Here is a 72,089-nt window from a genome sequence, read left to right on the forward strand (position 1 = left end):
ATTGGTCGAAGTAGAAGTCTCGGTCACTCGCTGCGGTGGAGTCCATGCTGACTCACAGAGATCCCTGTGGGTTCGATCCCGCGACTGTAACTGCTGACAGGACTAGAAAGCCGCCTTTTTCCACGGAGCTGCTGACGCTTCGGAACTGCTGACCATGCGGATCGCAGTCCAGTATGTCACCCCTATACTGCCAGGGCTCCTGGAGTATAAACAGTGCACTTATTTGGAGTCTTAGAGAACTGAAGAGGGCGTGGTGGTGGATTGTTTAAGTTCACTGCCACACAAAGCATGGGGAAGTGCAATGCTCCTGAGAGATGTTCTCTTTTCAAGGACGTGGGAGGAGTTCCAAGGGAACCTGTGATAGATGTAGGTTCTGCCTTTAGCTTTGACTGACTTAACGCGCACACTGGCATCCCTGTCCAAAGCCGGAGACTTGCCGAACTAAAAGGCCACTCACTACAGGCCTTTCCTTAAGGATAAAACAGGATGCAAAATTTTGAGTGAGCTTCTCAGTGTTTCCATGGGGCTCGGTGACATATGTAAACACGGAAAATGGTCCCATTTATGATCTAAAGACTTTTTAAATTTTGTTTTTAACATTTAAGCTTCTTGGAGTAGCCTATGACTACAGGGTGAGAGAGAGTGAGGTGTACTTTGTCTAGAAGGAAATGGCAATGACTCAGCCCATTACTGATGAAAGATGGATTAATAATACACAGCTCTCTTGCCACGGTGGTAGCAATGATAATGGGATAAATTTTATACTTTTCTCAGTAGAGAAAGTGCAAATGTATCTCAAAATAAATACATTTAAATACAAAAACAATAAAAAATAAAATACAAAATAATACAAAAATTAAATACAAAAATAAATAGAGATATAACATGCCTAGTAAATAAATGTATTACTACACGATAATTTAATTAATTACATCTTCAAAGATACCATTTCCCAATGTGATAACATGCACATGTATCAGAGGTTGAGATTTCTACACATCTTAGTTGGGACTCCGTTCAACCCAGAAATACCAGGGGCTACAGAGGGTTTTGCAGACTAGCTGGCAATTATCCGCATCTTGTCAGTAGCATGCCTCCCCCTAGTCGCGACCACTCCCAAAGCCTCCCCCTAGTCGCGACCACTCCCAAAGCCTTGAGACATTTCCCAATACCCCCTGGGAATAAAGAGAACCTAGTTCAAAAGTACGGAATGGTTATGGATAGTTTGCTATCTTAACTAAGAATCAAGGTGACCTCTTCATGTTGGGGAACCAAAAGAAGCTACTGGCCAGGGCCTCCAGCTATAATAGCTGGCTACCACGCACATATTCCCTGAAAAGCCATTTGGTGCAATAAAGCGCCCACACCAAACTACCAAAAATAGTTAGCCAGGCCATGCTTTACAGTATAAATTGGATGTGGTAAAATATGCAAGTGCTTCTTCATGTCCTTAGTGCATTTCAATCCTATGTGTTCCTTTTCTGCCTCCCCTCGTTGCATTCGTTCTTCTTCTCACCTTGTTGGAAAAGGTAGCTATGGACGTGGGAAGTAGCATGGTCCAGATTGGAACATTTGTGATTATTAGTTGCCGTTGAGCTATCTGCTGCTGATCTTAGACACCACGTGTAGAACAGACAAAACGCTGTCCTCCCTTCGCTGTCTCCATGGTCCTTCTAACCTAGAGGGACATCTTTCTGAATTCTATATGACAATATTCTCAACTGATCCATATGGTTTTCATCAACAGGTCTTGCTTCCTAGTCTGTCTTAGTCTGTAAACTCCACTGACGTTTGCCACGTTGGCCAACCTTGCTGCCGTGTGAAACACCAGTGGCAGAGCCGTCAGCAGAGTTTAAAATCAGGAGAGCTATGTGACAGGGCGCTTGTCTTCCCACCATACTTCTTCAGTGTGGATGCTGAGTAACTCCTCCAAGAAGCTGAACCCTCTGGAGAGGAGCACAGCATCAGGACCGGAGAAGGCTTCTTTACAACCTTCCACATGCAGAGGACACAACCTTGCTTGCTGAAATCACGGAAGACTTCAATCCCTTGCCGATGAAAAGCAAAGACTGCGCAAATCAATACAAAGGAAACCAAACGTCTCACAAACGTACCATTAAAATATCTGAAACAGAAAAGATTGAAGTTGTCTCGAATTTCACTTTACTCAGATTGACATAAATACTCATGGAAGCAGCAGTCAAGAAATAAAATGGCAGACTGAATTGGGCAAAACCACTGCAGAAGAGCTCTGTAAAGTATGAAAAAACAAATGGGTCTCTTTGAGGACTGACGGGTCCTGATCCAATTTTCTATTTGTACATCTGCTTGGGGAAGCTGGGCAATTAACTAGGAAGACAGGAGAAGAACCAGTACATTTGAATAGTGATATCTACAAAGAATATATAAAGAAGCATGGACTGCCGGGAGAACAAGCAGATCTGTCTTGAAAGGTGTCTTGGTCTCACAGGTTTTGGACAGGTTATCAGGAGAGAACAGTCTTTGGGAAAGGACATGTTTGCTAAAGCAGAGGAGCAGCAAGAAAGAGGAAGTTACTTCGAGCAATGTATTGACATAGCAGTTCAGCAGTGGGCTAAAACCAAACAAAGGTTGAAAGGATGCTGTAGGATCGGCCAGTTTCATTCTGTTGTACCTGGGGGATGTCTGAGTCACAACTGGTCAAGGACATCTGACAACAACAGCTGCTTCAATATTATAGTGGCAGCCAAGCCACATGGTATGCACGCCGTATTGACAGACGGGTGGTGGTCTTGAATATTACTATGAGAGGGTACACCCCCACCAAAATAAAAAAGGACAAGAGCTCTACTGGGTGGAGCTTAGCAGTTCACTATTTTTCCTGCTAGGCCTCATCAAGCAACTCGCTCTGAGTCAGTGCACCCAGTAGCATTGCCTGGGAAGGTTCTCTCTGGCCACAGTAAATTTTTTCATAAAAGCAGTTTTGCTGAAACCTCCCTTTTGGGGGATGGCTGATTTAAGCCAAAAGTATGCGGCTGTGAAATTTTGATTTTTGGTTGGGAAAAAATGCCGGCAGAAACTGTTGTGATGTTGAATGCAGCTTACAAGAACAGTACTGTGGGAAGAATACAAGTGTATGAGTGGTTCCCTTGTTTCTTGTTCTGGACATCATCAAATTCCCGAACAGACGAAAATGTCCACTCAGTGCATTGGGAGTTCGTTCCACCAGGTCAGACTGTTAATCAAGTTTTCAATTTAGAGGTTCTGAAAAGATAGCTTGACAGTGTGCAATAAAAAGGCTAATTTGTGGCAGATGGGACTGGTTTTGCCGCCAAGACAATGCACCTGCTCGTGCAGCCACGTCAGTGAGCCAGTTTTTGGAAAAAATCAGCATGCCTCTCTTGCCACATGTACCCTACTCACTTGACACCACTCCCTGCGACTTCTTTTTTGTTTCCACGAATGAAGAGGGACATGAAAGGTCAGTGATTAGACGATGTAGAAGACCCGAAGAAAAAAATCAGGAAGGCGCTGTCAGCCATCCTAACAGATGAGTTAGAAAAATGTTTGCAAGAACAGAATCGCTTATTTGTCAAATGTACTAAGTGTAACGGAGAGTACTTTGAAGGTGATAAGGTTGTTTTGTAAAAATAAGTTAAATACATAGCTTTGAAAACCAATTCTAGTTTTTTTGGAGGGGTACACCCTCATATAGATAGTTCTCAAGTTGTTAATGATATATTTTCCTAAATACGTCTACTTGCAGATAAGTCTGCATAGGTGCATACAGCTCTTGTGTAACATAAATTTAGTGCAAGGAAAGACTAAAAGAGTTTTCAATGCGGCGGGCTGAGTGCGTGCCCCCGCCACGCGTCGGGACCCGGGTCCAGTGCGGAGTGCCCCTCTACTCAGGAAACGGGGCGCGGCCGGAAAGGCGGCCGCCCCCTCGCCCGTCACGCACCGCACGTTCGTGGGAAGCCTGGTGCTAAACCATTCGAAGACGACCTGCTTCTGGGTCGGGGTTTCGTACGTAGCAGAGCAACTCCCTCGCTGCGATCTATTGAAAGTCAGCCCTCGACGCAAGGGTTTGTAAAAAATGAAAAACAACAACAACAACAAAAAGACTTTTCAATGATTTAAAACAAGCACAGGCAATAAGTAAAGGTGATAGAAATGAAGAATTTGTTGTAAAGTTTGGCTGACTTATTTCAAAGGACAAGTTTACATAGTATTAAAAGGCAGGCCTGTGCTATCCTCAGATGTTTGAGACTTTCCATATTGTAAATAGTGCTTACATTAACTTTAACCTGAAAGTCAACCAATCAATCCGAAAGTATTTATTGGACAGTGTAAGACACAAAATAACAATAATAATAAATAATAGCTCATGAGGTTGGGAGGGTAGGGGAGACAGGGGATAAAAAGAGGAACTGATACGAAGGGCTCAAGTAGAAAGAAATTGTTTTGGAAATGTTGATGGCAGCATATGCACAGTATGCTTAATACTATTGAATCATGGGCTGTTATAAGATTTGTAAGAGCCCCCAATAAAGTTATTAATTTAAAATAAACAATTAAAGTTTACAATGTTTTTCTGCATTACATCATAAAGTCCAAGTCCTTTCATCATTCATCTAAATTCTATTTTTATTTTTGGCAATATATCTTTCTCATTTGCATCCACCCTATCATATTTTCTACTCACATTTTACCCACTTCACTTTCATTACACAGGCTGATTACTGTGGCCACCTAGTAGGATCCTGCTTCCTTCTCCATTAGTATTCCTTTACTGAGTTTCTTTCCTTTCCATATAAAGTTGATAATGAGTTTTCCATTCATTTAAATATCAATCTGATTGACTAAATCTGTCAGTCTTTTACGTAGTTTTGACATTTTTACAATGTGCAATCCTCCTACCCATGAGCATGATATGTTCTGCTTTTTATGTAGGTCTATTTTAGTTTCTTAGTCGTGTTTTGTAGTTTGCTTTTTATAAGGATTTTACATCCTAACACCCAATGCCTAACTCACAGCACCATCAAGGTTGTTTTTCTAATGGTAAACAAGCCTTGCATACACGGTATGAATCTAACTTGGTCATGGTCTATTATTTTTTTGTGCTAGATTCTGTAGGCTAGGATTTTGTTAGTAATGTTTGCTTCTATACTCATAAAATGTATTGCAGATATATTTTCTATTTTTTAGTGGTTTCTTTGCTTGAATTTTGTATCATATTCATAGAATGGATTCAAATGCATTGTATTCTTTTGAATGTTGTAGGATATTTTGAATAGAATTGGAAATAGCTCTACTTTGAATATTTGGCAGAATTCTCCAGTGAAGTCATCTGGTTCAGAATATTTGGCTGGGGGGATTGTTTATTTTTTTTATGATACATTATATGTTTGTGATGTCTCTGTTCAATATTTCTGCCTTGATTCATGTTAGTTTAGGTAGGTGGTGTATTTCTAGAAAATTTACCATATTTTACAGGTTTTTAAATTTATCAGTACAGTTCTTGATAGTATTTTTTTATTAATACTTTTAACTTAATTTTTTCTGTGGTAACATTGTGCTATTCCCTTATGCTATTTTCATCTTCTTTTAGTCTTTATTTCCCTAATATGGTCAGTGGCTTCCTATATTTGTTAATCTTTCATAGAACTAGATTCTAGGCTTATAGATTCTATTGCTTTTTGGTTTGGCTTTCATTTATTTCTGCTCCAATCTTTATTATTTATTCTGGAACTTTGAGCTTTTACTTATTTACTGCTCTTTTTCTATTTGTTGAGGTCATAGGGTTAAGATGTTGATTTTGGCTCTTTCTTCCCATTTTGATATATATATTTTTGTTAAAACTTAATATCTGATCACTGCTTTTGCTGTGCCCAGAGGTTTTCCTGTGATGTATTTTCATTTAAATTTGATTTGAATTTTTTTACATTTTCCCAGTCATTTATAAACAGGGTGTTGATTCAATTTCCAGGTGTCTGATCCTCCTTCCCCCAACTCCACTTGCTGTTCTTCAAATTTAATAATATTATGATCTAAGAAGGTATTTTGTAGTATTTTGATTTTCTTAAAACCAAGCAGAGCTCAGCAAATGAGGGAAATGATCAAACATAAACGCAAAAGAATCTGAAGAAAGCCCGAGAAGGAGGTGGGATACCATGAAGCTAAATAACAGCCGAGTACATTGTCGTACACGAGCAGAGAGAAACAAATAAGGCTACAGTTTAAATAGTAAAAGAATTCTTGGAAGAAAACGTCTCCTATATCACAAGGGAGGGGAAGATAACCACTCAGGAACAGAGGGAACGCCACTTAGAGTGAACATCTCCAAAAACCACACCAGGACAAACTATAGTCAAATTATCCAACTCCAAGGAAAAAGAGAGAATCATGGGAGCATCTAGAGAGAAAAAAACAAAAGCCAGTCACATACAAAAGGTAAACAGAGAAGCATAACCTTATGCCTCTCTGCAGAGACCATGCAAGAAAGAAGAATTTAAGGCAACATACACTGAAAGTTAATGACAGCTTTGAATGGTTAATAAACACATGAGGCAAGGTCGTCAGTCACTAGCCCTCCAGGAAGTGAAAGTCAAGTCAACCATGAGATGCCACCTAACAACCATTGCTGTAGCCCAATTTAAAAAAGAAAACACTGAATATAACATATGCCAGAGTTCCAATGCTGAGATTGGAACTCTTATCCACTGTTGGTGGGCTTGTAGATTCATAAAGTCACTGTGGAAAGTGATATAGTTAGTTTATTGTGCCAACCTGCCAGATAAACACATGTGGGGTTAATTGAAGGGCGGAGGGAGAAATGGCTCGGTGAGCCACGCCTTTCTAGTTTTATTTATGATGGTTGGACCAGAGTGCGGCTGTCTTAGCCAGTTCCCTGCTTCAGCTTGCAAGACTCACTTCCTGCATGACATTTCCAAGGAGAAGCTGCATGGACCTACCCCAATGCAGCCCTGGGTGCTGGAGCAGCCATGTGGAGACCCCTGCCAGCGCTTAGATGCTTACAGGTTCACTGATTCGGCTTTCCTCCTGTGGTTGGCGTCATAGTGTGTGTTTTGTGAGATGGAGGAGGACTTTGTGGATTGGTGTCAGACATATGGGTTAATGTTGGACTCGTGGGCTTGGGCAGCATTGGGTTGTGATGTTTTCTTGATGTGCACTTACCCTTTATAAAAAACTCTCTTTTACACCTATAAGTGTCTGTGGATTTGTTTCTCCAAAATACCCAGACTAACACAGAAGGCGATATTGTGAGAACTAAAACAGATGACTATTGAAATATACCAAATGATCCAGCAATACCATTCCTGGGCATATACCAAATGAAATAATAAGCAGATTATGAACAGATGTTTGCTCCCCCATGTTCATTGCAGCACAGCTCACAATAGTAAGAAGCTGGAAACAGTCTAAATTCTCATCAGTAGATAACTGGATAAAGAAACTCTGGTATCGACATCGAATGGAATAGAAAGCATCCCCAAAACAGACAGTGATGAACTGATGAAACACCTCAATACATGGAGAGAACTGGAAGACATTGTGCTGAGTGGAATTAGTCAAGCACAAACAGACAAAGGCTGTATAAATCCACTGTGGTAGGAACAAACAGCAAAAGAGGAACAAACTCAAGCTTGTAGGAAAACCCAGTCTGTTCACTGGAGGGTCAGACAACCCAGTATAGCCTGACCCATGTCAATGAACCGTACACCATCCCTCCAGGTAAGTATTGGTGTCTCACAACTGGTGCGATCAAGTGTTAAAAGGGGCAGGAAGGAAAGGGTGTGTCTAAAGAAATGCTGACATGTACATCTTTTATGAGGTTCCCCTGGACAGGTGGAGAGCCCAATCAGAGGGATGCAGAGGGGAAGAGAGCGGAAAGGGAACACACATGCCTGAGGGAACACCAATGCATATCTGCTGTTAGGAAAAGAGGGAGACTGACTTCCAGGTGTGGGCAAGAGTGACTGGAAATACTTTGGTGGACAGTACTGGGGGGAGTGCCTTTGGCAGTATGTACTGGATGGACCACATGGACCAGCACTTCTGAATGCATTCTGAGGACCCAGGCTGAGCGCCACGGTATGCTGGGACACCGAATCCAGGATCTTCAAGACACACAGCATGCTCCAGAAGCTGCACCAGTGAGAACCCATGCAGTAACTCACTGGGTGAATTGGACTCTACCTCAGAAGCACCTAGAACTTGAGGACTTATGTGGGAAAATACATGGTAACTGAGGAAGCAAAAAGAAAGCTGTGTCATGATTGGTGAGCTATTGGTAGGCAGACAAACAAGGTCTTTCTACCTCAGTGCCCTTATATGTTATATTAGGGTATGTGTTATTCTAGCAAACCTGTGATGGTCATTCTATTTGATTTGGGTTTTATTTGTTTTGTTTGTTAGGGAGTATTTAAGAGGTGCTATGACATTGGAGGTTTACCCTCTTGAAGTTGTGATATATGTTTTTCTATAAATAAAACCCAGGATTGATAAGTCTATAGGGAAAGCAAGTAGAACAAGGATTTGGGGGGGTCAGGTGTACATACAGAGGAGAAAAAAGGTAATGTTAAGGAACCCAGAAAGAAATAGTATGTTTGGAAACTGAATATGAAAACGATGGTACAATTCTGCTCGACGTGACAATGATGCAATGACATGACATTTGTGTTAACGCCCAAGTAACAATACATTTAACCAACAAACCGACAACAACAAAACATAGATTCAGGAATGGGTATTGGGTTTACACTAAATTCTAGCTCCAATTTAAGAACAATCTGTTCTTACATCATGGCCTTGCCTTATACTCGCCCCCAGGAAGGGAACACAGAGGAGACGGGTGCTACAGCAAAATGTGATGAAGCAATTAGATGGTGCCCAGCTATCAGATAGACTAGCATCTGTGGTCTTAAAGGCTGGTCTCCAAACAAGCAGCCATCTGAGTGAGATATCAACTAAGCACACATAGAAGAAGCACAGCACCGTCAGTCACGAAGGATTGTGAAGCATATGATCCAAAATCAAAGGATGGATTAGTAACACAGCCTAAAGTATGAGAAGTGGATTTTCAGAAGGCCGGGATGACAGTGGGAACTCAAGATCCATTTGTGGAGCTACATCGGAAATAAGCCTCCACTGAACTCCCTCTATCCACAATTGAGGGATTGGAGGAAAGCAGTTACTAAATACAGTGCATTAGAGAGCTGAGTATTGAAGATCAAAGGCATACATTTTACTTGAACAGTTAAAACTTTGTCCACAACTTCCCCCTTCTGATACATGCTGGACCTGATCTGGTTTCCAATTTAAAAAAATTTTTGGTATGTATTGTTTGTACATATTAAGGTGTATCTCAGAAGTGTTAGTTCATTGGAGTTCACCCTCTTGAAGTTGTGTTGTATGTTTTTATCATATTTCAGTGTATGAAACCCAGGATTGATGAGGCTATAGAGAAGAAAGTAGAATATGGGATTTGGGAGAGGGGGATACAGTGGTGGTGGTGGGGATGAAGGGGAGTTGATATCAAATAGTTCATTTAGAAAAGGACTGTTTGGAAACTGATTGTGATAGCAAATATACACATGATTAAATTATGAAATGATATGATATATATTAATTCGCAATTAATAATAAATTTAAATATATGTGTACACATGATTTAAAGACACCATGAGAGAATATTTAAAATATCTTATTAACTAGAAATCCAGGATCAAACAGAGATGTGTTGAGCACCCCCTCCAAAAAAAATATTGAGACTTGCTAATATATGGTCTATTCTGGAGAATGATTCAAGTACTTTGTGGGATAATTTATACTGTGCAGCTGTTCAATGGAATGTTCTGTACAAATGTGTTATCAGGTTTTTGTGCTGTTTAAATATATGTATCTTTAATGAGTGTCTGCCTTGTTAGTCTGTCCTCCATTGAAAGTGATGTAGTAAAAATACTATTATTGTGGAGTTGTCTGTTTCTCTTTTCAACTCTGTTAAAATTTGCTTTATGGATTTTGTAACTCTTTCATTGCATACATACATGTTTATAATGATTGTGTCCTTTTGTTGGATTGACATTTTGATCATTACATAATGTTTTCCTTATCTCTTATTCTACATTTTACTTTAAAATGTATTTTATCATGTTTTAGTAATGCTTACTCCTCGTAACCACATTTCTTCAATGTGTATTTTTCCATTCTTGAATTTTTGGCTCAATTTTACCTTTGTGTTTAAGGCTCTCTTGAAGACAGTATATTGATGAATCGTGTCTCCTCTCCATCCACCCACTCTCTAACTTTTGGCTGATGCACTTCATGCATTTCCATCCAGAGTAATTATTTGTACAAAACAAATTCACTGCCATCGAGTCAATTCAGGCTCATAGAACTCCTACAGGACTGGGTAGAAACTTCCCTGTGGTTTTCCAAGACTGTAATTCTTTATGGGAGTGGGGTGCCTTGTCTTTCTCACTTCTCAATTCCTGACCTTGAAGTTAGCATGTGTAGGCCATCTATTTACTGCTATAATTTTGCTAGTTTTATCTTTGTGTCTCTGACCAACTGAGTGTGTATAGTTTGTTTACAGTGTATACTCTCTTTGTTCTGTATACTTTTCTGTGCTGAATTATTCTTTTAATGAATAATTTTCATTCCCTTTCTTGCTATTGATTTTGTGTTTACTGAGGGTTTATGATACATTCTCTCTTAGTTTGGTGAGAAGGATTAATATTTGTGTAAATGGTGTGTGTGTCTTTGGCCAAAAACTCATTTTTATTTTCCTAATTTAAAACATCCTGTTCTATCTTCTAGTGCTTTGACTTTACCCCAGATATAGAAGTTTTATAACTAAGCCATTTCTTCTCCCTTTTTGTTTTGAAGTTGTCACTTACAGATTGATGTCTCTGGTTCCCCATTTACAGTCTGGTAAAAATAGTATTTTAAATATATATATATATAGTTTCCTGGCTGATATTAGCATGTGTCTTAATCTCAAGTTGTTATATAAAATTACTGTTCTCTCTCTGAAGGATCTGAAGTATTCTCTTTAGAATTTCTTTTAATCTTGCTCTGATTTTTATAAATTTTCTTAATTTCTTAAATTTTCTTAAATTCAAGCACAAAAGGATAAGTACCAAATGAGACTGCTGAGGTAAGCTCAAAAAATTCAAAAGGGGCATAGGGAAGAAGCTACTGTATACATAGGTCCCTGGGTGAGGTCCAGGTAATAGGACAGGGGCCAGACTAAGCTAAGGGATACATATGGGATACCCATGGTAACCCACTAAAAGGAGGGGGGAGGAAAGGCATGGGTAGCCGGGGGAACAGGGCACTTACCCACTAACCCACACAGGGGAGGGTGTTGATTGTGTCTCCACAGGGAAAGAGGGACCAGACCTCAACCCTGTGCTCCAAGACGAGGACGCAACACACTGACATGAAGCAGGGAATCTATAGAAAGGCCTGATGGGCCAGTCCCATTACCAACTAAGTGGGCAGCACCATCATCCCCCCAAGAAGAATTCGCTTCAGAGGACAGCACTGACGCTATGGCTCAAGAAGAGGAACTTGCCTGATCAGAGCACACAGGAGCCAACAGGGGGGAAGGGGGAAAAAAAAGAGTGAAGCACTTCTGGCCCACCAAGCCCTGAGGACAATATTTCTGCACAGAGCAGCAATGAACAGAGATGACCACAGGGTCGGCCCCACCACGGGACAGTGTTCCTCATTGACCCATGGCACCATTGTGGACAACACTAGAGACACATGGCAGGAATTGTGCCCTCTCTCAGCCCACTACACAGAAGCCAGCCACTGGGGACATGCAGCAGAGTAGCGGTGGGGGGGGGGGGGTGGAGCAGATCAATGAAGGTCCCAGGGATAGATGTGGGGCCAAGGCATGGCAACCCATCAGACTTGACTGGAAAGCACTCATAAAGGACAACAAATAGACCCTGAACAACTTATAGGGCTTTTTTCATGTTGTTGTTGTAGCTATTGTTTTACTTTCTATTGTCGCTTCATTGTACTCAGTCTTGTGATGGTACATAGCATGTCTACCTGGAAGAGATAGGCAGAGGCGGGATAAACAAGCCGGAAGAGAGAACAATGGATGACAGTTTGGGGGGACATGGGAGAAGAGGAGGTGGGGGAAAGGAAGTGGGTGTTAACAAACCCAGGGACAAGGGAACAACAAGTGATCCAAAATCAGTGGCAAGGAAGATGTAAGAAGTCTGGCAGGGCTGGATAAAGGGCAATGTAACTGAGAGGAATTCCTAAAACCCAAATGAAGGCTGAACATGATAGTGGGGCAAGAGGAAAGTACAAAGAAATAGGGGAATGCACTAGGAGGCAAAGGGTAGTTATAGAGATCTAAATACAAGCATATACAGATGTAAATTTTTATGTATCTGGAAATGTTCTCATTTCCTCATTGCATTTGAGAGACAATTGTTTGGATAAATACTTTTTATTGGCTTTTAAATTTTTCAAGTAAGCATTTTTATGTCATTCAATTGCCTTCTTGTCGCTGTATTTTCTGCTGGGAAACTAGAGCTCAATATTATTTATTTCCCTTTGCAAAAAGCATTATTTTACTTTTCTTAAGCTCCTCCAGAAATCTTTCCTTTTCTGGGGTTTTGGTGAATGTGTTTACAATATATCTGGGGAACTTTCTCGCGGGGCCTCTTCTTTGAAGAGTTTCTTTTGGAGTGCATTGAGCTTCTTGACTGGACATTTTCTTCTCTGTCATTTTTTAGGGGAGTATTCTGCTGGAAAACCTTTGAACATTGTATCTGTGGTGTGTGTGTGTGTGTGTGTGTGTGTGTGTGTGTGTGTCTTGCTGCGCAATCGAGATCCTGTGTAAATGATTCCTCTCCAGGATGCCTCATAGAGCTCATAGGCTCTCTTCATCTTTCTTCATCCTTTTCTGGGTTGTTCTTCTAACAGAGTGCTCTCATGACATGTTCTCAATTACACTGATTTTCTCTACAATTGAGTTCAATTATACTCCTTTGGAACTTGCAGTGTATTCCCTATTTTTGAAAAAGTCCCTATTTTTGCCGTGCGTTCCGTATTATGGAGCATTTATCTCCTGTCATTTTAATGACTGATTCTATATGGTTTATAATTGTCTAGTTATTTTGTCACCATGGTCTTGATTTTTGTGTGAATTTTTTTTAGTTTGTTTTTGTGGGGGCCAGGGGGGACGTTATTGCTCCCTTTGAAGATCCTCTATGAAAAACCTTCAAACTACTTCACTAGGTAGGTAAATTACTGCTTATCCCTCCAGGTGGTGGTTTTGTTGTCCTGCGATAGATAATTTTATGTCAACTGGAAGACGTATAAAAGGGTAGGGCTGGTATCTGACCTGACAATCAGGTCACAGCTTGATGGAGCTTCCTCATGGGCATGGCCTTCTCTTCAGGATGGCCCTGGGAACCTCCCTCTCCTTCCTTTCCTGTTTGCTGACTCTGAAAGCTGCTGAAGCCCTGCCATGTTTCCACCAACCTTGGACCAGGTGACTGTGCATCCATCGCCTGTAAGCTTCCTGCATCTTGCATCATTGCATGAGCCTTTGTGAGTCCAAACAGGGACTTATGGACTTGAGTTGGACTGGGCTGGAATGTTTTCTTATATATAATCACGTGATATAAAGTTCTTTCTTATACATACATGAGTGTCAAGAAATATGTTTCTTTAGCTAGCCTAGCCTAACACGGGTCCTTTATTTTGATCACTGCCTCTAACCATGTTTTCTGTGATTTAACATTGTTGTCTTTAGGGTCCTAAGGTGTTAGTATATTAACTTATTAATTGAAGATTTGTTTTTTAGCTACAGTGGGCAACTTAAAAGGAAATACACAGTGTATTTGCCCATAAAAACATAATAGTCACCAGAAAAGCAGTAATAATACACTTGGTACTCCCCAGTGATGATTTATTAGGAGATCTGGTAGCATAGTGATTACACTTTGAGCTGATATCTTCAAGATCAACAGTCGGAAACCACTACCCGCTCCTAGGGAGAAAGTTTGGGCTTTCTACTCCTGTAAAGTTATGCAGCCTCAGAAAGTGACCGCGGCAGTTCTATTGTGTTCTAGAGCCTCACTCTGAGTTGACTTTGATTATTTCTAGTCGTAGATGAAGGAATGAAGACTTCAACAAGAAGAGCTGCATAGCCAGAGCTTTCCTCTAGAGTAAAGAAAGGGTTAAACACCTCTTATTGAGTTTATTTTTTGGAATACTCACATTGAGACTAATAGGACTACATGCCTACTAAAATTCCTGTAACCCAATACAATAACCAGTGTTGTAAAGAATGTGTGGAAATGAAGCCTTCATACAATATCAGTGTAGGTGCCAAGTCCAAAAATTATTTTTGATAGCAGTTACATGCGTGATTAAAGAATTAAACATAAATTTAGTACATAACCTAATAATTCCACTCCTAGATATCTACCCTCACCAAAGAGACACATGTATCTACAACAAGATGTGTTTATAAAACCAGCTTTTATTCATAATAGCAAGAACAATCCAAAAATCTGTCACCCTATGAAAGGATAAATAAAATGCCATGTATTCATAATGGAAATAAAAAGGAGGAGACCACTGACTCTTACTACAACATGAATCCCAATAAATATGCTGAAAAGTCAGAGCAAAAGACTATATATTCTATGATTCATTTTGCATTAAATGTCTATCTAGGAAAGGCAAGTCTATAAACAGAAAGCTGATCAGTGGTTTCCTAAGGCTAAAGGTAGAAACATGGATTTGTTAAAAATGAGTAGAAAAATGTTTCGTGGCATGTTCTAAAACTGAATTGTGGAGATGGTTGTACAACTTTATTTTGAAGTCATTCAGTATGATTATATCTTGAATATAAGGCCTTACTTAGTGATTTCCTGAAAGCTTTTATTGATAAGTGATTATTAGGGTTTACTCTTTCAAGACAAGATATAAATCTTTTAGAGGAAAGACATTTACGGTATGATTATTATATTATTAGGTGCTGTCGAATTGGTTCCAACCCGTAGCAACCCTGAGCACGATAGAATGAACCAGTGCTCGGCCCTGCGCCACCCTCACAATTGTTCCCATGCTTTGAGTCCGTTGTTGAAGCCACGGTGTCAATTCATCGCCTCTTCTCTTCTGCCCCCAACCAAACATGACGGTTGTGAGATGTCGTTAATTACTTAATATGGCCCGTGAGTCATTGTTCTTTTTGTAAAACTTCATAAATTATAGCCTCTAACCTTGTGGCTTATTCTCATTTAGGAAAGAGTTATCTGCTATAATAATGATCCAGGATAGGCAGGTTATGTTTTGAATGCCCACCTTACTAGAGGGCGTGACTTCAGTCACCGCCCTTTGTTTCTAGGGGCACAGTCCGCAGAAAGCAAAACCCATACGTCCATCCATCCAAGTCAACGTGTGACTTAGTCTTCTTGGCTGAGCATGCGCAGATTCGTTTTGAGTCACTGACGATGAACTCCCACAGGTGTCATTAGGCCCCTCAACAACTGCTGGTTTGGGACTCCAGTGGCATCTTTAGATGAGTTCCAGCATGCTTTTGCTCCTGATGATGTGACTGAGCATGGTTTTCACTTTCAGGTGTTTTGATCTCTTGCTCTGGATCCTGCCAGCCTAACGTCCTGTTCTTGGGACTTCTGCCTAACGTCCTGTTCTTGGGACTTGAGCTGCAGCCCAGCACCTGATCAGATTTCACCAGTTTCCACAGTCACGTGCTTGAAGGGGATCCTCCAGAGAGACTATGTGAGCAATTTCCTTAATGGTTCATGAGTTCTGTGTGTCATTGCAGTGAATTTCATGTTACCTTGGCTTAGAGCATGAGGGATAGACTAAGGGGAGCAGTGGTGGCTGATATCAGAGATAGTAGTGGCAGAGCATGTTGGTAAAGTCAGACATTTAGGACACCTTTAATCTCCACCTCATTGGGGCAGGCCTTGTATTAATCTTTCTAAAAGCAGTTATTTTTGTATTTCTCTTAACTACTAGGCAGAGTTCAGCAAAAGGTCTGATACCTAATTCTGGTTCATTATCTATTGAAAAGACCCACAGTATTTACTGCGGCTTGTACAATTCTTATAACAATCCATACATACTTACGTACATTGTGTCAAGCACATTTGTACATTTATTGCCAACATCATTCTCAAAACATTTGCCTTCTACTTGAGCCCTTAATATCAACTCCTCATTTCCCCCTTCCTCCCCATGAACCCTTCCTAATTCATAAATTATTATTATTTTGTCATATCTTACTGTATGACATCTCCCCTTGCCCCCTTCTCTGTTTCTATCCTCTGGGGGGGGGGAGGTTATATGTAGATTCTTATAATCAGTTCCCCCTTTCCACCCCACATTCCGTCTACTCTCCACAATCACCACTCTCACCACTGGTCCTGAAGGGGTCATCTGTCCTAGATTCCCTGTGCTTTCAGTTACTATCTGTACCAATGTACACCCTCTGGTCTAGCCAGATTTGTAAGGTAGAATTGGGATCATGATAGTGGGGGTGGGGGGTGGGGTGGAAGGAAGCATTTAAGAACTAGAGGAAAGTTATATGTTTCATCATTATTACCCTGCATCCTGACTGGCTCATCTTCTCCCCGTAACCCTTCAGTAAGGGGGTGTCCAGTTCCTTAATGATAGGCTTTGAGTTCCCACTCTGCACTCACCCACATTTTCAATGATATGATTTTTTTGTTCTTTGATGCCTGATACCTGATTCCTTCGACATCTCATGGTCACACAGGCTGGTGTGCTTCTTTCATGTGGGCTTTGTTGCTTCTGAGCTAGATGACTGCTTGTTTACCTTTAAGCCTTTAAGACCCCAGGCACTATATCTTTTGATAGCCAGGCACCATCAGCTTTCTTCACCACATTTGCGTATGCACATGTTTGCCTTCAGTGATCACATTGGGAAGGTGGACACCCACTGGTATGATTTTTGTTGTTTGATGTCTGATACCTGGTCTCTGCTACACCTCATGGTCACACAGGCTGATGTGCTTCTTCTAAGTAGAACCACAGTGTTTAAAATTAAACTGCATAGATGGGAATTATATTAAGATGCTTTTGTGGTATAGTTGAAGGAAAACTTTTTTAAAAATCTTTTTATTGGGGCTCATAAGGCTCCTATCACAATCTGTACATACATCAATTGAGCAAAGCATCCTTATACATTCGTTGCACTCGTCACTCTCATAATTCACCTTCCACTTGGGTTCCTGGAATCAGCTCGGTTTCCCTTTTTTTCCCCCCATCCCCCTCCCTCCCCGATCCCACCCCTGGTCCCTTGATAGTTTATAAATAATTATTATATCTTATCTTACACTCCCCGGCGTCTACCCTCACCCGCCTCCCCCTTGCCCATCTCCCAGAGAGGAGGTTACACATAGATCTCTGAGATCGGTTCTCCCTTTCTACATGCCCTTCCCTCCTGGTGTCGCCACTCCCACCACTGGTGTTGAGGGGTTCGTCTGTCCTAGATTGCCTGTGCCTCCAGATCCCCACTGCACCGCTGTGCATCCTCTGGTATAACCAGGTCCGCAAGGCAAGGTAGAATTGGGGTCATGATGATTGGGAGGGGAGGAAGCGTTCAGGAACTAGAGGAAGGTTTTGAGTTTCATTGTTGCTACACTGAACCCTGAGTGGCCCATCTCCTCCTCACTACCCCTCTGGAAGGGGTGTTCAGCGGTCTACAGGTGGGCATTGGGTCCCCATCATGCACTCCCCCTCTTTCACGGTGATGTGATTCTCACCACCACCCCACCTTTGTTGTTGGTGACCTGGTCTCCTCTGTCCTTCATGGTCACCTATGTTGGTGTGCTGCTTCCATGTGGGCTCGGTTGCTTCGGGGCCAAATGGCCGCTTGTTTGCTTTCAAGCCTTTAAGTCCCCAGACACTATATCTCTCAGTAGCCGGGCACCATCAGCCTTCTTCACCACACTTGATTATGCACACTTTCGTCTTCAACAATTATGTGAGGAAGGTGATCACACAATGATTGTTTTTGTTCCTTTGTATCTGCTAGATGGTCCATTCAACACCTTGTATTCGCTTAGGCCGTGTGCTTCTTCTCTGTGGGCTTTGTTGCTTCTGAGCTAGATGGCCGCTTATTTGCCTTCAAGCCTTTAAGACCCCAGACGCTATATCTTTTTTTGATAGCCGGGCACCATCAGCTTTCTTCACCACATTTGCTTACACACACGGCTGTGTTCAGTGATCATGTCGGGAAGATGGGTATCCTGCAATGGCTGTTTAGCAGGGCGAGGTGCTATTGTATTGGAGGATTATGCATGAGGAGGCCCAATGTCCATCTGCTACCCTACTACTGAACCTATAAATATATGCATATAAATCTATTGCCCCCATAATCATAAATATGTTTACATATGTACATGTCTGTATTTAGGCTTCTCTGTATGCACTTTGCCTCCTACTCCTTTCCTCTAAACTTTTAAAATCACTTTATTCTTGAGTGTTGATCACAAATGACTTAAAGTCAATCATGCCATATATAGAATGAAATGATTTCCAAATTAAACTGATGCCTATTCTTATCTTTATATTTTCCCTCATCTTAGTGCTTACAAAGCGCCTACACAAAATTGTACCATACGGTGATCATAAATATCCTGTGAAATGGGCTGAAAGGCCAGAAACAAAAATGACTTCTTCCGATTTCCATTGTTTTTAACACAGGTCCATGCCACTATGTATCAGGCCACAGTGCTGGGAAATGAAAGTCCCCCACCTACGTTCTCTGCAGTGTAGCTCTTGGAAACTTTCCACTCACTAGCTCACGACCAGTCAAAACATGGGCATCTGACCCAAAGACCACCCAGAAATCTTCCCTACATATTGAAGTTTAAAGATGAGCAAGGCCAATCAGATGAACTAAGGCATAAGAAAAGGGTACCAGAGTTGCGGTCCATAACCCTGAGGTTGAAAGGCCTTTCCTGGTACATCCACGTTGGAAAGTCAAGGTTGCAGTTCAATCAGAGGGTGGCCAATAGAGAAAAGAGACAGTGTCATTAAGAGACACGTGCAAGATCCTACATTCACACCCACTGCCTTGACTCCGATCATGCCACAGAGTTCCTGCTGCACAGGCTCTTCCGGCCTTACATCTTTAAGGAAACAGATCACCAGCATTGCATTTGGTGTCCTGCTGGGGGGGATCCAAAGCACCATCTTTTAGACTCACTATTGTTTGTTTTTAGATGCTGCTGATTTGGTTCTGATTCAGAGTGACCCTGAGAAACACAGCCTGCTCCTGCACCATCCTCACAACTGTTCTTATGTTTGGGTCTCTTTTAGCAGCCACTGAACTATGACCATCCATCTACCTCAACATAAATCGTCTATCTTACCCAAGGCATGAGCGAGCACAGGTTGGAAATAAGCAGATAAACTGAAAACAGAACTTAGCCACTCCAAATATGGAAAACACACACCTCTGACCTGAGATCTCTAGAACTTCCCTGAGTTCTTGATCAGATAGAGTTGGTTCCTGTGATGACTAGATGATGGTCTAAAGTCTATGCCTATTCACTTCCCATCTTGGCATTACCAACCTCTCCATCGTTTTAAATATGAGACCTAGATTTATGTTTAAAATAAGATGGTTTTCAAATTCACCCGTGCGCAGCTAAATTATGCATATCTCCCCTCAGATATCGCTTATTGCTTTAATTTGTCTGAGAAAAAAATCCAGCAAGCAAAAATGAGATATTTTTGCAGCAATACACTATTCAACTTTGTTCTGGAATGGTTGATTCACAAATAATTTAGCATCGCTTTCAGTGATATCACTTTACTTAATTGTGTTTTAATTTACCAAGCTTGCTTTACTGTGCCATTGCCGTGCTCACTGTTGTTGTTGTCATTGTTGTTGTTATGCCACACCGAGTAGGTTCTCTTTTATAAGAAGCACGTGGTCAACAGGTCTGTGCCATCCTCACGGTTGTTATGTTTGAATCCATTGTTGCCGAATCTGTATCAGTCCACCTTCAGGAAGGTCTGTCTCTTTTTTTTGCTGATTGGAGAAAAACTTGAAGTTGTCAAGGATTTTGTTTTGCTTGGATTCACAATCAATGCACCTGGAAGTAGCAGTCAAGAGATCAAAAGACAGGTTGCGCTGGGTAAATCCACTGCACAAGACCATTGCACAGTATTGAAAAGCAAGATGCTACTGTTAGAACTTCGGTGTTCCTTGTAATTTTCCTTTGCCTCATATGGATGTGAAAGTTGAACAATGAATAAGGAAGACCAAAGAACAATTTATGAATTTGAGTTGTGGTGCTGGAGAAAAACATTGAAAGTAACAGGGACAGCTAAAAGGACAAACTGATCTATTTTGGAATAAGCACAGCCATAGTGTTTCTTGGAGGCAAGGATGGCAAGACTGTGTCTTACGTACTGAGGACATGTTGTCAGGAGAGACCAGTCCTTGAAGAAGGACATCGTGTTTGGGAAAGTGGAGGGACTGCAAAGGAGGGGAAGACCCTCGACGAGCTGGATTGGCACTGTGGCAGCATCAATGGGCTCAAGCATAACAACAATTGTGCACTGTTGCAGGCCGGGCTGTGTTTCACTTGGTTGTGCCCAGGGTTACTATGGGTCATACTCCATGGCACTTAACAACAAACATTACCAAGTATGATGTCCTCCTCCAGGATCTGGAATAGGATAGCATGTCCAAAATGTGTGAGACAAAAATCTTATCTTACTCCCTTCCCAGGAACCTTCTGACTGTACTTCTACCATAACGAAGCTGTTGTTCTTCTGGTAGGCCGTGGTACTTTCAGTCATTGTGGCCAATCCTGTAATTCCAATGCATCAATTCTTCTCTGAACATCCTTATTGATTATCCAACTTTCACACTCATACGAGGCAATCAAAAATACCATGGCTCGAGTCAGGTCACCTTAGTCCTCCAAGTGACATCATTGTTCTGGAAGCTTTTAAAAGAAGGCTTGTGCAACCAATTGGCCGAGGGCAGTCTGGCATTTGATTCATTGGCTGCTGTTTCCATGAGCACTGATTGTGGACCCACGCATCATGGGATCCTTGACAAGTTCAATCTGTTGTCGATTTATCACGATGCTATCTACTGGCTTGGCTGTGAGGGTTTGGGTTTTCTCGTGATTAGGCTGTAATCCATGCGGAAGGCTTCGATCTTCATCAACAAGTGTTTCAAGTCCTCTTCACTTTCAGCAAGCAAGGTTGCGTCATCTGCACATGCCAGGCTACCAGTCCTGATGGGGTCTTATTCACACAGTCCAGCTTCTTGGATTATTTGCTGAACATACAGCTTGAATAACTATGACGAGCAGCTGCAAGCCTGAAGCACATTTTTCTTGATTTTAAACTATGCAGTGTCTCCTTGTTCTTTTAAAAGTGCTGCCTCTTGGTGCGTATGTAGGTTTTTCATATGCACAATTACTGGACTTCCCATTCTTTTCAGTATTATCCATAGTTTATTTATGATCCAATTAATGCTTTACTAATTTATCCAACTTTTTTTAAAATTGATGCGTGGAAGTTACCTGTGCTTCTGGAAACTCTTATAGCTAGCGTACTATGAGGAGAGTGCCGCGGTCCTGGCGGCTTTGACAGTCTTCCTACCTGCTCAGGTTGGGGATTTTCTCATCTACAGATGCTTGGTCTTTATTCCATGTATGTAGTACAGAAACATGCGGACTTATGGTGATATCTCTGAAACATGTGACTGATTTCTGTTAGTGTATATCTCTGAAGTTGCAGTAAAATTCTTTTAACTGGTGAGATTTCTTTTATTATTATTATTGAACAAACTTTCATGTTCACCGAGAACACCTGCTTACTATTCTATCTTTTAGAGTTGACATGCAACATTTACTTTTTGTGTCAACTTTTTAATTTCTATCTTTTGAATGTCTTCAGCTATTCTGACATTTGGAAGGAACTTATCTCTTTTATTTTATTGTTCTTTTTCCTTCCCTGGAGTGGGGTAATCAGAAATTTAATTTTGGTGTTGGCAGAGATAACTGAGTCATTTTATAAAGGAGGACACAGAATGCTACGCAGAAGAAGACCTTTGTCTAATGTTCAGTGTTATTAAGTGACAAAGCCTGTCCTTGAAACTGTTTGCTGACAGCAAATCTGTGCTGCTGATTTCTTTACCATGTATCATTAGTTCTTTGTATTAAACAAAAAATACCAAACTAAATCCAGAACTGTTAAATATAGAATCTTCAGTTTGTCCCAAATCGTGTAGCCATGTTGTCTGGGTTATTTGTACGACATCAGGATATTTCCCAGAAAGAATTCCATTTCTCATCACTTTGAACCTACATAGTGTTTTCTTACCCATCATTTTGATTTGCCTCTGAGATAAGCAAATCAGGTATCATGATACAGGTAAATAAACTTATTCTGGGAGAAGTTAACTGTCATACCCAAATTAATGTAGCCAGTACAACTTGCTCTTGAAAAATATCTCAATATTTTAAAGTGTTTTCTTCTTATGTCATCACACATTTTTAAAAATTCAGAACAGATTTAACTACTAGATATGACTTCTGGTTACATTAATGAAAGAAACAAGTACATTTTCAGTGTTCTGCTTAATTAAACTAGCTGATTCCCCCATTTATATTTGCTCATCTTCTGTGAAGCAATGGCATAAATTGGAACAAAAACAAAAGGGAGCTTCTGTCCTTTGGGGGCACCTCTGTGGACTCAAGGACTGACGGTGCTGTCAATAAAGATCTGTTCTGGGTGGCTTTCTGTTCTTTTCCCTAGTGAGAGTGAAAAGATGTCTCTAAAGAAAGCCTGAAATAAAATTCACACAGAAGGTAGATACAGAGTGGTTCTTTCAGTGGGCAGCCACTTAGTGTCCCAGAGGGTGTACTTTATTGACTCATGCAACCAGCAGTAGAACATCTGTCAAGTACACTCCATCATGTGACTTCATTGACAAAAAGGATTCCCAATTAAGTAGGAATTGCATCCCCCAAGAAACCATCAGAAGAAAGCAAATCAGGTTTGTACTCATCAGTCATTCTTAGAATTAAATTCGGGCTTTGAAGCAAAGATGAATTCTTCATGCAGCAGCCCAGTCCACAAGGTTCCCCAGCACTCTACATCTTCCTGATGTTTTCTTAGACTTTGGTAAAACAACTCTACATCCTTTCAAGTTCTCTGCCAGGATCACTGCTTGTGGTAGTTATATAATTGTCAATTTGAGGACTAAGAGTGTAGGGGTGGAATCTAGGCTGTTAATCAGCATATGGTCAATGAGATCTCTGTGTGGGCATGGCCTTCCCCTAAGGATTCTGAGAATTGCTGAACTTTCCTCCTTGGAGGTGGGAGACTCTTGGCTCACACCTGTGAGACATAGCAGCTGACAAGGCACATGGACCCACCCTGATGCAGCCCTGGGTGCTTGAGAAGCCATGCAGGGACCAGTGCCAGCGCTGAGATGTTTCCAGTGCCACTGGATCCAAAGACTTTCTACCCACTGGCCTGTGATCTTCTACACTCAGCATCATGTTATGTGTTTCGTGAGTCTGAAGAGATCTTTATAGATTTAGGTCGGACATATGGGCTACATTGGTCTTATGGACTTGATCTGGACTGGGTTGGGATGTTTTCTCAGTGTTCAATTGCTCTTGTATATAAAGCTGTTGTACACATATGAGTGTCTCCATGAATCTGTTTCTCTAGTCTACCCAGACTAACACACTGGTGCTGGCTCAACAAAAGGATCCCAAGAAAGCAGGACTACTCACTGAGAGAAAAAGGAAGCTTTTTACTCTCTTAAAGATTTAAAACTTGGAACCCTGTGGGGGGAAGTTCCACTCTATCCTATAGGGTCACTCTGACTCAGAATGGGTTAAGTGGTAATTCCATTTTTCTGTATGTGGAAGCAGAGTGATAATCAATTTTTCATAAGGTCATATGTACAACAGGTTGTTCTTATATAGTCCAGTTTCTGAAATTATTTGCACAGAATACAGATTGTAGAAGTATGGTGACAGAATACAACCCTGACACATATCTTTGCTGATTTCCTATCATGCTGCATCCACTTGTTCTATGTGGAGGACTGGACCGCCTCTAGGCAGTTGTATTGCCTGTGCATTGTCAATAAAACATAAGTAAAGATCTTTCTGCTATTATCTGTATTCAACAAAGATCCTGCTGAGATCAGTAATGATATCCCTCATCCCCCTACAGAGTAATAAACACCAGTTTCTTTCACTTTCCATTATATATCTGTTTCTGCTCTTATCCCAGATGGTTATCCATCTGCATTTATAACTAGAAAAGTTATGCTCAGATACCTGCTAAAATGCTATGCTGCATTCTAATTTTGACTCCATTGAAATGATTAATTATTTCTTCAATTCAAGGTAATATTTTTCAATACCTACTCAGACAACCTAACCATATGTCCCTTATAATGATCCATCGTTGCGGTTATTCTGAACCGTAGGGAGCATATGCTTCATTTACATTTTTGTATTTTATTTATAAACTCGTGTATACAGGTCAGATATTACTTTTCAGTGAATTTCATTATATCCACTTAGTCACATGCTTAGAAAAAAGACCGTATAAGGCAGGTGCTGGACAATTCTTTTATACAAGGTTATTTTTCTCTCCCATAAAATTTGTGCTGAATCTTCAAGGGAAGGACAGAAGAAAGAACTTCTGACAGGGGTGTTTGAGCAGGCATTTCAGATGTAGTCCACTTGTGTTGAAAGGCTATGCGGGGCAGGTAAAGCAACTAAACAGTGGGAGGGGTAGGACATTAGGAGGCGAGGTGAAGAGCACATTTAGAGAAGGGTGAAAATACCAGGTTGGTTATCATAAGTGCTTATGTGTGCATGATCTGTATTTGGGCAGGTCGTGGTAGTTCTCATTGTTTTCTTTTGGACATATAGTGATTTTATAAATATTGAGTTGGTGAGAAACAAATCCAGTGACACCCATTCATGCATAAGGGAAAACTTTACACCAAGAAGTATTTTATAGCAAAAAAAAAATGGCATCCCGGATCAGTCCAACCCAAGTCTCCAAGTCTGTTACAAGCCAGGACCCTCTTCAGACTAATGGAGCTGCAGGCTGATGATGCAGATAGGTGGAGCTGGAAAAGGAAGGTCGTAGGCTGGTGAGTGCAGGGCCATATGGATCCGGGGTTGGTGGAAGCATGGCGGGATGCTGACAGCTCTTAGGAGTAGGTGACCCACGTGGGGCCTCCCTCAGGCAGAGTCCCAGAGACCTTCTAGCAAGAAAGAAGGCTACATGGTATCTCTGTTTTACTCTCATGTGAAAGACTAATGACATCAAGGAGGTTCATCAAGCTGGGGGCTGATTGACAGATTTGACTCCACCTCTATCCAGGAGTGTGAAGTTGACATAATCCCTGACTACCACAGTTTTCAAATTTCTTTTATTTGGGTTCATAAAGACCCATGCATTCCAGAGGATAGGTACTAGGTCTTGGTATTAAAACTTGGGTCTTGTATCAAGTACTCCTTTGGCTTCTCTGGCAATTCCAACTCAATCTCCCATCTCTTCTGAAATTTCCTCCCCTCTCAAAAACTAGATGCAAACAAAATACATTTAAATTGGGACTCTGTGAGAATCTAAAGTATTGATTTCTATGCACAAATCTTTTTTTTTCAGATACAAAAGAGGATCATAGTTTTAGATAAAATAAATCAATCAAGTAACAGGTAGGGAAATTCCAAGGCATTCTGGGGGTGAGGACTTAGATGTTGTTTTTTATGGGGAACTCTCTGTTGTCTCTTATGAGGATGTCCTTGGGTTTCTATTGAACCCACACATATGCCATTTGTTCACACACATAAAAATATGGCAAGATGAGATTTTAGCATTTCATTCATTCATTTATTGATTCAGTGTCACCTCTTGCTTAATAGCTACAATTGATACAATCCTAATAAATGCATAAAAGTAAACAAGTATACTTATTAAATGATCATGCAATAGCATAATAATAATGGCAGTAATAATCGTAAAGAACTGTTTTCCATGCAAATTAGAACTCTAAATCTTAAAATAAGTACAGGACACTGAAAACCAGTGTGATGGAACATGCATTGCCGATTTGGCACATGATATGGACAGGGAATCATTTGAACAGCATTTACCCTCATCAGTAAATTTGGATGGGCTTCTGAATATCTGCAAGAGAGCAAAATGAAGACATTTTGAATTTGGTTTCTATGGAAACTCATACTTTGATTACTGATGGAATTCTAGCCCTCTAGGTCTAATGCTTGAAGACAAAATATTACAGGAAGACTGTAATATAGTGTAATATAGTGGTGAAGACTATTTCTTCAAATATTTATATTTTTAGACATCAACAATATCAGATGAGTTAGAAGGCAATCCAATTTAACACTTAGTTCTACCCAATTAGTGTTTTTCCAGTACTTATAGTATTGAACAAAAAGGACAAGGTTGGAAGCTAACATCTAACAAAAGCATTTAGGCATGATGTCACTAAGTTTACTAAGAAACTAAGTGATAGTTACATGTTTTAATCACATGAAGGTTGTTGTGTTAGTCCAGGTAGACTAGAGAAACAAATCCAAGGAGACTCATATATGTGTAGGAAAGAAGTTTATATCAATGAGTAATTATATATTATGAAAATCCTAGCCCAGTCCAGATCAAGTCCATAAATCCTATTTTAGCCCATGTGTCTGATACTAGTCCATAAATTCCCCTTTAGACTCACACAACATATGCAATGATGCCAAATGCAGGAAGATCACAGGTCTATGAAGTGTGGATCCAGGGGAAGCAGGGGTTTGGCTGCCATCAGCGTGGCTCCCTGTGTCTTGTCATCAGGAACGTGAAGCAGAGAGAGCGTGTGTCCCATCTCCAGGGAGGAAAGCAGGAGTTCCCAGAATCTTCATGAGAAGGTCATGCCCACAAGGAGGGACCAGGCTGTATCCTGATTGACAGGCTAGACTCCACCTCTGTGCTCAAGTTGCCAGGAGATTGTGTAATTGCAGCTGTTGTTATTTTCTTATCTTTGGACTTCTTAAAAGGCATTATTGATGTATCTGTGTTATTTTTTCTAAGAAACATTTTGAAAAAGCCATTACTCTTTACTTAAACCAATGGAAAACATGAATTCTGACTGCTTTCATCTTTGTTCACCAGCAGAGGAGGCAGGGCGGTGGTGAAGCCTTTGCAGTCTTTTCAACATAGGTGTTTGCAGTGTGACGTGCTGACGCAGCGTGTTTACTCAGGGGTGGCATCTTCACCTAATTTCTAATCAGAATAGATGGTATGAATATATAAGATTAAGCCAAAGTCATCATTAACACTGGGACCAGTATGGATTGCATAAAATAGTGGAAACATCTAGTCATTAGGTATATCATCATATACTATCAAAACTATACCATCAAACGATCTAAAGTGTATGTGTATTCTATCATATAAGTATACCCTTGTATACCATAGTGTATAAGTATACCGTTTAATGTGTGTGTTTACCATACATTTAGATTATGATGCTATTTTTAATGAATAACAAAACCAAACACACTGTCACTGAACTGATTCAGACTCATAGCGACTTATAGGGAATTTTCCACATTGTAAATCTTTCTGGGAACAGACAGCCTCATCTTTCTCCTAGAGAGTAGCTTGTGGGTTTGAACTGCCAACCTTGGAATTTAGCACCCACTGCTTAACCCATAGTGAAAACAGGAATGTAACACAGTTAATGTTCTTTAAATTGCATGCATCAATAATGATTTGGATCCAAATAATTTTAGGGGTGGTTTTTAATTCATGTTAAATAAACATTAACTAAAATTTTAATCATTCTTTAGATCTCCTTTATAGCGAGTGCTTTAAATGTTCCATACACTCAATGTAGAATCCCCTCTTTACAACAATTCAGTAATCATTTGCAGTGAGTTTACATCTACTTATAAATTTATGTCCGTCTTTATACTCTATTGAATGAATGAGCCCTTTAAACATTAACGATTTTTTTCTTTTTCTTCCCTTACCCTTGATTATTAAACGTAAGTCATGATGATACCACCTCCTTCTCCAACTTCATTCTACTCACCCCTACAGCCTATAATTTGAGTATTTAAATTTTTAAAAAACAGGGCAAATTAAGCAAGAGTCCTCACTGTGTATCCAGGAGAGTTCTTAGCTAAAAAATGAACTGCACTGCAATAGCTTGTTTAATCTCTTACCTGTTTGCCCCTGAGGTTGTTCAGTGCAGCATGCGTGGTCCTCTCCTGTCCTGTCCACCCACTACTGTGCTACCAGCACTTAGATTAGTGTCGAGTTCATAATCCAAAGTTACAACAACAGCAACGACAACCAACCATTCTCCATTAAGTAGATTGTGACTCAAGGTAACCCATTGTGTCGTGTCAGAGTACGTATGTATTCCAGGAGCTTTCCAGGTATTTTGGGTGGTTTGCACAACAAACTTTTAAGCTTATTGTAGTAGAACAAGTGGTTCACTATTAGGATCACCCAGCACTTAATAAGGTATTTCCTATCGGATCAGTTGTGAGGATTATTTTTTGTTTTTACATTGAGTTGTTGGGTCAGCATGGTTAGACCAGAGAAACAAGTCCATGGACACACATATGTGTATAAGAAAGGGAGTTATATACCAGAGTAAGTGAACACAGAGGAAACATCCCAGCCCAGTCCAGTCGAAGGCCATAAGTCTGATATTAGCCCATATGTTCGATACCAATCTATAAAGTCCTCTTTAGACTCACAAAACACATGCCATGAAGCCAAATGCAGGATTTTCACAAGCCAGTGGGTAGAGAGTCTTTGGGTCCAGTGGCCTTGTAAGCATCTCAGTGTTGGCCGGGGTCTCTCTGAGGCTTCTCTAGCTTCAGGGGACAGGTCGTATCCATGTGGCTTGTCCAGCTCAGAACGCTAGAGTAGCTCCATGTGTCTTGTCAGCTGCAATGTCTCCCAGGAAGTGATGATCCTGGATTTCCCAGAATTCTCAGGAGAAGAGGCCTCATTGGCTATGATTAGATGACAGACTAGACTCCACCCCTTCACTCGTAGTCCTCTCAAATTGACAATTATATAACTATCAGAGGTGTAATCCATACTGAAGACTGCAGTCCTTTACCTTCATTACCTCATTAGCGCATGCCTGCAGTCCTTCTCACCCAGCAAGCAAGGTTGTGCCATCGGTACATCTCAGGTTGTTCAGAAGCCTTCCTCCAATCCTGATGCTGCATTCCTTTTCAAATAATCCAGTTTCTCTGACTATGTATTTGTTCAGTGTGCAGATGGAATAATTATGATGAGAGGATCAAGCCGTGACTGACACACATCTTTCTGTGTTTACGTTACGGCTGTACAGCAATCGTGTTCTCTTTGCACAACTGCCTGTGGATCCATGTACAAGTTCCACAGGAGCACAACATAGTGGTCTGCAATACTTCCTCTCCTCTCAAGTCCATCCGGAGTTTGTCAAGGGCCACACAATCAAATGCCTTCGCATAGGCAATAAAACACAGGCAAACATCTTTCTGGTCATCTCTGCCTTGAACCACGATCCATCGGACGTCAGCAATAATATCCCTTATCCCATTCCCCCTTCTGAATCCTGAAGCTCTAGCAGATCTCCATCTATGTTCCGCCACAACCGTTGGTGAATGGTCTTCAGCAAAAATTTTACCTGTCATATCAATGATAATTTTTTTTATAACTTGACATTCTTTTGTGTCACCAATCTTGGGGATGGCTACAAATATGGATATTTTCTAATAAGTTGACCAAATAGCTGTCTTCCAAATTTCTTGGCATAGACAATTGAGTACTTCCAGTGCTTCATCAGCTTGTTGAAAGATCTCAATTGGTATTCCACTAATTCCTGAAGCTTTTCTTTTTTGTCTAATGATTTCAGTGCAGCTTGGACTTTTTTATTTAGTATCATTGATTACTGTGTACTAATTGAAATTATGACCTAGAACATCAATGTACAGTGGAGTAGGCAATCATCAATGGCCACTGCAATGCTAGCTTTGAGTAAACATGGTTTGCACTCAGGTCATGTTGGAAAGCTATCATTTCTGCACAGTTCCGTGCCATAAAAATACAATCCTCTTTTCATACCTTGCAGCTTTAATAATTTTCCCTTACCTGTCATGATTAGATTTTGTTATATTGTTTATTATATAGACCCCAGAACAAAGTGGTTCTACCACTGATGATTTGCTATGTGAACTAGAGAACATCGCTTACATCTGACACATTTCTGTTCCCACTGAAGAATAATGGGTCAAACTGGTACTCTAAAATCTCTACCCCATCTAAAAATATGTGCCCACTCTGTTTCCCTCCCTTCCTTCCCCTCTCAATCACTAAACTAAGAAGAAGGACATGAGCTAGGTGACTGAGTCACCATACACTATAGTCTCTCTGATAGGCCCTCATAAATTTAAAAAACCCAACCTGATGGGTTTATCAAACTTTGTATAAATCCTGTGTCTGTTTACATCTGAACTGGTCTCTCATGCCTTTGGGTGATTGGCTTGGAAATTATTTGCATAGTGATTAGTTATCCAATGAACAATGGTTTCTGTGGTAAATTATTTCCATTTTAAGATTATCGTTTAATTTGGAAATGACAAACTCTGGAAATCAAGATGAAATTCTTATAGAATTCTTAAGAAAAATACCAGGAAGCCTGAGACTTCCAGCTACAGAATGTTTTAAAAGGGAAAAAGTCTTGGGGAAACACTAGGGAGCCAGCCTAGAAAACATTGCATGGTCTGAACTGCTTTATTATCCGTCTGTCCAGAGCTTACCGACTTGAGCCTTTACACTGCCACACTCCATGTCTAAATACACTGACAATGAAATTCTTGGAAAGGGTAAAAAATGGACAAAACGCAGCCAGTCTTATTTGTGCGAGATGGTGTCGGTATTTTCACTCATCCTAGATAGCAGCATATGAGCACATGGATTTCTGGCCTTATGAAATGAAACTCAAAATGGTCGCCCTTAGGAAGCATGAAGACCTGGGTTATTGGTGAAAGGTGGTCTGCCCCTTGTTGACTCTGTGCATTTCAGAAAGTTTCTCAAACTCTCTGAGTCTCAAGTTTCTGATCTTCCTCGTGGGTTCATTATGCGTACAGCACACAATGACGGAGAATACATTGCAAAGTGTCATGGAGGACTCCCAGCAATCTGTCCTATCCCCTGTCTTTAATTTTAGCCATCTGGCTGACTACAGAAGCCAGCATGGTCCTTCACCTCGTGGACCTGTCCTACACCTATGACCTCTGAGGTCACAGGTGCCAAATCAACAGCAACAAGCCAAGGGATCACCTTACTGTGTCACCTTTTCTAACTTTAATAAGAAGATTAGGTGTATATTTATTTACTCAAATATTCAGTCATATTGGTATGCATTGATGGATCCTTATTTCATTTTTTAGGTTGGAAATCTAATAGTACTTCCCGTATTTTGTTTTCTGATTTGCTTTTAGATAACCATTCAGTTGAAATGGACTGGGCAGCACACAGCAGTCAACATTCTTTGTTTTTGTAATTCCGATTTGGCTTTGCTGCTGCTTGTTTGAGCTTGCCCTTCTCTTTCCTAGACTATCGAAGGGTGGAGTCATCCTCATTTTCATGTCACGACATTTACTTTTATTAAGCAGTCGCCATAGGAAACAGAAGACTAGCACATGTACGGGTGACAGTTTAGAGAAGATGGGTGCCTCTCAATGCTGTCAGTCAAGATTGAACTGCTAACAGCGAAAATTACTTTACTCGTGGCTCAGAAGTTCCATTTAAAAAGTTAAATATGTCATCATATTTGTGAAGCTACATATTAGTCATATTTTAAAAGTTATATAGAACTGTCTGTTTTAATATGACAACTCTTTGTTTTTTCCAAGTAAAAGTAGCTGTCAGAGTTGATTTCGTCTCAGTAGTCTGGGAATCCTAAGTGTTGAGACTCTTTGCTGATAATGTTTTGTCTGCTTAATTAGAGTCTATGAGGGATTTCCTTTTGGATATTTTAATTATGTGTCTAAACTTCGGTATGGCAGTTCTGAGATACAAGAGATTGAAGCACACTTACACCCAGTCTTCAGAAAAGCACGTTATCAGAAGGGATATATGTTCTTTGCACTCTGGACGTTGGACTGGGTTAATGAGAAATTAATTTGCCTCAGATTGTTTTCACTGCTTTCTGAATAATGCCTATTTGACATTTTGGAAATGATTTCATCCACTTTCTTGCTAGGAGGAACTGAGACACTCTGATGATTATCCCCCATTATGTTTTTTTAAAAAATTTTTATTTTAGAATAGTTTTGGAACTAAAAGGAAGTTGAGAAGATGATACAGAAAATCTCATATACCTCAGTCCCCCCTCTTCCTTACTACCATCTTGCACTAGGAAGGTGTATTTGTTACAATTGATGAACCAATATTGGCCTATTATTATTAACTAAAGTCCTACTTCTTTCAGATTTCCTGGTTGTGTCGCTGATATATTTTATTGCAGAAACCTTTGAAGATGCCACATTACATGTAGTCAATGCAGTCATTAGGTCTCCTTGGAGACTTAAATATTTTTTAATAAATCTTTTTATTGGGGGCTCTTATAGTTCTTCTCACCATCCATACATCCATTGTATCAAGCACAACTTTACATATGTTGCCATCATCATTTCCAAAACAGTTTCTTTCTAGTTGAGCCCTTCATATCAGCACCTCTTTTTGCCCCTCCCCTACCTCCCACCACTGTGAACCCTTGATAATTTATACATTTCCCCCAATATTTTACACCATCTGCGGTCTGCCTTCCCCTATATTTCTATGGTTCATCACCCTGGTGGTGGGGGGCGTGGTGGAATGTACACAGACCACTGTAATTGGCTCCCCCTTTATCCCCCTTCTCCCCTCACCTTCTTCCTACCCTCATGGTATTGCTACTCTCAATACTGGTCCTGAGGGGTTTATCTGTCTAAGCCAAAGTCTCCAAGATTAATCCTTGGAGACCTTTTGACTTAGTTTCTCAGACTGTCCTCTCTCTCTCTCTCTCTCTCTCTCTCTCTCTCTCTCTCTCTCTGTGTGTGTGTGTGTGTGTTTAACGTGGCAGTAAATGGCAGGTGGTCTCCTCTGGCCTCCCATTGCCAGGAAGCAGGGGTGAGATGTGCCCTTCCCCACTACCCTTTACCTGGTCCTGACACCCACCATTTCTCCAACAGCACGCTCTTTCTATGCTGGGTTTAGTCATTTGTTGTCCTGGCCACACAGAAATCACAAACAATTCTGATGCTAAAAGGAGTTTATCAGGGGAGGTAAAAGCTACCCCTAGTGTTATGGAAGAGCAGCTGTTCATTTCATCTTTTTACTACAAAGAAAATGCTGTAGCTTAAAATGGTCTATTTCTTTAACAACTGTCTGTGCACATTAACAATGTCCTATAAGCAACTTCTAGAAAGATGGCAATAAAGTAGGAGCCCCTCCCTAGATTTCCACAAGTGAGTAATCAACAAGTGAGGCAGCCAGTTATGAGAATCTAGACTTGGGATCTGGCCTTTTGGCACCCCGAGATTCTTTTCAGGCCTCCCTCACTGATTTTCATCCAATGGTAAGTCAGGTCCATGCTTTAAGCTTTCCTATTAAAAGTTTTCTACTATTTCCTGAAATAGTAGAATAGAGACGGAACAGAAATAAGCACTCTAAGAAGGTTGAAAGTCCCCAAAACTTTGGTGTTCCAGATTTCTTTTCAATGACAAATCAGGTCCATGTTTAAAGCTTTACTATTAAAAGTTAATGCTACTTTGAAATAGGAGAGGAGATGGAACGGAAATAGACACTCAGAGAAGGTTGAAAATCCCCAAAACGTTGGGGTTCCAGATTTAGAAAGTGGCGTATGTGACTGTGATCTAGTTCCTTTATGGTGAGGTAAACCGAGAAAAGTACTTCAAACCCACGACGTGCCGCCACTGTTTGGAATTAGAGTTGGCATAGAGCTTTAATTATAGTCGCGACTGAACACAGAGAAAAATTCTAGGTTTAATCTAAACTAACCTTTTGTTAATCCACCGACTGAATCTCATATGTCCCTAATTACTCCAAGAGGAGTACTAATAGCTATTAAGAGAATCCCATTTTTCCTGATGGAAGTCCTGTGGCAATCAGGAGATGTCCATAACAGAACCAAGATAATCAATCAGTATTTGTCTGCATATTAAACAATCAGAAAGATGTGATTGAGATCCATGAAGAGCTCATTAAAGAAATAAGGTCCTTTGAAAATGATGAGTAATTTTGAAACAAAGAGAACAACGAGTCAAGGGCTGATGAATAGTAAAAAGAATTACTTGAATGTCATAATAAAAATCTAAAAAACATGAATTGCTAGACTGATCACAGTTTGTTGAAATGTATGAGGAAATCACAAAGGAGGCAACCTGGACAATAAAGTGAAAATTTAAATGAATAGAATAAATGAGACAAATTAAAAACTATTATCCATATCTAAAGAGTGAGGGAGAGTTTAGTGGGGAAATGATATAGGAGCAATATGTTGCTCATACCCTCACCATCTAGTACTCCTTACCTCTTCTTTTGGTTATAGGACCCCTGGGTTTATCTTGGCATACATATGTTGTTCAGTTAATGAAATCAACTCACTTACTAAAAATTAATTACCATTAGACATTTATATTGAGATTTAAAAATTGTATTCTAGTTTTATTCTTCATACAAAGAATAATGGTGGTTAAATTCTTGTAGTACTTGTATATTGAAAAAAAGTTTCCACTTATGAAAGACAATTTACATGGATGTAATATTCTAGGATAGAATATTACTTGAATATTTTGAAGATGTTAACTTTTTGCTTCTTAAGGAAGGATCCAATGCCTTCAGGTTGGAGGAAGCCAGCATCTCTTGATGTTGCTGGTCTGTTTCTAGTCTGGCCATTGTTCCTTCGAAAACTATATGTGTGTGTCCTCACTTCCCCAAAGTGATCCCAAAACTCCTATAGAAAGCTAGTGTCAAAACAGCTACTACAGTTTTAATAAATGAGAACCAAATTTATGTCCCTGGCCTTTGATATGTAGTTTCATTGTAATTATGAAGACTTTGTGGTATTACCGTATGTGAGAGGACTTCAACAAGTTCATCGAGAAATCCCATTATAATTTACTTCCATTTTGCTGTGAACATTGGAAGCAGCCTCATAAAATTAGTTCATTGGCACGGAGCAAAAATATTAATAAACAAAACTTACATTTTATAATTTGAAATAAGTGTGAGGTAGCTTTAGAAAAGAGTGAGGGGGAAACTGGGCAGGTTTTTTGTTGGTTTGTTTTGTTTGCAGTGAACTTGTATGTCACAAAGAAACCCAAGTCCAGTCCAGTTTCACTCTTCTTCCTCTTGCAGTCACTGACCAGGAGATAACCTGATGGCTAAGGAGTCTGAAGGGTGTTTAAGGCTATAACTCCTTGTTCTCTTTTAAAAAAAAGGGTGAACTTTATTTATGTATTATATTTATATGTGTGTATACATGCATTCCATGCAGTTTGCAGAATGTCGTGCACACAGAAGGAACTGCGACACATTCTGTGAAGCTGCACAGTCAAACCAGATCAGGCAGAGGATTACACTAAACCTGACCCCTCTGTATGTGGCTCTTTTTGTGCTTTCTTTTTCCGTTTTCTAACCCCCTCACCCTCCATAGTTTCCTGGCCCTCACTTCACCCCCAAGCCCTACCCTAACCACACCCCTGACTGCCAGTGTTATTTATTTACGTCTCTATTTTCAATTCCTGTTCCCTCGTGAAAGAAAAGTCTGGAGAACTGCTTCCAATCGTGTTGCTGCTGCTGCTGCGAGCTTCCGTGGAGTCTGCTCTGACCCATTGTGACCTGATGCTCCACAGAATGAATCACTGTCCAGTCCTGCCCCATCCGAAAAAGTGTTCCAATGTTTGAGCCCAGTGTTGCAGCCACTGTATCAATGCACCGTGTTGAGGTCTTTCTCTTTGTTGCTGTCCCTCTCCTTCAACAAGCATGATGTCCTTCTGCAGGTAGTGGTCTCTCCAAACCACTTGTCCAAAGTCTGTGAGATGAAATCTCATCATCCTTGACTCCAACGCGCATTCTGGCTGAACTTCTTCCAAGACAGTTTGATGTCTCCTTTTAGCAGTCCAGGATATTGTCAATATTCTTTTCCAGCACCAGAATTCAACCCATACACAAAAATAATCTATAGGCAAATGAAAGATTTTTGTGTGAAAATGAATCATCTGAAATGTCTATGAGGGAATATAGTAAAACATAATTATTTTGGAAGTTGCTTCCATCAAAAAGGGAAAGATTGATGACTTTGTCCACAGTGAAGTTAAAGCACTGTGATTTATGTATAGCAGAAGATCCTGTAAATAAGGAGGAACAAATTCCTTCACATAGATTAGAGTGTTACATGACTTATGGCAAAGGATTAGCATTCAGAATACACAAGAAGTTCCTATAAAGCAGGAAGAAAGTAATAACCCTATGAAATAAAGAGGTGGGAGAAAACTTCAAGGAAAAGGAAAATGGAATTCAACCTGTGAAAGCATGACAGAGTTCACTGATGAAGTATATTAAAGTCAAGATAAGGATGAGAAAGCCATCCCGATTATTGGAAGGGTAAAATGTTACAAATCTTCTAGCACCAAGCATTTGCTGGATTATGAGAAGGGAAATTCCAACGAATTGTGCTTGGGGTGAAAATCATGGGTGGGGGGTGAAGTGACAATTCTGGGTATATCTCTTCTATCAGTAATGTTACTTCCACCCACAAAGACATAAGCTATTTTGTGAAGGAAATTATTTTGAATAGAAACCTTGTCATGTCAACACCAATGGGGTCATAATTGTATAAACAGTGGCATTGAATTCCTGACCAGACCAATGTGGTAACCCAGTGACAGAAAATGTCCACATGCAGACATTTACCAGATGATGTCCTTGAAGGAGAAGTACAAGTTAGCACTCTATCTTTCTGTGACTCTTACATGTGCAATAGAATGAACAAAGACACGGGAACCGGTTGTACCAAACTGCCACAGTGGTGGTTGATTGCAGGCCTACTGGAATTAAAGAAGAAAGCAGAAAGATACATTTAACTCAAGGTGATTTTGTGATGTCTTTCCACTTTTCCTGGTAAATGAGGACTATGATAGATGGAGATGTCTTTGAGAAGACCCAGGACTCATGGATGGACACCTTCCATATTTGCTTGAAGCGATCCCTATGCTGGGTTTGGCTTCCTGATCGGGATAAAGGAAAAATGCTGCATCCAGTCAGATGCAGGTAGTCCAATGAATCTGTTGGTGCTTTGCGGGGCTGTTACAGAGCGGGGAGAATTTTTGAGGCACAGGAGGAGTTGCCTCCTTCAATCTCAGAGTTGGCCTCTGATGGTGACTAATTTGGGGAAGCATGGCAGAGCGCCTATGAGAGCTGCACCTGGCTCACGTCGATGTCTGCCTTGACCATGCCGGTGGTGACCTCAAGCCACAGCCTTCTGTGCGGTCCAATTTCCCAGCACAACACAGATGCATCGCAACCTCCACCCCGGCCCCCTTCTGTAGAAGCACCCAGAAAGCAAACAACACTTCCAGGGAAAGAGTCACGGGGTGAAAGGATAAGGACAGCTTCGAGCCTGGCATTCTACACCGCAGGCAGTGGTTTGAAGAAGGTACACTAAAGATCGAAGAATGAAGGGGGCTGGAGCAGAGCTCCAAAGCCCATCTGTACACAGTGGAACAATCTCCCCACACAGGGGCCACAGGGAAGGGATGAGTCACCAGGGTGCAGTAAAGCATTGATAAAACACATTATAGTCCTCTAGTTCCTTTAGGCTTCCTCACCCCCCACTACCATGACCCCAGTGCTGCTTCCCACTAGATCGGACCATGTCCACAGGTATAGAAAGGGATGGGAGCTCGTGACGCACAGAATCCAGGAACAGGAGTGGGAATAATGATACCAGAGGGGTAGGGGGAATAGGCAGAGAGGAAGAAGAAAGGGGGAACTGATCATAATGATTGACACATAAACATACACCTCTCTACAGGGGAAGAACAACAGAAAGCATGGGTGAAGGGAGACAACGGTCAGTGTGAGATGAAAATAATAACAATGCACAGGCTATCGGGGGGTTATGAGGGTTGGGGGGAGGAAGAGCTAATACCAAGGGCTCAATGGACAGTAAATATCTCGCAAAGAATGAAAGCAACATATGGACAAACATGCCTGATTCAATTGATGTATGGATTGTGAGTTGTACAAGCCCCCAATAAAATTATTTTTTAAAAAGATCAGAGATGTCATAAGTTGATTGGAAAACGTGGAAGCTGTAATCCAGTCCTCAATGACAGGCAGTGACTGGAAAAGCAGATCATTTCCAATTTAGGGTGCAATTTCTAATCTCTGGACAAGGGATTTCCAGAAAAATCACAGATTGCTCTCTACTTTGTACAAAGATTTCCTAAGATACATTTATGGTAAAATCACAGATTGCTCTCTACCTTATACAAAGATTTCCCAAGATACATTTGCCAAAAAAAAATATAGTACAGATAGTTCTTAATTTAAATATGAACATTGGTAATATGTTCTTAGGTGTTTGGTATGTGGTTACTTACCGGGATAGATCAAGATCAACATGATCTAGTTTTCTTTCTTTGCAAAAACTAACCTTACATGTACTTTGAGAGGGTGGGTGGGGAGAATTTGACCCAATTCATTTAATCCTGTGTTTTTTTTTAACATTCACATTTTTAAATTAGGTGGTAGTTTGCATGTTAGAGTACCAATTTTGTATTAAAGAGTTTAAAGGACTAATCAAACCCCCAATAATCATGTAACTTTATTAGATATGCCAAAGCCACTATAGAGGTAATGCAAGTGTTCATGAATCTTACAAAACAATGAAATTATTTTCAATTTAAAATAGAATGATCAATGTGTACCTTTTTAGTTCAGAATAGTCTTATAGTGCTAATTTTAAAGTTGAACATTTTTAGTCATAAATTCCAAACATTCGTTTAATAGCCTTAAACATTCCAAGAAATTCAGTCTTGACACACTTTGGTTTTCAAAACAGATTAGGCAAACAAAAGTCTCCCGTGACCCCCATGCCCTGTCCATATCTACCAAAGGTTAAATCACATTATTTGCACTTATCCATTAAGAAGTGGGGAAAATGAGGTATTTCCTCTAATTAATAAACAATGCACAGTTTGTTATGCAGTTATATCAGACTAGTGGCATAGGGTGGCTACTGACAGTTCCACAAAGGATTCGAGATGTACTGTGGACTGGATGCTTGCATCGCTTGTAATGGTGGCAAAACTCAAACACACAATTAAGGGATTAGAACAAAAGACACTATACCCTTTGGGGGTCCCGGGTTATGTTTCCTTAGATGATGGAACACATTTTTTGGTTCACTTGGTTCAGCAGTGGGCCAAGTAACATCATAGTAGGTAGACCGACCCTGCTATGCACCACCCGCAGAGCGATGGTTTGGTAGAAAACTGGAGTGGGCAATGGAAGCCGTTGTTCATTGAAATGGGTGGGGAGGGGAAGGTAAAAGCATGAAGTGGTCCAGAAGAGGCACTCTCGGGCCCTTATTAGTTTCTTATACTGACTTGTGGTAACCTGTTAACTTCCCTAATAAGCTCCCATAATCTTGATTATTTTCTGTGATTCTATGTGGCCATTTTAAGGAATCACCACGTTAAGCAGAGAGGAAGAGTGTGATGGGAGTGATGATTGGGATCAGAAGAGGGTATAGCAGAATCAGTGGTGAAGGCATGTCTGGTCTCTACCTTGGGAGACTTGACCTTGGGCTGATCCCTCTCGATGACATGTCCCAAGTATGTGAGATGAAGTCTTGCCATCCTTGCTTACATTATTACATGAGTTAAGTCAATAAATTATGTTATATATATATTATGTCTCATCGATAAAGTATATATTCCCACCCAGATAGAGTCTGAGGTTCTGCATTTCTAAAATAATCCTAGAAGATATTGATATACTAGTCTGTAGACCACATCTTTAGTAGCTCAGAGATTGTTCTTTACATATATACATGGATATATCTTGAAAATATTCTTTAGTGTATGTATAATGTACTTTGAAGATTACTATATAGTCTCTGGGTAAAAGCCCTTGTGGTATAGTAGTTAGAGGGTTCACCTACTAACCAAAAGGTCAGTGGTTCAAACCCAACAGCAACTCTGGGAGAACAGATGTGTGGTCTGATTCTATAAGGATTTACAGCCTTAGAAACTCTGGAGAAACTTCAATCTGTCCTCTAGGGGCACGATGAGTCAGCATTAATTCTATGGCGGTGGGGTTATACCACCTTGTATCATTTATGTATATAAAAATTACCCTAAAACTATATGTCACTTAGTCCATATACTTAGAAAAATTATAAGAAATGAAATCATGTAACTACCCAACTAGAAGAGTCATCACCTTTGAAAAGAGAGGGACTAGATTATGCTTTCAATTAATTTCAGAATACTTAATTATGATTCCAACCTTTAAAAGTTGACCTGCTGGAGATATTAAAACGATACCCCCAAAACATTGAATGTGAGTGTTCAGAAAATTTATATGTCAAGGTCAATTTAGGAAGCAACGCAAATGTTTATTAAAGGGTGTGTGGATAAACAGACTGTGGTATAACCATATCGTCAATTGCTAGTTGTGTTAGGCAGGGTTCTTTAGAGAAACAAAACCACCTATGATTTTATATATATCCATATATATGGATAGATTTATACAGCACAAAGTAATGTAACAGCTCATTAGTACACACAATAGTACAGAGGGCTCAGTTCAACTAATGAGGGCTGCTGGGTCAAAGGTCAAGGAAGCAGCAAGCTGAGTCTCCTCTCAGGCAATGCAGGCAGTCCACCCACAGGCAGCAAACAGCAGGATGGGTCACCAACAATTAGCAGCTCAGGAGCCCTCTATACTGTTGAATCCACCAGCCTCACCCTCAAGTGAGGTACACACCATGAGTGCAGCGAAGCAGATCTTGAAGGAACCTCAAGCTCTAGTGACTCATCCCATGGGTTGGCTGTCCCACAGGTAGTGTAGGTCACAAATTGAGGCAGAGAGCAAGATAAGGCAGCCACAGGCTGGTCTGATCACCAGGGAGTAAGAGAGAGAGGGGCAGACCTTCCCGAGCCATTTATCTCTTTGCCCTCCAATCAATCTGAGACCTTATTAATCCACATGTTCCTATTGGCCAAATTGGTGCAATAAACCTACCTATCACACTAGTTAATACAAAATGGAAATATTTTTAATGTATCGACCTATATGGATGAATCTCAAAATAATTATGTTGACTGGATGAAGCTATAGCTCTTCCTGTCCCTTAAAAAATGTACACATCCTATGATTCCATTAACATCAAACTTTGGGAAATGTAAATCAATCTATAGGAGCATGAAGAAATCTGGGGACTGATAAAAGTGTGTGATATCTTTTATCTTTGGATATATGAGCATGTATTTATAATTATACTGTAACAATATTAGTAATTGTCTTCTCTGAATTATTAGTATAATAACAATATATTAGTAATTGTCTTTTCTGAATTATTAGTATAATAATAATATATTGCCTTACTTAGCAGGTTTTATATTATGGATAATGAAAAATCATTTTTAAAGGGGATGTATTACTTTTGAAAAAGACCAAAATCCTCACAACTGGACTAACAGGTAAGATAAGTGGAGAAATGATTGAAGTTGTAAAGGATTTCTTCTCTCTAGGATCCATCATAAATGCTCATGGAAGCAGCAGTAAAGAGATCATAAGACATATTTCATTGTGTGTGAATCTGCTGAACAAGACCTCTTTAGAGTTTTGAAAAGCAAGGATGTTACTTTGAGGACTAAGATGCTCCTGATCCAAACTATGATGTTTTTCATTGCCTCATAAGTATGTGAAAGTTGGGCATCAAATAAGGCAGTGGTTCTCAACCTTCCTAATGGCATGACCCTTTAATACAGTTCTTCATGTTGTGGTGAATCAATCCCCCAACCATAAAATTATTTTCATTGGTATTTCATAACTGTAATTTTGCTACTGTTATGAATTGGATGACCCTTGTGAAAGGGTCATTTGACCCCCAAAGGGATCACAACCCACAGGTTGAGAACTGCTGGAATAAGGAAATGTGAAGAATTGATGCATCTGAATTATGGTGATAGTGAGAATATTGAAAGCATCATTGATTATCCAAAGAACAAACACTTCTGTCTTGGGAGGAGTACAGCTAGGATGTTCCTTCAAGGCAAAATAGTGGGACTGTGTCTCATGTACTTTGGCCATGTCAGGAAAGATCAGTGCCTCAAGAAGGAGCTCGTGTTTTTGTAAGCAGAGGGGTGGTGGCAAAGAGGAAGGTCCTCGAGCAGTTGGATGGACACAGTGGTTGCAACAATGGGCTCAGGCACAGGGACCATTGCGAGGCTGGAGCAGGACTGGGCAGTGTTTGGCCTGGTGGGCAGAGGGCCCCTGGGAATCTGAAGCAACTTGATGATACAGAACAGCATGAGTCATTCGCATTCTTGACTTTTGCTTCCATGCGCATTGCTTGTGGATCCTAGCAAGAAATCCTTGACAATTTCAATATTTTCTTTATTTACCATGACAGTGCCTACTGGTCAATTTGTGGGGATTTTAGTGTTCTTCATATTGAGTTGTAATCCATACAAAAGGCTGCAGTCCTTGATCTTGGTCAAGGATGGGGCATCTTATGATGAAATCCAATTCTGGAGGGCCCCAAATGAATTTCACTGCTTATAGATCCAACATGCCCACCGATGCACATTGCCTCTGGAAGTGTGTCTAGGCACGTGGGTAATGACGCCCATCTCATTCATTTTCATTGTGAAGTTTGTGAATAGAGAGATGAGAGGACAGACCAGGCATGAACTTGTAATATTACTTAGAAAGCATAATAAGGAAAGTGCCCAGGCACGGCCAAGAACAGTTTGACACATACCTCAGGGCACAAACATTGGAACTGAAATCTCAATGAAATATTAGCAGCATTCTTTTTACTCTTGTTATCACATCAAATCAGCCATAAGTATATGATGACAAATCCATCCATGCCATTTCATTTCCAGAAGAGCACATTCTGGGTCAAGATCACAGGGGTTATTTTCACTGCTTCCAGTGTCTGTGAAGCTCAAAAGAAGACCACGATTGTTGATGAGCTCCTTCAAATGCCAGCAGTCTTGCCTCTAAAGTATTTCATGAATCCTTGGATTCAGAATATCAGTAATTTTTGTTGTTGTTGTTGTTGTTGTTGTTATTTGGTAGATTGTATTCTCATTTCCAGTACAATTCCAATCCAGCAAATGTTTATGAATCTGAGTAAAATTTTAGAGATTTTAATTATTATTATTGTTAGTCTGATTGGTTGCATGTCTGATGTATGGAATTTCTGTGGTAAAGCAAGACTTTCCTGAAGATGCTTTTATGGCATTGTTTCATGTTTCTGAGAATTTTCCCTAAAGAGTCTTACTGATTTTACTTGATTTTAGAAGACAACTTAATCTATGATCCACTTGAAAGATCCATGCACAATATCTTTTGTAGTAAGAGTTAGGACTATCTAGATGTGAGAGGGACAAGGATGGGATCAAGTCGGTGGTGGCTCAATGGCTGGGGAACGAGCTGTTTGGTTAATAGCAGTATTGCGGTGGGTATTATGAGCTCTGAACAACCACTCTGGAAGCTCAAGAGTATCCAGATAACCACAGATACCTATTGGAGAGGCTGATGTATGTTGTGGAATATGAATGTGAGCAGTAAGATTTCAATGTTTGGTTTACTATTTCTTTGGTTGTTGCCCTCTTTAAAGGATATAGAAACAAAAGATCTAGCATGACCTGTTCTTAGCTAATTTATAATCTATATGCTACTACTTCTGTATGAATCTCTTTTATATCTGTAAAGATCATATCATGAGACCTAGGTCTTTCAATTTGTAGAAGAGGAGAAAAATAAAATAATTGATAAATGATTGAGTATAGGTATCCTTTGCAATGCATTTGTTAGATAAAATTCTATACCATATGACAAATTTGTAGCTAATTGAAAACTTGTAAGAGAGAATGGAACATGAAATTTATAATTCACTGAGTCTAGTTCTAAACCTAATATGAAAGGATGTGCATAGATTCTATCAGAAAGAAATGATCATTGATGTGGGGAGACTGAATTACAGCTGTTTCTCAGATATGACTGCAGAAGTGGGAACATTTGAACAAAGAAGGTAAATATTCGCATTGCATAAGCAGTTTCCATTTCTTCTACGTATATTGTTAGGTACTGAACTGTGTCTCTTCCAAAAGATGCCTTAATCCCTGCTCAGGTGAATGGGACCTTCCTCGGAAAACATGCTTATTCTTAGAAGATGTTAGCAGAAAAATCAAGGACGTCATCCTGGGGCAGGGTGTGTCCTAATTCTAATCTCTTCTCAGTGACATTTCATACACGAGGACAGGCAGGGAAGCAGTCACACCCCGGGAGAAAACAAATACCATGGAATGGTGGAAACAGATGCATCGACAGACAGTATTTCCAGCAGAAACCAGAAATGAAGAGGCCCCAAAATCCCACTTGCTTCCTCAAAACTTCCAGAGAAATCCATAGTCTTAAAACCTAATTTGGATTTCTCCAGTCCAAAACGAAGGGGAAAAAAGAAAAAGATTGATATTCTTAAAAGCCACTCACTTTGTGACATTTGGTAACAAGCAATGGCAACTGTGACAAACTAAGAACCACACCGTCTGCTCTTCCAGCGGCTCCCTCAACCAGACACATGCTTAGGAAAATGTAACCATCAGAGCAACATTGAAAGAACCTGGTGGTACACACTGTTTAGCATCTCTGCCAGATCTCTGAGGACAAGTCTATACCTCATTGGATTCTGGCTTGCAAAAGTTCTGTCCAAGGATATGGAGGGATATTTCCAGAGTGGGCTGAGATTTGGGGGCAAGGAGCGACATGCTGAGCAGAACCAATGAGTACTGTAGCATGTGCACATTTTTGTGGACTAGGGTCATAAAAAGAGAGAGCCTTAGAAGGAAGGCATCAGACGCACTCAGGTCTTTCTTTGGCAAATAACTTCCATAGCAACCGAGAAGCATTTTTTTAAAAGTACATAATTTCAGCATAATCTATCATTTTGTGTCAAACTTTTCTAGCATATGTTCTTTTGAATTTTTTTCTTTCTTTTCACTCAATCTTAACATCCGTTTGCTTGATACTACCAACAAATCAAAACAATCTCTCTTAACTTCTGTTTCTCCTGGGAAATGCCAGACACAAATTTCAGCTGCCTTGCGGTCTGCAGGAAAGCTCTTCAACTGAAACTCACGTGGTGATGGGAATGGTCATCCCACCCCTTTACCTAAAACCCTCCCTGCCAGGACTTCTTTCTTCCTTAAGATATTTAAATTTAGGAGAAGGAAAACAACTAAGAACATGGGGGCATCTTCTTGTAGCTGCCAGAGGATTTTAACTTACTGAAGCCTATCTCTGAATTCAAGTCTGTGTCTCTGAAAAGGGGACCAGGATTGAAAATGAAATTGCAAAATAAGATTCTTGATTTTATTTCGTGGAACTTGGTAAGATTTGGGAGATCCGCTTTAGGAAACTAACCAACATCCTCACAACTGGACCTATACAGGGGACATCATGATAAATAGAGAGGCTGAAGATGTCAAGGGTTCATTTAATATTGTGTGGATCCACAGTTAATACTCAGGGATGTAGAATCAAGAGATCAAATGACACTTCACAGTGGGTAAATTTGCGGCACAAGACCTCTTTCAAGGGTTGTAAAGCAAGGCTGTTACTGTGAAGATTAATGTACACCTACTCCAAGTCACAGTTTTTTTCGGTTGCCTCTTCTACATGTGAAACTTGGACATGAAATAAGAAAGACCAAAGGCTAATTGACTCTTTTGAACTGTGGTGCTGGTGAAGAAAGTACCACGGAGTGCCAAAAGAGCAAGCAGATCTGTCTTAGAAGGACAGCCAGAATGCTCCTTAAAGGCAAGGAGGTGAGGCTCACTTACTTTGAACATGTTGTCAGGTGAGACCAGTCCCTAGAGAAGGACATCGTGCATGATAAAGTACAGGGATAATGAAAAATAGGAAGGCTAAGGGCTGCAATAAGGGACTCAAACATAAAAAAAGAAGATAAATTATGAGAATGGTGCAGGATTTAGCAGGATTTTGTTCTGCGGGACATAGCAGGGTCACGATGAGTCAGACCAGCTTGATGGCAACTAACAACAACAAGAACAGCCACGTGGAAGTTCTTCAAGGACCTTTTTGTATTTTGTTTTACTTTTTACAAATTGAAAGGGCATGTAAAACAGGAAAAGAGACTGGAAGGTAACTAAGCATTTTTAAAATTAATTTGTGTTGTTGTTTCTGGTTTTTTGTTTTGTAGTGTTTGAGAGCATCCTGTATTCAGGTACAAACCATTATCATGAAAGTTATAATTAAATATACAAAGACTTCATCTGCACATATAAATGAAGAGTCTTTTTCAGGACTGGAAATTCCATTTTACAGTCAACACTGCCGAGTGGCGCTTAGTTAGGTGCAGGCAGTTGCTGCCAACACGAGTTCATGCTTTGACTGATGATTGCTGAGCTCTCTGCTTCAGAATACAATCATTCTCAAGGAGGCTAAGAACAGACAGGAGTGAAGAAAGGGAGCTGACATAAATACACATTTCTCTTAATACATTTATGATCTACAAACCCCACCTAGCCAGGCTTGCCCCTCAGATTCTATGAACATTGGGCCTCTGGTGCTTACCTTCTGTGGAATATATCTGTCATCTGTCTGTCTGGAAAGCAGGATGCCATGGAGCTCTCTGGATCCTGGTAGAGTGCTTTCCAAGTTGTTGATGCTTGATGTTTTCACCTAGGCCAAAGTACACACAGACCGTCTTCACACTATGAGCTAACACTGGGTTAGCATGTTAATGGCGTATGAAGTTTTCTCAGACATTATTGCATGGCCCATCTACCAGCACCAAGTACCATCATGCCAGCCATGCCTTATGGCGCCCCCTGTGTGTCAGATGAGAGCTGTGATTCACTGAGTTTTCAAGGGCTGATCTCTTAATGACAGATTGCCTGACCTTTCTTCTATGGAGCCTCCCAGAGGACTTTACTGAAAAACCTTCCTATTAGTAGCCAAGTCCTTAGGCATTTGTGCCACTAGGGACCTCTGGACAGTTATTAGAACTCTTCAACATGTTGTCGTTCATGGTTCCGACTCATAGCAACTCTGTGTCACAGAAAGAGCAAGTGCATGGTCCTGTGTCGTCCTCACAATGATCCTTGTTTTTGAGTCCACGGTTCCAGCTACTCTATCAGTCTATCTTTCCAAGGGCCTTCCTCTTTTTTTGGTTGATCTTCTGCTCTACCTAGCAAGATACTTCTTCCGAGTCAGATTTGCACATTTTTTCTGCCCAAGTGCATTCCTCTCTTTACATGGACCCTGGGCTCAGAGTACAACTGATCGGTGCAGTTCCCTAAGCTAGCTGAAGCAAATTACCACAAACTTACCAGCTTACACGATACCAGTTGCTTTATTATTATTATTCTTCAAGCAAAAGTCACAAAATCCAGACTTTTGCAGGACTGGGCGCCTTCTGGAAGCACTAAGGGAAATAATCTTCATGCCTTTGCTTCTTTGAGCTTCTACATGATAGAGACAGTTGGCTTGTTGCTGTTTCCTCCGTCTTCAAACCCAGCAGCACTGCCGTTCCTTCCAAACCCCCTGCTTCCTTCTTCTCAATTCCCCTTCTGCTCTAAATCTCCTGTAGCACACTCGAAAATCTTCCTACTCGCATTGTGCCCACCTGGAGATTTCAAAATAATAGCCTCAAGCTCTCTAATTTAACTGTAGCCACCAGCTCCCCTTTCAATTGGAGATAATACAGTCACGGGTTCATTAGGATGTGGGTATCCTTGTTTTCATCGGGAGTCATCCAGGCGGGTCCTGCACATACTGACCTCATGTGCAACAGAAGGACAAGCTGCCCTGCCCTATGTCATCCTCACAATTGTTGCTCTGTTTGAGCAAACAATTTCAACCAATATGTTACTGCATCTTGTTGAGTGTCCAACTCTTGTTATGACTGTCTTCTTTACTAAGCAGACTGTTTTTAATAGAGTCTAATCCTTCCTGAGGGAGCCCCGGTGGCATAGGAGTCCCACACTGGGCTGTTAACCACAAAGTCAGCAGTTGGAAACCCTGCCTTTGTCTCGGTGAGCACGCGGTGGTTTCAAACTGGTGACCTTCCAAGTAGTAGCCCAGTGTTGTTATTAGGTAAAGCTAGCTCTGACTCACAGCGAGCGACTCGATGTACAATGGAAAGAAGCACGGCCCAGTTCATTGTCATCCTCATAATTGGTCATGTACTTGAGCCCATTGCTGTAGGCACTATGTCCATCCATCTTGTTCACGATCTTCCTATTTTCATTGGCCGCTCCACTTTACATTTACAGCGACAGTTTAATAAGTGTCAGAATCCATCCTCCACCTCTGCGTACAAACATATCCCTGGTCCTCAACTTTTATGCATTTGTGTTTGGTTTGGTTCTTGCTATCCCTCAATAGTGACAATAATGTGGGTTCTTTTTTAATTTAATAAATCTTTTATTGGGGCTCATACAACTCTTATCACAATCCATACTTACATCAATTGAGTAAAGCACCCTTATACATTCATTGCCCTCATCATTCTCAAAATTCGCCTTCTACTTGGGTTCCTGGAATCAGCTCATTTTCCTTTTTCCCCTCCCCCTCCTTCCCCGCTCCCTCCTCTCCCATCCCCCCTGAACCCTAAATAGTTTATAAATCATTATTTTATCTATCTTATCTTACACTGCCCAGTGTCTTCCCTCACCCACCTTCCCATTGCCCATCCCCCAGAGAGGAGTCTACACATAGATCCCCGAGTTCGGTTCTCCCTTTCTACACCCCCTTCCCTCCCGGTGTCGCCACTCTCACCGCTGGTCCTGAGGGATTCATCTGTCCTAGATTCCCTGTGTTTCCAGATCCCTATTGTAATGCTGTACATCCTCTGGTCTAACCAGGTCCGCAAGGTAGAATTGGGATCATGATAATTGGGAGGGAAGGAAGCGTTCAAGAACTAGAGGAAGGTTTTGAGTTTCATTGTTGCTACACTGAACCCTGAGTGACTCATCTCCTCCCCACTACCCCTCTGCAAGGGATGTCCAGTTATCTACAGATAGGCATTGGGTCTCCATCACGCACTCCCCCTCATTCACGATGATGTGATTTCCCCCCCACCCTGCCTTTGTTGTTTGACACCTGGTCCCCTCGGCCCTTCATGATCACACATGTTGGTGTGCTGCTTCCATGTGGGCTTTGTTGTTTCTGGGCTAGATGGTCGCTTGTTTACTTTCAAGCCTTTAAGTCCCCAGACGCTATATCTCTCAATAGCCGGGCACCATCAGCCTTCTTCACCACACTTACTTATGCACACATTCGTCTTCAGCGTTTATGTGAGGAAGGCGATCACACAATGATGGTTTTTGTTCTTAGGTGTCTGCTACCTGGTCCATTCAACACCTTGTATTCGCTTAGGCTGTGTGCTTCTTCTCTGTGGGCTTTGTTGCTTCTGAGCTAGATGGCCGCTTGTTTGCCTTCAAGCCATTAAGACCCCAGACGCTATAACTTTTTGATAGCTGGGCACCATCAGCTTTCTTCACCACAATTGCTTATACACACGTCTGTCTTTAGTGATCATGTCTGGAAGGTGGGTATCATGGGATGACCGTTTAGCTGGGCAAGGTGCTATTGTATTGAGGAAGTGTGTGTGAGGAGGCCCAATGTCCACCTGCTACCCTACTACTGAACCTATAAATATATGTACATAGGTCTATTTCCCCCATATTCATAAATATATTTACATATGTACATGTTTGTATTTAGGCTTCTATGTATGCCCTTTGCTTCCTACTCCTTTCCTCTATTTCCTTATGCTTTCCTCCCATCCCACTACCGTGTTCAGTCTTCATTCTGGTTTCAGTAATTCCTCTTAGTTTCCTCGCCCTTGGGTCACTCCCTACCAGTCCTCCCTTCCCCTCCCTGGCACTGGTTTTGAACCACTCGCTATTCCCTTGTCCCTGTGTTGGCCAACACCTCCTCCCTTCCCCTACCTCCCACACTCTCATGTCCCTCTGGGACCATTGGTCCTGTTATTTTCTTCTCACATAGTTTGTCCAGCCTATCTTATCTAGTGGACCTGCGGATATAGTAATATGTGCATACAAATGCAGATGGCTTTGACAGCACCCAAGTGGCACATAAGAACATGGCTTCGACAGCAGCAACACCGACACTGATAGACAAAAAAGCCACTAACATACAAATTTTACAAGATAAAAAAGATAAAACAAAACAAAAAGACAGCAAAAAAATTCTGTTAGTAGTTCGAGGTCTGTTTGTTGGCCTTTAGGAGTATTTTCCGGATGAGTCTTGTGGGGTGCCACGTCCTGGCCCCAAAGTCCATCCTTTATACTCCCTCGGGATCTCTTTGCTCTGCTTCCTCTGCTGCTCCATTGCACGCCCCCAGTGTTTGCCTCAGTGCGGTGGGGTCAGTTCAGTCACACATCCCCCACTGTGTTTCAAGTGCTGTCTTGTGTAGGGCCATGGATTGGTGCAGGATGTCACATCTCGCAGTGTGGCCAGCTGTAGGGTCCTCTCTGTACGATGGGCCAGGCTATGGTCCTCTGAGCTTGGTGGGTCCAGGAGTGCTCCACTCCATTCTTCCTCTTTCCTTTGTTTCAGCTTCCTTCTGGGTGTGGTGTGGTGGGTCAGATCCTTTCCCACACCAGACAATCTATTTTCATTTTCTGTGGTACTTCCTTCGATTGTGGGGGTCGGGCTAATTCTGGATAGGGCCAAAGTATGGTTCCGTATCTTTGTGTAATTCGCCATACTTTACGTTGCCCTCCTTTTTTGGTGTTTCATGGTGGGGTCCGTATGTATGTTCCAGTTCTGTGGGGACACAACCAATACTCTCTGCAAAGTAGATTAGTGCCCTGTTCCCCGCATACCATCCACAGTGTGGGTTCTTTTTAGTCTTGGCTTTGTAGCAAAGATTTCCCCCATCCTTTCACAAAATATGTTTAAGTAATACAGTGTAATATTTAGTTAAAAGAGGAAACACTAAATATATGAGATTTGTAAAGTAGAAAGAAGAAAAAAGATCCCTACTTTTATGAAGTGTGGGGAAGAGAATTATGAAGGAGGTATGCTCAAAATCCTATGGAAGTTCTAAATTGCAGTGTTAAATTCTGTCAGGAAAAAGAGGTATTTTCGGTTTAATCCAAAGAGTGAATATGAAGGTTGAAAATAGCCTCAGATCCCATGCAATCCTCCATCCATCTTCTGATATCTGCCTTTCATACTCCTTTGGGGCAGTTTACTAGCAGTGATTTAAACTTCTTTCCTTGCACAATAAAACAATCTGGAAAAGATATATCTGTTATGTGCTTCATGTTCTTTGTACAGAGATTCTATTTCAGAGAATCAACCACAACAACAAGCCTTCCAATATCCTTACACTACCACCGCTTTATTAAAAACAAAGCTTCCTGACTTAAAGATGTTCTTCTACCCTAGCCAATTCAACCTAGAAAACCTACCTTCAAAAAACAGAAGCATTCCCCTCCACAAAGAGAAAAGTTTCAAGCAAAACATAAACAGCTGAAGCGTCTCAAGTATGGCTGTTAAGAGAAACCTTATGTACGTGGACTTCAGTGATGTGGGGTGGAATGACCAGATTGTGGCCCCACCAGGATATCATGCCTTTTACTGCCATGGGGAATGCCCCTTTCCCCTGGCGGATCATCTGAACTCCACGAATCATGCCATCGTTCAGACGTTGGTCAATTCCGTGAACGCTGAGTTTCCTAGGGCATGCTGTGTCCCAATGGAACTCAATCCTATTTCCATGCTGTACCTTGATGAAAATGAAAAGGTTGCATTAAAGAACTACCAGGGCATGGTTGTGGGTGTCGTTAGCCCAGCAGAACTATATATCTATATGTAGATATATACACATGCATGTGTATATATGTATATATATTTAAGAAAAAAGCAAAAAAACTCATAAGCACGTGGATAAATATATACAAATGCTACAATTTTTGTGTGCCTTCTTATTTGTAAACGTTATTGCATCAGAATATTTTGTCACATTACTAATGCACAGTTTACTGTTAGTTTTATTTTTACTATGCACTAGACATTATGCTTGTGTATATTATTTTGTTCAATTTTTTAAAATTTGCAGGTACAACTGCTTTTAAAACAATTTTGGATTACATTTAAGAAATTGAAGCACGCTGAGATCAAATATACCCGCTAAAGCAGGGGTTCCCCACCTTCCTAATGTCACTACCCTTTAATCCAGTTCCTCATGTTGTGGTTCCCCCCGCCCCCAACCATAAAATTATGTTCGTTGCTCCTCATCACTGTAATTTTGCTACTGCTATTAATTGGGTGAGCCCTGTGAAAGGGTCGTCTGACCCTCAAAGGGGTCACGGCCCACAGGTGGAGAACTGCTGCTCTAAAGTCATGTAACTTGAAGCTGGCACAAAGGACAGATGAACCTGGGATGTCTGAAACAGGACACGCGGCCTTACCCACTGTGCATATGACCTTCAAATAGATGATTAGAGTTTACTTTGTTTTTGCCTATGTAGCACACAGTGATGTCGGTACTTTCACTGTTTCGGGCACAAAGGGAATCTTAGATTTATGTGGGTGGCTGGTCAAAATGAAATATAGCTAGCGTGTGGATGTTTCATCTGGTTTCTTGGCTAAAGCTGCTTTACTGAATAATTCATTGGAGTATAAAATACTTCACAAAGAGTCAATGAGGGCTAGCGTTGACGCCTTGACCAAAGAGGCATGTAATTATCTTTAGTTAGAAGCGGGCTACGGTCATCCTCTTTCTTTGTTTTCTAGAAATATTGTGAACTTACAAACGTTGATCAGGAAGCTGAAAGCAGAACATCCATGTACTCACAACAGAATCTTGTCACGTGCTCTTTTCAAATCTTGCTACTTTGCTATATTGAACATCTTTTTTATTCATTTCTTTTCATATTTTTGAAAAGAATGTATAATTAACTTGGAACTAACTGTAATTTCTGAGTATGACAGTTTTTGTTTGTTTGTTTTTATTTTAAAGAGAATTTTATTGGGGGCTCTGGCAGCTCTTATAATAATCCATACATCAATTATATCAAGCATATATTTGTGCATATGTTGCCATCATTATTCATTATTTTCTAAACATTTACTTTCTATTTGAGCCTTTGGTATCAGCTCCTCTTTTTTCCATCCCTCCTCCCTCCCACCCTCATGATGCCTTGGTAAATTATAAATTATTATTATTTTCATAGCTTACATTGACCACTGTCTCCCTTCCCTGACAGTTTACATCATTCTTTTCCCTGGGGTGGGAGAGGGGAGTGTAGTCATTTGTTGATCACTGTGATCTGTTCCCCCTTCCTACCCCCATCTCCCCCACCTTCCTCTGCCCTCCTGAGGGCATTTCTATTCCTGAGGGGTTTATCTGATCTGGACTCTGGGTGTCATGAGCTCTTAGCTGTACCAGTGTCCATGCTCCGGTCTAGTCAGATCTGAAAGGCAGGACTGGGGTCATGATAGTGGGGGGTGAGGAAGCATGTTAGTCTCGGTAGACTAGAATAGCAAATCCAGGGAGACTCATATGTGTATAAGAAAGAGCTTTATATATGAGAGCAATTGAATATTGAGAAAACACCCCAGCCCAGTCCAGATCAAGTCCATAAATCCAATATTCGCCAATATGTCCAATACCAATCTATAAATTCCTCTTCACACTCATGAAACACATGCAATGATGCCAAATGCGGGAAGATCACAGGCCAGTGTGTGGAAAATGGAAAGTCTTGTGGATCCAGTGGTGGTGTAAGCATCTCAGTGCCACATGGCTCCTCCATCTCCAGGGCTCTAGCATAGCTCCATGTGTCTTGTCATCAGGAATACTAAGCAGAGAGTGGGTGTCCCACCTCCAGCAAGCTATTTTTATCTGTAGTGACTCCAAATGAGGTCATCGAGCATTGACCTGATTGACATGCTAAACTCCTCCCTTTCACTCTGAATAGTCTTAAGTTGGCACCAGATTATGTAACTACCACAGGAACCCTCAAGGAACTAGAAGAGTATTGTGTGTTTCATCAATGCTATACTGAGCCCTGGTTGACTCATCCCTTCCTTGTGACCCGTCTGTGAAGGAATGTCCCATTGTCTACAGATGGGTTTGAGGTTTCTACTCTGATCTCCCTCTTTCTTAACAATATGGTTTTTGTTTGTCTGTCTGTTTGTTTGTCGGGTTTTCTTGTACCTGTTACCTGATCCCATTGACACCTTAGGATCGAACAGACTGGTGTTATTCTTTCATGTGGGCTTTGTTGCTTCTCTGATAAATGGCTGCTTGTTTACCTTCAAGTCTTTAAAACCCCAAACATTGTATCTTGTGATAGCAGGGCATTATCAACTTTCTTCACCACACTTGCTTGTGCACCCATTTTGTCTTCAGCAATAGTGCTGGGCAGGTGAACATCACAGAAAGCCAAGTTGTTATAACAAAGTGTTCTTGAATGAGTGAGGGCTTGAGAAGAGGCACAACGTCTGTCTGCTACCTCAAAGTATTGCCATTTAAACATATGCACATCAGCCAATACCTCTATTTTTATTAATGAATATATTTACATATGTACACACCTCTGTTTACACCTCTAAGCATAGCTTTGCTTCCTAGATCTTTCCTCTGTTTCTTTTTACCTTCCTTCTGACCCACCATCATGCTCACCCTTCTCCTGCCTCTTAGTAATTCCTCTCAGTTAGATTGCTGTTGCTCCAACACCCAGGATCTCTACATCCTCCACGTTGTTGACATTAATTCCCTAGTTGTTCCCCTGTCTATGGTGTTGTTTGCTTACCACTATCTTCCCCCGCCTCCTTCTCCCCACAGCTCCTTCCAGAACCATTAGTCTAGTTGCTTTCTCTTCAGGCTTGCTTTCCATACCTACCTTATCTAGTTTCCTGGATCCCCCAGAACCAGTGGGGAGATAGTCATAAAGGTCAGTGGACAGACCTGGGTTTATCTATGCTTTTTCAGGTTTTCTGGTTAGTTAGTTAGTTAGTTATTTTCCCCCTTTTTATTCAATCTTTTGTTTTCTTTTTGTTTTGTCTCTGTTATTGTTGGTTTGCCTACTTATATAAGAGAGTTTGCCTACTTATATCAGAGAGTTTATGTTTTAACCACTCACTCAATGCAATTGCTTCAATTACAACTCACCATGACCCTATAGAACCAAGTAGAGCTACCCTTTCAGGTTCTGAGACTGTAACTGTTTTCAGAAGTAGAAAGTCTCACCATTCACCCATGAAGGAGCTGGTGGTTTGAAATGCTGACCTTGTAATAATAACCACTGTGCTATGAGGACTCTTATGTTTTAAACAATGTAGGGGAAATTTCACCATCCGTTTGCAAACTGGAAGTTGCAATCAACTGAGGAGAATTTACCTTGGTAGATGTTTCAATCCTCATAACCCACATCACGCCAGAAGACCTCATCTCCTTCCCGCCTATGAGTATTAAAAGCCAATCCCCTTGCCAGCCCCGGTGACTTAGTGCACTCTATTTTGGGATGCTAACTGCAAGGTCAGCAAGTCAAAATCATCAGCGAATCCCAAGGAGGAATATGAGGCTTCCTGTCCTTGTAACGATGTACAGACTCGGGAAGCCATGGGGACACTTTTACCCTGTCTTGGAAGGTTACCATGAGTCAGAATGGACTGATGGACTGGAGAGTAGTAAGTTTGGTTTGGTTACTTACCAAACCCCAAACCAAACTCCCTGTCATCAAGTCAATACCCAGCATAGCTAGGACAGAGTAGAACTGCCTCTGTGAGTTTCTCAGACTGAATCTTCACGGGCGTATGAATCTTGGCCTTTTCTTAGGGAGTGGCTGGCGGTTTCCAATGGCCCTTCTAGTTATCAGCCCAACCCATCATCACTACACCCCTGCAGCTGGGCTCATATTCTTGCTGCTAGGGCTCTAAATCATGTTACTATTTCAGCTCCTTGAGCTATTCCTAACTTTCCTATAATTCAATAATGAATTGAAGAATAGTTTTAGTGATATATCATATCGAACTTTCCCCTCTCCTAATAATATGCCCCTTGGAATTTCATAGTCTCACCTGTGTTTTCCAGTAGATTCCCACATAGCCATATGGCTGACTCCCCTGAGGGCTATTTGTTTGGCCATTATTATGCATCCTTGAGCAACCATTAATATTCTCTGACCATCCGCCAATATTCTGGCCTCTTTGGAAGATTCAATTTAGAAGGTGTAGGATGTATATTTTATAAGCTTTTTATCTGCTCGGTAAAATGTTTATTGCAGTTGAGTCATGCCATAAAAATAAATCACATCTTGTATTTACATTTGAAACTTTGAGTGTGTGTGCCAGCCTGAACTTTCCCATTCCACAGCAACTCTTGCATTTGAAGGAGTTGTGTGAAACTGCAGAACCCTCTGGAGAGATAGAAAGTACTGAGGCAGAATAGAAGTTAGATATTAGAATTGACCCAGGCTCATTATTCAATTATAGTCTGGTTTGGAAGGATAGGACAGACGTTAGCTGTTTTGAACATAGTTTTCAAAAATGACCCCTAATCAGAGAGTTAACTGAATTAGCTTTCCCCAAATTAAATAGACGTTTTTTTTCCTGACTGCTGGCTTAAGTTTTATCTTGGAATCAATATTTAATTAATGAGAGTATAATTGTGAGGAAATACATAATATCACAATGTGAATTCTTTTCATCTTCCAGAAAACAAACAAACAAACAAATAAATAAATAATGGTTTGGATTGGTTCTGACTCATACCTACCCAATAGGGCACATAGATCTACTGTGTGGAGTTTGTAGCTGATATTAGGTGTCATCTAGTGGGTTCCAGCTCCCAGAGACTCTATGTAGAACGGAAGAAAACATGGCACGGCCCTGTGCCCTCTCAATTGTTTTTATGTTGGAGCTATTGTGTCAGTTCATCTTGTCCAGGGCCTTCCTCTTTGGCACTGCCCCTCTCACTTTACCAAGCACGATGTCCTTCTCCAGCGACTGGTCTTTCCTGATAACATGTCCAAAGTATACGAGAAAAATACTGGCATTCTTGCCTGTATAAAGAATTCTGGCTGTATTTCTTCCTTGACAGATCTGTTTGTTCTTTTGGCAGACCATGGTATTTCAATATTCTCATTCAGCATTATATTTTACATGCATCCAATTTTCTTTGATCTTCCTTCTTCAGTGCCCAATTTTCACATGTCTATGAGGTGCCTGAAAATACCATGGCTTGGGTCAGGCACACCTTAGTCCTCAAAGTAACGCCCTTGTTCTCCAAATTTGAAAGAGGTTTTGTGCAGCAGTTACCCATGGCAGCACTTCTTTTGTTCTCTGGCCTGCTGCCCCATGAACCTTGATTGTGGATCCAAGCAAGATGTTCAGCAGGATGTTCCTTACTGATCCAGTTGACAGGATATACAGTATTTTTGTTCACATTGAGTTGCAATCTATACTGAAGGCTGCAATCCTGATCCTCATCAGCAAATGCTCACTTTCAGCAAGCAAGGTTGTGTCATTTGCATTTCACAGGTTGTTAATAAACCTTCCTCCAAATAAGATATCAAATTCTTCCTAATATAAATCAGCTCTCTGATTACTTACATGGCTATAAATCTTTACCCAAACAGATGATCTCATCTTTCTCTAAAAGAGCAGTTGAAGAATTTGAACTGTTGACCTTTTCCTTAGGAGTTCAGACTTAACTCTCTGCACTACTGGGCTCATTTTTATCATATGCCATTTTGCCTATAATATTATTTTAATTTTATTACACTTGAAGGCTTCACTGATCCAGTCTGATGGTTTTCCCAATCACGGTCTCCTTCCACAAATATCATGTACATGTCAATGTTTGAACAGCATTTTTTTCTACAACTGCCATGTTTTCAAAACATAAGAAATGTAAAGCATTTTCTGATTTGACAGTATGTTGTCTGTCCCCCCCGACCTCTTCTCTTAAAAATAGAGGTTAGACATTCATAGCAAAGAATATGGCAGTTAAAAAAAAGGAAAGTGAAATATATAAAATATATTCATAAAAAGAAAAATATGTAGGAATATCTTGAAACTTTAACAGAAGGAAACATCCCGAGCTTTCTTGTCTTGAGGGACTATTTAAGCACTTGTTTGTGTTTGAGGGCTTTCTGTATCTTTTTTCTGAAGGTGCACGTACATGTCTACCCCATCCACAAAAACTCACAACAAAACAAATGGGATCAGAATAGACTTTCAAATTAAATTTGTACATATATGAAAATTGATATATGAATGAGATATTAAAAATATATGCATGTATCTTACTCCCTGCCAAGAAGTTGATTCCAACTCATAGTGACCTGATAGGACAGAGTAGAACTAAGCCTCTGATTTTCCAAGGCTGAGAATTTGAACAGAAGCAGAAACTTCATATTTCCCCCTCAAAGCTGAGGTTTCAAACTGATTATCTTGTGGCTAACAGCCCAACTCATAGCCCACTATGCCACCAGAGCATCTCACATGAATATATAGAGGATATTAAAATATTTTCTCATGGAGCTACCATCCCATTTGAAAACCCTAACTTGTGTTACGTTTATTCTTTAAGTCTGTGTGAAACTTCCCAGTCTTCCCCCAGGGTTAAGAACTATTTGGTTGCTCCTTTGGCATTTCTGTCCACAGCAGCATCCCACGTAGTATCTGTAGCTAATGCACCTGGCTTCAACATTCCATTGTATGACCACACACCAAACCCATTGCCTTCAAGTGGGTTGACTTATAGTGATGCTATGTAGTTTCTGAGACTGTAAATCTTTCTCTTGCAGAATGGCTGCTTATTTTGAAATGCCAAACTTGCATTTAATAGTCCAATATTTACCCAACAGCATTGTTAGCCCAAGTTAGCTAGAGAAACAAATCCAAAGACCCTCGTATGTGAATAAGAAAGAGCTTTATATAAAGAGCAATTACACATTAAGAAAACATCCCAGCTCCGTCCAGATCAAGTCCATAAGTCCGGTATTACAACATACGTACACACTAGTCCATGTATTCCTCTTCAGACTCATGCAGCCATGCAATGATGCCGAATGCAGGAAGATCGCAGGCCAGTGGGTGCAAAGTCTTGTGGATCCAGTGGCAGTGGAAGCATCTGAGATCTGGCAGGGGTCTTCACATGGCTCCTCCAGTGGCAGGGCAGTAGCATAGCTCCACGTGTCTTCACAACGGGAATGTCTTGCAGGGAGTCCAAGCAGAGAGTCAGGGCATCTGGCCGCCAGTGCGCTATTTATCACCTTCACGTCTCCAAAACGAGGTCATCAAACTGAGATCTGATTGACGGGCTGGACACCACCCCTTCGCAAGTTGACAGCAGATTATTTAACTGTAATAAGCACCCCCAAAACCTAAGACCAAACCAAATTCACTGTTGCTGAATTGATCCCAACTCAACAATTTTAAACAACTTTTTAAAAAATAAATAAATTATGGGAGCGGAAAGTCTCCCTTTCTCCCAAAGAGCAAATGATGGGTTTGAACCACTTACTTTGTTAAGAGTCTGCCGCCAGGGTTCCTTGACCATACTATCCGGGCTCCTTCTTTCTCCTGTTTTCTTGTTGATTCATTCCCCTTGGGGAGCAGCAGATGTGTTTGTTTCTCCCTCGCTCTCTCTTTTAGTTTATTCTTTCACTGACAGTCAGGTCTTGGTTTCATATGGGTTCTCAGCTCAGGTGTCTACACTGCCCAGAACCGAGGCCTGAGATCATATCTGCACACGATCTTAGGTCCTCACATAGTTATTCGCAGTTGAGCTCCAGGACCTTGATCTAGTACCTATTCCCGGGGCATGCCCTACTCTCCATGCTCAAAGCGCTCCATCCCTCTTCTCCCTTACCCTGGCCCTCTAGCGGCCATGCAGGTGGCGTCCTGAGGCACTGCTCAACTCCAGGGGATACTGTTCACCGCAGTGAGGTTCTTCTCCTGGTCTTGATCATCGTGCCAGTGCAGCAATGCAGTTCAGGAAGGTAGGCATAACGATTTTTGTTTTATGTCTTGAAATGATATTATATCCATTGACAAATATCATTTCCATGAAGTAAACATGCTGCTTCTAGCATTTTATCTTCAACTGTTGAGAAGTATATGGCACAGATGTTATGTTGTCCATTTGTTGGTTAATTGCCACAGTACCTAGCCACCCTTATGTGTTTTCCAAATGTTTGGCTTGTATCTATAACTTTATGCATATTCATAAGTATTTAGCTGATTTACTATTTACCTTATAGTCTTAATCATCATATATTCTTTTTTATAATCATTTTATTGAGAGCTCTTACAGCTCTTATCACAATCCATCCATCCATCCACTGTATCAAGCACATTTGTAAATATATTGCCATCATCATTTTCAAAACATTTATTTTCTACTTGAGCCCATGGTATCATCTCATTGTCCCCTCCTCCACCATCCTCCATCATGAACCCTTGATAATTTATAATTTTTTTCATGTCTTACACCAACCACTGTCTCCTTTCACCCACTTTTCTGTTGTCCAGCCTCCTGGGAGGGGGTTCTAAGTCAATCATTGTGATCAGTTCCTGTCTCTCCCCACACCTTCCCCTTACCCTCCTGGCATCACTACTCTCATTATTGATCCTGAGGGGGTTACCTGTCCTGGATTCCCTGTTTTTCTAGTTCTTATCTGTACCAGAGTACATATTCTGATCTACCCTGATTTGTAAGGTAGAATTGGGTTTATGATGGGGGTGGGGGGAACATTAAAGAACTAGAGGGAAGTTGTGTGCTTTGTTGGTGTTATACTGCACCCTGACTGGCTCATCTCTTCCTTGTGACCCGTTTGTAAAGGGATGTCCAATTGTCTATAGATGGGCTTTGGGTCTACACTCTGTGCTCTCCCTCATTCACATTGATATGATTTTTTATTCTGGGTTTTTGATGCCTGATACCTAATCTCATCGACACGTCATGATCACGCAGGCTGGTGTGCTTCTTCCATGTCTTTGTCTCAGCTACATGGTGGCTTGTTTATCTTCAAGCACTTAGGACCCCAGATGATACATCTTGATAGTGGGCAACATCAGCTTTTTTCACCACATTTGCTGATGCATCCATTTTGTCTTCAGCAATAGCGTCAGGAAAGGTGAGCATCACAGAATGCCGGGTTATTAGAACAAAGTGTTCTTGCATTGAGGGAGTACTTGAGTCGAGGTCCAATGTCCATCTGCTGCCTTAATATTTAACAAATAAATATATGTACATAGATCTATTTCCTTAGCATTTTATATAAATACATTTACATGTGTACATGCTGGTGTTTAGACCTCTATAAATGTCCTTTGCCTTCTAGTTCTTTCATCTATTTCCTTTTACTTTCCTCTTGTCCCACTATCATGTTCAGCCTTCATTTGGTTTTGGTAATTCCTCTCAGCTACATTGCCCTTGATCAAGCCCTGCCAGGCATCCTACACCCTCCTTGCCATCAATTTTAGATCATTTGTTCTTTGCTTGTCCCTGGGGTTTTCTCCTCCCCCTTTTTTCCACCCTGCCCCCCCACGCCTCCCCTTTCCTGTGTCTCCCTGGAACCATTGTTCCAATTGTTCTTTTCTCCTCTGATTGTTTATCCTATCTTATCTAGATGGGCATGCAGAGACTATAACAAGCTCCAAAACAAGACAAAGCAAAACATAACAACAAAAGAAAACAAAAAGCAAAACAAAACAACAACAACAAAAAAGAAAAGTCAATAGATAGTCCCAAGCCTGTCTGTTGACCTTTATGAATGTCTTCCAGTTGAGTCTGATGGGGTGCCAAGTCCCGGACCCAACAATATTTGGTGTTCCTCGAGGACTTCGTTGCTTTGCTCCCTTTGCTGCTCTGTTGCGCACCCTCAGTGTTTCTCCCTGGTGTGGTGGGGTCAGATTGCGCACAATTTCACCACTGTGTCTCCAGTGTTGTCCCTTGTTGTGATATGGATCAGTGAGGGGTGTCATGTCCCATGGGGGCTGGTCCTATGGTCCTCCCTGTGCATTGGCTGCTCCAAGCCAGAATATCATCCTTGGAGCTTGGTGGGCCAGGATGTGTTTCACTCTCTCTCCTTCCCACATTTTGCTCCTGATCAGAAGCACCCCTCTCCTTGAGCTGCAGCTTCAGTGCTGTCCTCTGAAGTGAATTCTTCTGGTTGTGGGGTTGGAGGTAGTGGTTGGGGGAGGGGAGTGTCCATTAGTTGGGATTGGGACAGGCCCCACAGACCTCTCTGTTGGTTTGCTGCTTCATGGAAGCCAGTTGCATTCATGTCTTGGTGCACCAGGTTGAAGTCTGGTCCCTCTCTCCCTCTCCTGTGGAGATATAAACAACACCCTCCCCTCGGGTGGGTTAGTACCCTGTTTTCCTGTTACTCATGTCTTCTTTCTTTCTTCTCCTCTTATTTTTAGTTGGCTGCCATATGTATCCCTGGATTAGGTCTGGCCCCTGCCATGGTACCTGGACTTCACCCAAGGCATGTCTGTATGTAGTAGCTTTTCCCCTATGCCCTTTTTGCATTTTTAAGTTTGACTCAATGGACTCATGAAGTTCTTGTCTTTTTGTGCTTGGCTCACTTTGCTTAGCATAATTTCCTCCAATTCTTCCCATTGGGCTATGTGCTTCATGCATTGATCACTGCTTTTTAGGGATGCATAGTATTCCATTGTATGTATATATCACAGCTTTTAAATCTATTTGTCCTTTGATGGAAATTTGGGTTGTTTCCAACTCCCTGTGATTATGAATTGTGCCGCAATCATTATATATTCTATTCAAATATGTTTTAGGAGTTTTACCCATATTATAACCAAATTGAATATGGTCAATCGTTTGAATCCTTATCAATTTGGTACTCAAATTAACATTCAGTTTAAATAGCCTGTATTTATTTACTAATTGTATTCCATATTTTAATTTTCTTTTTGGTCACTTATGTATGTTTTTTCTTATTGAATTATTTGTTCATACTTTACCAATTCATCTTACTGTCAGCGATCTCCAATACGTCTTATATTATGATAATAGCACTTCTGGTATGTACAATATGTACATATTTGTATGTACATTCTAGCATATACAAATAGGTTATGTTTATCCCTTTCTCATTTTATTGATTTTCATGCTGTAACATTAAAAATTTCTATCTAGTACAGAGCTCTATATTTTGCCTTTGAGTTTTCACATTTTTATTGTAAAAATATGTACAGCAGAGCATTTTACCTAGCAATTTAGTGCTAACCATTTCATCAAAAAGATTGTGTGATCATCACCAGTATCTATTACCAAATTTTTCATCCTAAAAGCAGATTGCTTCTGCAGTGGTGACTCCTATGTCTCCCCTGCCTCCTGTTGTGTTCTGTCTTTGATTCTTCTTTTGCTAACACACGGTTTAATGAACCTGTACAATGTATGTAGAAAGGTGATAGGTAAAAGTTGATGTGTTGGATTAAAAGATAAAGGAGCAATTTCTTCCCCATTCCAAGATCTTTATTGTTTCTATTTTATTACATAGTTTATATCTTAATGCCTATCTTCTTACCAATTTATGTTTTCTAATAAATTTTAACTTTAATTCATATATAGTTAATGTTATTATAAAGCATATAACAAAAAATCATATTTATGAATCATTCTCCAGGATTATAGCTAAATGTTCAACTGATATTTATTGGGTATCTGATTTCTTCTCCACTAATGTAAATGCCATCATTTTACTGTATTCTGGAATTTATAGTTGAAGATTTTATCAAATCAATTTATCTGTTTGTTCTTCCACCAGCAACAAACTAATTTTATTATGTAGCAACATAATAGCTTTTGTATTTTCTGGAACTAATGGGTCCTGTACACCATTACACATTTATCTTAGAATTACCTAGATTTTTCAGAATATATGTTTATTATTTTAGATTAAGTTTTAAATAATGTTTTCAAGCTTTCAGAAAATTTATTTGATTTAATTAAGAGTTACATTTTGAGATTGATTTGTGTTTAAGTGTTTAAAATTAATCTTTTGTGATGGAGATTCTCCATTTGCCTCTTCAGAGATAACCTTCCTTCTCTCTACCCTTACTATATGCCCAGAAGGCTGAATTATATGCAACACACCAGTGGATACGACAACAACAAGCCACAACAGTCAAGTGGATTCTGACTCAAAGAGACCCCATGTGGGGTGTCAGAGGCTTTAAACTCTTACAGAACACACAGTCTCATTGATCTCCTTTGGAATGACTGGTCTTGAACTGCCTTGTAAGTACCAGTTCAATGCTTGCACAACAAGCATTATTATAATAGTTCATTTCTATTGGTTATAGCCGCTTGTTTGTCAGTTTGGAAAGCTTCCCGACTAAGAATAAACAAAGGAGAAGGCCTTGGCTCCCAACTTCAGAGAAAGAAGCCTTTGAAAGCCTCTTGCACCGCTTCTAAGCATGTCCAAAGACTCAAGGCCAAATAAAGGACACAGAGCAGTGTTGGAGATACTGCTGGCAGATGGGACCTGCATGCCCGAGGGCACTGGAAATGGGATTGAAGGGAGGAAAATGTCTTGGAAGGGAGGCTACCATCCTGAAATGAGTCAGTCAAAGCCTGCCGGAGTCAGCCCTGGAGATCTGCATTTGCTGATGGGACATGACTCAAGGTACAGAGAAACAGCTGCAATGATCTTCTAATTACTGGAATTTGCAAAGTGCGAAGTATGAATTTAGGAAAATGGGAAGTGGTAAAAAATGAAAAGAGATCCATGAAGATTTATATATTAGGCATTCACATGTTGAAATGGACAGGTATTGGCCACTTTGAATCAGAACATCATATGGTTTACTATGCCGGGAATAACACAATCAAAAGGAATGGCAAGTCAGAAAGGATCTTGCTAAATCCATCATGAAATAAAGTGCAGTCTGTGATCGGATTATATCTATTCACTTTAAAGGAAATCCAAACAATACAACTACTATTCAAATTTATACAATAGCCACAAAACCAGTAATGAAGAAACTGAAGAATTCTACCTACAACTTCAGTCAAATATTGATCAAACATGCAATCACGACCAAGGGTTTGTGAGGAAGGGAGGGGAGGGGAGGGAGGGGAAAAACTGAGGAGCTGATACCAAGGGCTCAAGTAGAAAGCAAATGTTTTGAGAATGATGATGGCAACAAATGGACAAATGTTCTTGACACAATGGATATATGTATGGGTTGTGATAAGAGTTGAACCAAGCCCCCAATAAACTTATTTTTAAAAGATTTATTGATAGTTATTGGTGATTAAAATGCAAAAGTTGGAAACAAAGAGGTAGGAATGGTATTTGCAAAATATGGACTTGGTGATATAAATGAAGCTGGAGAACACATGATAGAATTTTTCAAAACCAAAGGCCAGTTCATAGCATATACCTTTTTACAACAGCACAAAATGTGACTATACACATGGACTTCCCCAGATGGAATGCGAGGCAGACTAGCAAAAGAAATGCCATTTTCATAAGCTGCCAAGTAACTTGCCCGTTCCTCCCTCCCATCTTAGAAATTTGATTTCTTGTTGACCTACCCGTTGATTTCTTGTTGACCTCCCCTTATGGAAAAGTCTCTGCTGGTGATTAATTTTAAAATGTACTGCCATGTCCCCAGATTCTGGACACTACAATTAGTTTTGATTATTCTTCAATATATAGTTTGCTCTGGTTCGATATTTGCGGGTGATTAGACCAGCTGTCCCTCATCAAGCTGGGTCTGAAATGAGGCGTGTGGATGAAAGTAAAAGAAAGAGATATGTATAAAGTATGGGATTGGGAGGACTTCAATCAAAGATGTTGAAGGCCATTAGGACTCAGCCTTAAAACAAATATTGTTCCCTTGGATGTTGTAATCTGAATGGCGTAGTTAATTTTGTTATTGTAACCAGGATGTTATAATCAGTATTGATATTGTTTCTTTTATGGGAAGAAATGTACCTTTTAATGCATGCTTACTCACCTTGAAGTTACAATTAATCCACTAATTTTGCTTGCTGCTTCTGTTCATGCTTGCCTGAACCCTAGACAGGTGATAAATGAGTTTTTTGGCCTTAAAGATGGCCTGAGATGTAGACTCGGGACTGCAATAAAAAATTTACTTTTAGATTCTAGCAGTATGATTATAACCAAATAAAGATTCTTCTAAATTATCAAGACATTGTAGTGTATGTCATTTATTCGAATCTGCGACAAATACACAGAAATCAAATTGAATACGTCTCTAGGATGTAGTCAATGGAAAAGCAACTAAAACCAGACCAGGGGCTGACTGTGAAACAGACCATCAATCTGTTTCACAGTCCATCAATTGCATACATGTATATTCAGGATTAAGCTGAAGAAAATTAAAACAAGTCCACAGGAGTCAACATATAACCTTGAGTTTATCACAACTGAATATTGAGAAAATCTCAAGATCTGACACCTTGAACTTAAATGTCAGAAGATCTGATGTGTTATAGGATGACATCAAAACCATCCTTCATGAAGAAAGCCAAGGGTCATTACAAAGACAGAAAGAAAGAAAAGGTCCAAGTTGGTGTCAGAAGATAATCAGAAACTTGATATTCACTGTGGGGTAGCTAAAGCAAAGGAAAGAGAGGATGATGTCAAGGAGCTGAATAGAACATTTCAAAGGGCAGTTCAAGAAGGCAAAGCCCAAGACTATTATGAAATATGCAAGGACCTACGATTAGAAAGCCACAGGGGAAGAACATGCTGACCATAGCTGACATTTTAAAAACTCGGGGGAAAATTCAAGCCTAGATGTGAAATTTTGAAACATTCAAGAGGCAAAGCATTGAATGATGCAAGAGCCATCGAGACAAGATGGAAAGAACACAGAGTCACTGGGCCCAAAAGACCTAGCTGACAGTCCACTAGTTTAGGAGGTAGCATATAAGCAAGAACAATGGGGTTCAGGAAGAAGTTCAGGCTACACTGAATCCCTTAGCCAAAAGCAATGGAAAAAAAGCTCTAGAAGAGAATACTCACGGAAATATTTCAGAAAGCTGAAGAAGCACTGGAAGAATTCACTGGTCTGTGCTGGGCTATTTGGAAGACTGCTACCAGGCCAACCGACTGGAAGAGATCCCTATACGTGCTCTTCAAAAGAAATGCTCAAACGGTAGAAAGATGTCATTGATGTTATGCACAAGTGAAATTCTACTTAAGCTCGTCCAACAATGGCTGCAATAGCACACTGACATGCAGATCTGTGCAGGCGTGAAAGAACACATCTTCTTCCCGCAGAGTGACTGGTGGTTTCAAACTACTAAACGCGCATTTATCAGACCAGCATGTAATTTACTACAGCTGCACATCTGCAAACACTAAAGTTAATGATGAAGAAATGAAAGAATTCTGCTGACTTTTTCTATCTGCAATTGATCAAACGTGGGATCATTATGGTACGAATGGAAATGAACACCATACACGAAGAAGGCAAAAGGCAATTAGAAAGACAGGGAAGAAAAAGAAGACCACAGTGGACCACAAGAGACTCTGAAACTTGTTTTAGATCTTAGTAGATATAGCAAATGAAATAAATATTGTAACATGGCTGATCAAAAAGTTTCAAAGGCCAGGTCAAAAAGACAAAGACTTGATGAAATGTGCAAAAACTTGGAAGTGGCGCATGGATCAAAGTAGAGATCCCTAGAAATATGTTTAATTGCTTTTACTTACTGTAAAATAGCACCCCACCATGCGGATCATAACAAACTATGGATAACATTGTGAGGAATGTGGATTCCTGGACACCTAACTGTGATTCTGTGGAACCTCTACATGGATCAATGACCATGAAACCACTTGAGTGAGAATCATCCAGATTGATGCCTGCCCCATGGGTTTAGGACTTATCAGCCTCTACAACCACGTGAACTATTTTCTTGATATGTGCATTCTGTAAAACAGGGTAGCAAATTATATAATCCTGAGACTAAAGTTACAGAACTGAGGGAAAGTGGGTCAGCTGCTGTTAGAGATGACTGAATAATACAATAATATGAAAAAGTCGGACATTTGCAACTTTTTTAACACCTACCTTTAAGGGTCCGCTGTGTGCTGACCCTCCAGAAGTATTTATTTATGCAAGTATAAAAGTTCAAAGAAGACATGCTGGGTCTAGAAGGGTTACTATGGCAACTTCAGTTAGGAAAAAAATAATCATGTAAAATACAGGCAGAAACTTTATAATAAAAATTGCAATGCTTTTAAGGGACACAAAATAACATAGAGATGGAATAGGAAAAAAATTCTTTGCTGTGTCTTATGTGATATGGATGGGAGACAGCAGTACATTTAATAAATACCCCAACAGACACAAGAAAAAGAGAAATCAGGGGAATACATATCATGGGAGCTATTACTACTTCCCTGTTCCTCAAATACCAGGAGAAGCAGTCTGTGGCAGAGAGCTTCCCAGTGAAGGCTGAGGAGACATTGATTGCCATAGGTCAACTGAAAGATGAAATGAGTACACAGTTACCAGCCTTCACTCTCTCCTTACTATGTGATGCATGCCAGCATTTTCCACTGACTATATTATTGTCGTTAGGTGCCATTGTGTCAGCTTCAACCCACAGGTACTGTGTCAGTCTGGGTTGACTAGAGAAACAAATTCATAAACACTCATAAACAAATTCATAAACACTCAAGGAAGTGGCTGTCTTACAAACTTTTATAGGTGGGGGAGTATATTAATAGATTATGGTACAGGTGTTCACATAAGCATAGAATGTTATGTTTAAATGAATATATAATATATAATATACAATGAATATTATATAGAATATACAATGAATATAGAATGTTATGCTTAAATGAGGGTGGCACATTTTGAATGGTCTGCCTTTTAGTGCTGTCCTGTTGGGTGCAGATATGATTTTCTTATAGTTTACTTGAAAATTATATATGGCTAAAGAGTTGTGTGACAGTGTCAAGTTGACAATGGGTGATCTGTTGTAGTTATATAATCTGGTGTCAACTTGAGACTATTTCGAGTGAAGGGGTGGAGTTTAGCCTGTCAATCAGGTTACAGCTTGATGACCTCATTTGAAGGTGCTACAGAGATAAATAACTCACTGGAGACAGGACACAGGCACTCCCCCTGCTTGACATTCCTGTTGACAAGTCACATGGAGCTACGCTGATGCAGCCAGAGCCGTGGAGCTGGAGGAGCCATGTGCAGACCCACATCAGCACGGAGATACTTCCACCGACTTCTGGATCCACAAAACTTTCCACCCACTGGCCTGTGATCTTCGTGCATTCTGTGTCATTGCATGTGTTGGGTGAGTCTGAAGGGTAAATTAAAGACTGGTATCGGACATATGGGCTAATGTCACACTTATGGACTTGATCTGGCCTGGGCTGGGCTGTTTTCTTAATATACGATTACTCTTTAATATAAAGTTCTCTATTACACACATATAAGTGTCTCTGGATTTGTTTCTCTAGGCTACTAGGACTAACACAGGGACTCTGTATACAATGGAATGGAACACTGCACAGACTTAGCCATCCTCACGATTGTCCCTATGCCTGAGCTCACTGAAGAATCCACTATGGCAATCCATCTCGCCAAGGAGGCCTTCCTTCTTTTCGCTGATTCTCCATTTCACCAAACATGATGTCCTTATCCAGAGTCTAATCTCGCCTGACAACATATCCAAAGTATGTATCACGAAGTCTTGACATCCTTGCTCCTAAGAAACACTCTGACTTTCTTCCAGTGCACAGCTGTTTATCCTTTTAGTAGTCCATGGTACTTCCAATATTCTTCTCCAGCATCACGATTCAAATGCACCAACTCTACCACGATCAAACTCATTGGCCTCTCTTTCAGTGGCATTTCTGATTCCAGTTCAAGGCTCTGACACAGAGTTTCCAAATGGGCTTCTCACACGTCAAGCAGCACCACTCAACCCATCTTTGCTTCTCGTCCTGATACTTAAAGAGCTTGGTATGCAGATCACTCTCAAGCATTCAAGCTGTACTTATAAGTTCTAGTGCGTTAAACTCCCTGAGCTGGACTAAACGTCCACCATGGGGCACAGGAACTGAAGAATACACATTTCTCCATCCCAGTCATCGAGCGAGGCAATACTGAGATGCATTTTGTGCAATATTTAGGAAGTTTTAGCGGAACTCAACTCTGAGGGCTTAATTCAGTCATTTACTTGATAATGTACGAATGCAATTGGTTTTCCTCTTCTCCATTTCATTGCTCACGGGCCTTCATCCTGGCCCCGGGACCAACTCTTAAGTAAACTGCTGGCCCATCAAGTTCAGGCTTCATGTTTTTCCCCAGGGGAACTCTGGCTCAGAGAGTGATTTCACCCAATTGTAGGACGTAAGCAGCATTTAAATAGTCCCTAACCACCAAGTACTCTAGACAGTTTCTCCCCTTAAATCCACACTTGTGTAATCAACTTCTCCCTGAAAATGTCACTTTCATATCCAATGGTTTGCTCATTCTTGGGATCACGGTTAAAAAAGAATTTTTTGCACAGACTCTACACATATCAAACCTAATTTATTTTAAAGATCACTGAAACCACGTGAAAAGACAGCTGATGGTAATAATACAAACTTTTTCTAACATCATAAAGTACTTTTTATTTGGCGTAGACATGGACCAAAATGATTTTTTAAAAGATCATCAAATTCATTATCTCACACTCTACTAGGAATGAGAAAACGAAAAGTTTTATCGGGGATAATTATAACTGTAAAGCAGACAATAATATTATTTAGTGCTCCAAAGCATGGACGGTGAAAACCAACAATCCACATTCATTGAGACACCCCTGACTCCGCTCAGTCCCCCACAGTGCTTCTGAGACTGTAAAACGTGACTGAAGTAGACAACTCCATCTTGCTCCTTCGGAATATCTGATGTGTTTGAACCTTCCATCTTGCAGTTAGCCATTCAATGCTTAATCCACAGCACCACCAGGATTCCTTGAAAAGGGAGAAGGGCTTTTTATATAGGAGTAGTTTAGGGAAACGATATCCGTTAGTAATGGAGAAAGAACCAAACGGCACATATCAATCTATCTACGACAAGCTGGAGTCAGCCTGCACCAGCCTTTTGCCAAAATGATTCTGCTCATCTTTCAAGAACAGGGACAGGAGGTGGGCAGCTTGTACAAAAGCATTCGGGGTGCTGCCCCTCCCCTTGGTCCCTCAGAGGCAGGGCAGATCAACCTGGTGAAGTTGGCCTGAGAGCCTCTCATCTTTTTAGGTCTGCCAGCACAAGCTTTATCTTTTTATTATTTTGTCAAAACTAGGTTTCAAACACAGATGCTGCCCAAGTTAATGGACATCTATTTCCTGGCAGCAGAGTTGACAGGTGTCAGAAGAACTTTCCCACGGCAGGTTTGAGTTCTGCTTCTGGTCAGATTTGTGGTCACAGATAATTGTGATGTTGTTTGTTTATTTTAAAGAAGATTAGGGCACTACTTCATTTGTACTTCATTTGTCCATGACCTCTTATCCCTATCATTTGGTGTATTGAAATGTTGTGATTAGTTATACATATAAAGGTCCATGTGCAATTTATCGAGTTAGTAATCCTAGTTGTTGGAACATTAGATCTTGAAGGTGATTAACTTTCTTGTGTTCACCTCTCTC

This window comes from Tenrec ecaudatus, chromosome 7 (assembly GCF_050624435.1).
Source record: "Tenrec ecaudatus isolate mTenEca1 chromosome 7, mTenEca1.hap1, whole genome shotgun sequence".
In the NCBI taxonomy this organism is placed as follows: Eukaryota; Metazoa; Chordata; class Mammalia; order Afrosoricida; family Tenrecidae; genus Tenrec; species Tenrec ecaudatus.